The following is a 69,913-nucleotide window of genomic DNA, read 5'->3' as shown; positions in this document are numbered from 1 at the left end:
TCAATCAGAGAAAGACATGTATCATATGACCTCACTGATATGAGGAATTCTTAATCTCAGGAAACAAACTGAGGGTTGCTGGAGTGGGGGTTGCTGGGAGGGATGAGGTGGCTGGGTGATAGACATTAGGGAGGGTATGTGCTATGGTGAGTGCTGTGAATTGTGCAAGACTGTTGAATCACAGATCTGTACCTCTGAAACAAATAATACAATATATGTTAAAAAAAAAAAAAAGAAGAAGAAGAAGAAGAAGATAGCAGCAGGGGAAGAATGAAGGGGGGGAAATCGGAGGGGTAGACGAACCACGAGAGATGATGGACTCTGAAAAACAAACTGAGGGTTCTAGAGGGGAGGCTGGTGGGTTAGCCTGATGATGGCTTTAAAGAGGGCACGTTCTGCATGGAGTACTGGGTACTATACACAAACAATGAATCATGGAACACTACATCAAAAACTAATGACGTAATGTATGGTGATTAACATAACACAATAAAAAAATATGTTACTTAAAAAAAAAAGTTACCATTCACATTCAGTGGTCAAAACAAGTCACGTGGCCATGCCTGACTTCAAGAGAGTGTCTCAAAGGATAGGACACCTGGAAATCCAGCACTAGAGATGTTCCTACAAATGCCATTAAATACTGCAGTCTACACGATTACATTTACGTTTAAATATTGGTACCGTCCAGAAAACCTGGAAGAATGAGTCCGTCTGAGATAAGGAAGAGCAGGAGGGAAAACCAAGGGGAAATAAGGTGGGTCACAAGTCACGTCTCAGCCTACCAGGATGTGAAAGAGGATCCCCTGGATATTGAGTCCTGTCCTGTGATACTGACAAATGCCATCTCATTCCATCTTCGCGATGACTTTGAGGGATAAATAGCCCAATGTTCACAGCAATTAGCTGAGTGAAGGAAAGAGCTGATGGAGCTATTATCACCATAAGGTTTGTCTAACAAACCGTTCTCGAACTTCAGTGGCTTCCAACAGCAAACATGTATCATTCCCCATGTTTCTGCGGGTCAACTGGACGATTCTTCTCGTCTGGGCCGGGTGGTCTAGGATGGCCTCACCACCGACCTGGGGTTGGTCCAACGTCAGCTGGGGGGACAGGATGACACGACCACAGGTGTCTCAAGCAGGCTAGCAAGGCTTATTCCCACCCTGGTCCCAGTGTCCCGGGTGAGCAAGAGAGCAAGCCCCAGAGCACAGCCCCTTTCGAGCTTCCGGAGCCTCACATTTGAAACTGTTTCATTGGCCAGAGCAAGTCACATGGGCAAACCCAGATTTGCGGGATGGAGAAATAGACTCCGCCTCTTGGTGGGAGGAGCTGCGAAGTCACATTGCAATGGAGCATGCTCACAGGGATGGGAGGAATCTGTGGTCAGTCTTGCAGTCTACCATGGAAACAAAGCTCAGTGTCCAGCAACGGGGAATCAGTTAAGAAAATTCTGGCAGCGCCCCAGCAGAGGCTTTTGCCACCATTAAGCATGCGCTTATAGAAGAAATGTCTGCTGAGGACAGTAGTTCATGATATATTGTTAAATAGGAAAATACTTAAATACGTGTACTATTTCACAGCCATCGGATTCCACAGAGTAAAGCCTGTGATACCAACGGATAGCAAGAATGTGGAGCAAAGAAGCCCTCATGCCCCACGGGCGGAAGGTAACCAGGCGCAGTAACCGCTGGGAAGCACAATTTGGCAATCTATTCGTGGGCACAAGGGCTCGTGGGTAAGATAGCCACAGGAGCCTCATTTGAAGTGAGAGAAGAACTGAATCAACCCAAATGTCCATCTACTAAGGGCTGGATAAATAGAGTCATATAATTATAGGTTGCAATGCTGCACAACAATGACAAGAAAGTGACCTAGACACCGGATCTATATGGGTCGTTTGGGTAGAGCTGGAAAAGGCACTCCACGGTTCTGTGTGCACGCAGAACAGTGTTTACACCTTAATAGCATGTATTTGAATTTTGAAGGCACAAAAACAGTATACATTATTTATGGATACATGTATATGGACCTATGGGTGGGAAGGGAGAGTAAATGAGACTGGGAAGCAGGATGGGAGAGATGCCACCTTAATGTGCAATAATATTTTATTTCTTTAAAAACTCCCGAACAAATATGCAAAATGCTGGCATGTGCCCGTTTAGAGTGATGGGTATTTAGGGTCATATCATATGATCTTGCGCACATTTCTGATTTCTTTTTTCAAAAGGTAAATCCAAAAATAAGTAAAATACAATAAAAAACAATTTAGAGAATATTTCAGTGTGTGTGTGTGTGTGCGTGTGCTAGAAAACCCACCGCCAAAATACATGCATCTATACACAGAGGGAAATGATTGGGGAGGATACTCCAAAATGTGAGCAATGGTCTTTGCCTCCGGCTGGTGACAATCCAAGCTCTGTTTATTTTTCCCTCATGCTAACATGCATTTTCTGACTTTTCTATGAAGGACATGCTGTGCTTGTCTAAGAAAAACAAACAAAATATATAGGGCCATGTTGGTTCTCTGGGTCACAGGCTCTTCTGGACCTCCGTGGGGTCCCAGGTTCAAAAATAGATCTGCCCTCCGACCTAGCAGGCTCATTCTTCACATCCTGGAGTAAGTGCCAGACCCGGGCTCAGAGGCCGGCTCAGAGGCGGCTGAGCTCCCCGGGCCTGAGAAAGGATGGGCAGGCTAGTGGCCCAGGCTGAGCAGCCCAGCCAAGAGGGTGCATGTCCTCCCCCCTGGACCCCTTAGCCTCTGGGGCGGCAGAGCCAGGACACTGCCCCTGTTCAGAGGGGAAACTGAGGCCAGGGTGGTTGCTCCAGGGAGAGACAAGTGTAGCTAACTGCAGAGGCAGCTGTAAGGGAGCCCATCTTGCTAGGACTGCGTGATGCGGATACACCCAGGGACTTTGGACAAATCCCGGAGCACTTCTGGGTCAATTTCTCTGGCAGCCCCGATGGAAATAATCCACTTCCTCCTGCACCTTTCACTATCAGAGGTCTAAAGGACATTTTCATGCCAAGAGAAGCTGGATCTGTCCAATGATAGCAAGGGTAATAACACTACCAACTCTTGAGCACCTACGTGCTAAATTCTTTAAATGACATTTTCCCATCCTACCATCTTGTGGTCTACTGTGTTTTCAAACAATGGCCCCAGCGATCTCTCCTACCCCACATGCTCTTCTGAAACCTTACCACTCCCCACCTAGAGGCAGCCTCTTCCCACTCCCCTTGAACTTGGGTGGGGCTTTGTTACTGCCTCTCGGAATAGCATGCAGAAGACTGATCCTGAGTGATTTGTGAGGCTCGGCCGTAAAAGGTCATTTGCCTTCTGCCTGATTCCCAGAGATGCTGGCCCTGGGAACCCAGCCCCCAGGCCGTGAGGATGCCCCCTTGTAGCTATTCTCGCTGACGGCCCCCTCTGAGTCACAGATATGAATGGATGAGCTTTCAGATGATTCCAGGCCTTCAAGCTTTGGGGACGGGTCCTGCTGCTCTACGTGCAACCCTCGGTTATCACCCTGGGTGCTGAAATGCAGGGAGCTGAAAAGAAGGGAGGCTGGGAGAAGTGCTAGGTGGTGAAGATAAAGCCCAGAGTGGGAGACTCAGGCTTGTGGCTTCATCTTCTTTGGATCCAAATACTCAAGGAGCCCCAAACTGGCACGTGATTCTCTGGGAATTATCTTGTTTCCCCTGCCTCTGTTCCCAGGAGCAGGAAGATCAGTGCTTCCAAGAAAATAGAATCCAGTGTGCGACTTTTGGCAAGTTGCCTCCCCCTCTGGGTGTGTTTTCTCACAAGCTAAACGGGAGGTAAGGACCCCTGGCACCCCTGGTGATGCCAAGGCTCCACTCGCTCGGGGTGGCAGTGGCAGTGGGGGGAGCCAGTTCATTTGGTGAGTGGGCAGGATGGGGGGTGCTTTGCACCCTCAATACCCATCTCCCTCTGGTCACTCTACCCAGGTTTCCTTGAGAACCACCCTACCCTTCCCTCAATCCCTCTCGGTCCCATGAGGTTGACCCTACTCCAGGGCTCCAGGGCTGGGCACATGGCCCAGCCTGACCAGTCAGAGTACCCATCCCTCTGGCTACAGTATTTGGTTCAGGAATGTCCGTGTGACCCAAGCCAGAACTTTCCCAAGAACCATCAGGAAAGGGGCACTCTGTTTCAGGAGGGGTTGCTAAGTTGATAGATTGGAATTGTTGCCACCAGTGGTGGGGTAATGGTGGTGGGAACTATCAAAGATTTAAGCCAACAGGAAAACAGGGGCCCAGAGCTGAGGGAAAAGAAGATTCCGGATATCATTTAAGCATCTGGATCCAGCTATGCCTGAAGCTAGAAACCCCTACACTTTTCAGTTACATCGACCAACAAGTTCTCTTTTTGCCTAAGCCATTTGAGCAAAATCCAAATTCTCCAGGTGGATATAAGTATTTTCTCCATGTTCTGGCTCCATGGCCACAACAGGCTAGCAGAGGGAAAATAAACTGGGGGGGGGGGTGTTTTACATGTTTGGAGGCAAGACCCAAATAGAAAGACCCTAGAGTTCCTACTGCCCCTGCCCTAGAAAGGGTGACTTCCTCAATCTCTACTTTGGGACTACAGCTCCAGCCCCAACCTGATAGTGGTGACTACTCATTCAACAAACACTGGTGAGAACCCACTAATGAGCCTGACCCAAGGACAGGCCACAGACACAGAAATGGAAAGGTGGTCAATGCCCTGGAAGGGTTTTCAGATTAGACAAAGTCTGCAAACAAGACTTTATAATGCAGGGTGATGCTTTGGTGGGGGACACACAGGCAAGGAGCATTGGGATCCCAGAGGTAGAGGGCCTATTCCCACTAAAGCAGGGAGGCAATGTGGGAAGGCTTCTCGGAGGAGGTGATGCCCGAGGTAAGACCCAAAAGACAGGTAGAAGGAAGCCAGGGAATATAGGTGGAAAGGATTTGTCCAAGCAGAGGTAACTGCAAGAGCAAAGGCCCAGAGGCTGGAGAGAGCAGAGAGGGTGCTGGAAAGGAAAACCAACTCCTCATCACGAGGTGCAAAGTCTTAAGGAAAGAGCGATGAGGCTGGAGGCCAAATCCTACAGGGATTTGTAAACCACTAAAAAGTCTGGCGTTTGAAACTGAAGAGTTTAAGCAAAGAGGTCAGGGTCTGGATTTGTGTCTTGGAAAAATCGCTCTGGCTGCAGCAGCAAAGATGATTTAACAAGAGTTCAGTTCTGAGGCTCTTGTTCTCCCCTCGGCAAGAGATGAATCAGCCTGGCCTAGGAGAGTGACAGCAGGGGGGTGGGGGGGGGAATGATGACAGTATTGGGCTGTCATTTATTGAGCACTTAGGATGTGCCAGGCTCTGTGTTAAGCCTTTTATAGCAATCAGCTTTTTCATCCTTTGAACAACCCTATCAGGTTATCACTAACATCAGCCCCGTTCGACAGAAGTGGAAACTGAGCTCCAGGCAGATGAAGCATACATCTGGAGGATAGAGAGCCAGAACACCAGCCACCCCCCCCCAACCAGACAGGCTGGCTCTGGCATGTCCAGAATAGCGAAGAGGGGGAAGGGGGAGAAAGAGTTACAGGAACTCCCTGGAAGAACAGGTCTGATTGGGGGGGCGGGGCTGGGGGAGGCTCCTGACTCCCAGGCAGGAGCAGCTACATAATTCGAGGGGCCCAGTGCAAAATGAAAGTGCCGGCCCCTTTGTTCAGAATTGACTAAGAATCTCCAGACAGTGACAGCAGAGCCCTACACCTGTGTGCGGCCCTTGGAAGCGCGGCGAATGTGAGAATGCAGGGGTCCCAACCCCGCTCCCGGGTTTCTGTCCCAGGTGCCTGGAGAAGGTTGGGCAGTAAGCAGAGACGGAAGAATCCAGAAGTTTGCTTAGGGCAGTGAGGGAATAGAAAATGGGGAGTTCTGTTTGAGACCTGGAAGTTCATGTCCAGGACGATGGCTCTGGGTCTGGCGCTCAGATGTGAGGTCGGGGCCACAAGTCCCCGCGCAGAGCACCAGGTACAAAGTTCAGTTTCGCCTTTGGCACCAGCACACGCACTCCCTGAGCTTGCCAACTGACCCCAGATGATGTCTCTCAGGTTCCTTTTCTGGGGCCTGCCGCCAGACCCTCCTACCTGCTACCAGCTGCCGCTCATGGGAATGGCTGGTTCCCATTTCCCTGAGGGCTGGGAGGTTACTTTGCAAACCCTCTGCCTCCGGACTAGATTTTGCCCCAACTACCTTGGACACTGGCCTTGAGGACCTGTGTTTAAAGATCCTCAGCAGCCTGACAATTGGTAAACTTCCCCTAGAGCTCACCTCTCCTGGAGGCGTGGGTAGAGTCTGTTTGACGCTCTCTTACTGAGGATGAGGGATCTGCAGCCCAAGGCCATCAGCCATCTGCCCAAGGCCATTACCATGTCTGTGTCAACTGGGCTTGCTCTGTTGGTGTCACCCCACAGAGGCTCCGTGGTGACCCCGCCTCCTGCTTCACAGCAGCCCGACTGGCAGAGCCTGGCTCAAGCACTGCATTCACTCACTCCTTCACTCACTCATTCATTCGCTCCCTCATTCACTCGTTCGCTCATTCACTCATTCACTCACTCATTCACTCATTCGCTCATTCACTCGTTCACTCACTCATTCATTCATTCACTCACTCATTCATTCATTCACTCACTCATTCACTCATTTGCTCATTCACTCACCCCTTCACTCATTCATTCATTCACTCACTCATTCACTCATTCGTTCATTCACTCATTCACTCACTCATTCACTCATTCGCTCATTCACTCATTCACTCATTCACTCGTTCACTCATTTATTCATTCACTCATTCATTCATTTGGCAGATATTGAGAACATGCTACATATCAAAGGCTGGGGCCAAATAAAAAAGGTGAGTAATTACATAAGTAATTCACCTCTTAGCACCTTGAGAAGGGTTATGATAAAGGGTGAGACTGTGAGAGGAGTTTCTGATTTACCACGTGAACAGGGCTCAGGGTCCAGGCTGAGCATGCGTCAATTTCCCTGCCTGTACCAATTCCCAGAGATGGCTATGTCAATGCGCCTCCCGTCCTGTGTGCTCTTCTTGGGACAATGACCTCCATCGAAAGGTGGGCTCTACATTCCCTGCCTTGAACTGGGCAGACCCTGACCAATAGACGGTGGCAAAGTCCCAAGCCTAGGTCATGAAGTACTATGTAACTTCCACCTGGCTCTCCAGGGACAAGTGCCTTTGTAGCCCCGAGTGGCCATGTAAAAGCCTGAAGCCACCATGCTGGGAGACACCCCTGAGGAGACCACGAGGGAGCTGGGGCGGGAGGTGGAAACCCAAGGTGCCAACAGGTGATGGAAGAAGCCTTCCGGATGACCCTCACTCAGCCACCATCCAACTGCAACCTCAATGATGGCCTGGCTGAGCTGCTCCCGAATTCCTGACCCACAGAAACCCTAAGAGATAAGAAATGGTTATTTTTGTTTTAAGCCACTAAGTGTTGGGGTAATTGGTTGACAGCCACGGTAACGGGAACACTGTTGAAAGGTGGGGGTGGGTGGACAGCAGTGCTCTGCACAGAACAAGCAGCATGTGCAAAGGCCCTGAGGTAAGAAAGAGGTGCTGAAATAAAGGTGCAGAGGCTGCCAGGGTCATCTCCCAAGCTTTCCAGAACTCTTCTTTTGGTCCTACCCACATTTCTCCAGTGAACAGGTATTCCTGTTTCCTCTTCTGTACAGAGAGCCATTCATGTAATAATGGGACCTTGGGAAGAAAATTACATTCATTTTTTCGGTCAGTAAGATTAAATGCGTGGCCTAGGTATGTATGTGGTGGGGGGGCGGGTAGCTCCACTGCTCCCTGAGGTGGTGTAGATGCTCCCTGCAGTGCACAGAGGAGGGGACTGATCTGGGGCAGGGGGGAGCTCGTGGAGGCTGGGTTCCTGCACTGCCCTGAGGGATAAGCGGGAGGAAGTGAGACGGGCTCCAGACCCACCTGGCAGCAGAGACTGCCCTCCTGCCCCAGCTCCAGGTCAAGCATCTCCAGGCTGTGTGACTTTGGGCAAATCACCCTCCTGCTCTGGGTTTAGGTTTCTCCTCTGTAAAATGGGAACAATGATGACACTGACCTTTTTGGGCTTATACCTTGTGGCTCAACCAATACAATCCTCATGACAGTCGCCCCTTACTCTGGGCTCATCTGTGTCAGGCACCAGGATAGACTCCTGACCTGCACTCACACACTTCTTCTTCACAAGGGCAGGGGTAGTATGACCCCATTTACAGTCGAGACAATTGAGGCAGAGGTGGGCAAACAGAGTCCTGAGCACACAGGAAGTTCAGTGAATGCTGGTGGCTGATAACCAGCTGCCTTTCCTTTTCCTGCCAAAACCCCACACACCTGGTTTAAAGTTCTCAATCGCCCGGATGAGGCCCAGGTTCCCGCTGCCCCCAAGCAGGCTACCCTATTCAAAACTCCGTAGGATTTAGAAAAACAAAGGAAAAAAAACAATACCGAACAGCTGGACGGGCCCCCACTCTAGGAAAAGCAACAGAAGAAGATGGAAGACAGCACACCCGGGAAAGGCGCCAGCACTCCTGGGTACCTGCCGCCCAGCGACCGTTTCCCCCCAGAACAAGTCCTGCCCTCGCGGGGTTTACATTCCTGGGGGCTCGGGGAGCAAGATACATAGTAACTGTGAGGCTGATCACAGCAGTACAAAGTATCTATTTGGTGCTCACCCTCTACCGTTCCTGCTCTAACTCACTTAATTTTCACACTCTGTGAAGTGGGTGGTATTATTTTCCTCCGTTTGCCAAGAGGAAACAGTGGCACAGAGAGGTTAAGTGACCTGCCCAAAGTCACACAGCTGGTAGAGCCAGGATTTAAACCAGTCAACAGGTAAATTAATAAATCAAATATTCCTCAGTTTCCAAGGGGAGGACTCACATACATTCATCATGTAAAAGACGGGAGTTACCCAGCTTACAAATCAGGGTATGGAGGCACAGAGAAACTCAGCCGCCCACCCGAGGGCCTCAGGCTGGGGAGCAGGGTTTAGAGGCAGCCCCCTCTGACTCCAGGGCTAGCAGAGACCTCTTTACCCCAAGCTATTCTTCCTGCAATCCTTTTCCCCACTCTGGCCAAAGGCAGTCCTAGAACAATCTGCCCCAGGACAAGATAGCCTCTCAGTGTCACAACTGCTGAGCCAGGGCCACCCCAGGGCACAACAAACCCCCAGGCCCCAAGGGAGAAGGGAGGACCGGAGCCAGTCCCGGCTAGAGCGCCCACTTCCCTGGCCTCGAAAGGATTTTCTCTGTCTCTAGAAACAGTTTGGACTCGCTGCCTCCTCCCCAGCCTCACCCCTCTGCCCCCCTCTTTGCTCTCTCTGGGGGTCACTTTGCTTGTGTTCCAAGCACTAACATGGAATCAGAGGGGGGATGGTAGAGGGGGAGAGGGAAGGGGAGCTGAAACTTGAGATCCCAGCCTTGGTGGGGGGAGGTTGGAGAGAGACAGAGAAAGAGAGAGAGACAGAGACAGGAAGAGAGGGTTCAGTTGCGTTTGGTTTTCTGAAGCAGGCAGCTTTGGGGGTTTGGTGCGTGTGTGTGTGTGTGTGTGCATGCGTGTGTGTGTGTGTGTGTGTGTGTGTGTGTTGTTTTCTTTCTCACAGGGAGGCCAGGCCTCCACTGGATAATAAAAGAACTCAGAGTCCAGGCCAAGCGAGGCAAGCAGGGCCGGTGCGGGGACAGGGCAGCCGTGGGCAAGAACGAAGAGGAAGGAAGGGAGAGGGGGAAGATTCGAGGTGAGGGGGTGTCTGCGGGCGGGGAGCAGAGGCGGTGGGAGGAAGCCGAGCAGCTGTGGTATTTGGAGCAAGTATAAATAGCTGCTTGGACAGAGCTCGGCCAAGCAGGGGTTTGTCGCTGCCGCGGCTCCGCGCGCAGGCCTGTCCTCGGCTGGCCACGGCAGCCCATCCTGGGCGGGGAGCCCGGCGGTGGGCAGGCGGAGCGCCCTGGGGGCTCTGAGCCCACAGCCCTCGCCCTCGCCACATCTCCGGATGCTCTTCCGGCCGGCCATGCTGCTGGGCGGCCTCCTCCTCGTCGTGGCCGCCGTGACTGTGGCCCAGCGGAGGGGGCAGGAGGCGAGTGGGCGCCGCCGGGCACACCGCGTCCAGCATGGCCAGTGTAGCTACACCTTCGTGCTGCCCGAGCCGGAGCCCTGCCCGCCGGAGCCGGAGGCCTTCGGGGGCTCCAACAGCCTCCAGAGGGACTCGCCGGCGGCTGCACTGAACCTAGCCGACTGGCCGGCCCAGCGAGTGCGACAGCTGGAGAAGGTGCTGGAGAACAACACACAGTGGCTGCAGAAGGTAAGGGCTGGGCCTCTGCAGGGGCGCGGTGAGGGGAGCCAGGGGGGCCTGTCCCGATGGATAGGTAGGGTGTCCTCCCCAGAGGTCTTCCCCGGCACAAAGGCCAGGCTGATCAAACTCATGTCTCTGAATTGTACAAATTGGGGTAATGAGGAACAGAGAGGGACAGGGATGGCCCTGATGCCACACAGCAAGACGAGGCAGGCTCAGAGCTGGAAACGTGGCTGCCTCACAGCCTTCATTCCCTCATCTGAGGGAAATCCGCTGAGCTCTGATCCCAGGCCTGGCCCACCCTGGGTGCCAGGGATATAACAGTAAACAGAACAATACGTCCCCTGCTGGCCTGGTGGGGGAAAGAGGCCATAAAGAGATGAGCGATAAATATCTCCCATGTCAGATGGTGAAGCAAAATGAAGGAGGGAAGAGGGCAAGGGGTGACGGGGTGGCTATTTGAGGTCAGAGAATCCGAGAGGGCTTCTTGGAGGAGGTGATGTTTGAACCCAGAGAACAAGTAAGGTAATGGAGCAGCCCATGTGGGTACCTGCGGGGAGCGCGTTCGCTACAAAGGGGCCGGCAAGTGCAAAGGCTGCGAGGTGGGAATGCAGTCAGGGTGTCTGGGGAATGGCGGGGACCAGGGCTGCTGGAGCAGAAAAGGAGGGGAGAGAGGGGCAAGCGAGCAGATCTGAGAGGGGAGGGGAGGGGAGGGGAGGCAGGGCGCACCGGGCCGTGGGGGCCACTGGGAGGACTCTGGCTCTAGCTCTGAGCATCTCAGGAGCCAGTGCAGGCCTTGGAGAGGAGACACAGCTGATTTGTTCTGAACAAAATACAGTGTGGGGGCAGGGTGCATGCTGGGAGCGGGAGGAGGAGCCTGCTCAGCTGTCAGGCAAGAGGGGATGGATGCCTGGATGGAGCGGGACCGGGCTGGGGGGAACCTGCTTTATTCTGCAGGGGGGCTAATCGCCCTGCTGATGAACCGGGGATGGGGTGGCAGAGAGTGAGGAGTTGAGGACACCCCAGGCTGCTCTGGCCCAAGGCCCGGACCACTTTAGAGTCTTCTGTCCTCATTCTTTCAGCAAACACTCTGAGCCCCCGCTGTGTGCCGGGCCCTCAACAAGGCACTGAGTACAGGGATGAACAAAGCCGGCGTGGCCCTGCACAGGCCTGGGGGCAGGAAAGGTGTCCTGTGGGTTCCAAGCCAGGGCTGGCAGGAGTGCCTAAGTGGGAGCAACGGAGGGAGAGAATGAGACCCAGGCCCCAGGTACAGGGGACAGTCTGAGCTGTGGCACGGGGTGGAGGGAAGTGGTCTGATTCCTAGAGCCTTCGGATGTATTAAACAGCACACAGCAAGTGACAGGGTACCGCTCCAAGGAGCAGGGCTTTCTTACTCCTTGGTTTCCAAACTTTTCAAATCATGTGCCCAATCATCAAACAACATCCACTCCCCTGATACGTGCACATTTATTTAATATTCTTTGCACATGTACTCATATTCATGTAAGTACAGGGAATAAAACAAAATGAAATGGAACCTTCCATTTTCAAAACGATGACATACAAAATCATGTAAATTGAAGTTCTGGTAGTTTCCTCTGTTTTCCAAAGGATTGCCTTGAGCACACCTGGGTTTATCCATCCCCAAGGTGGAGACACTGCCCTACACGTAACTAACCAACCTGCTTTGCACACACTTGCATATACACCCACGTGCGTGCATACTTAACCTCCTGCCTATTCCTGCCCTGACCTCAAACCCCCACTCACCATCTTCCCATAGTCCCTTTCCTGCCTGCCCTCCCACCCACCTGCCCTGCAACACTGCCAGTCTGCCTCACACGCTGGAGCCAATCCAGTGGGGGCTCCATGCTGCCCAGAAATCTGTGTGTTTCCCGTTCCATGAGGGTCACTCCAAACCTCGCCTCCTCCTCAAGCCTCCATCTTTACCGCCCCCCATGCTCTCACCAGACCAACAACCCCCTGCTTCAGTGAGAAATGGGGACAAAGGGCGAGCCATCCTTCAGCTGCCTCTCCCACACCTGCAGGTTCACCCATGTATCCACCAGTCCCCAGGACTTTTCTCCGGCTCAGAAGGAAGAGGTTCCTCCATGGGCCAAGGCCCACTGCTCCTTCCTAGGATGCAGATCCCATCCCCCTGCATCCCCCTGCAGTCCCCAAGCCAACTATCCCCCCTGTGTTCCCCCTCTGCTGATTCTTCCCCTCAGTGCTTGATCCCGTCCAAGTATCTCCCATGGTAAAAGAAAAAAAAAAAAAAAGGAAGTAGAGTAAGGACGAGTAGAGGAAACAGGCCTCTTCTCCAACCCACACTCTCTCTGACTTCTGGCCTAGCTCTCAGAAGTCCACACACTCTGCCTCCACTTCCTCACATCCCATGTACTCCTTCCCCCAAAAGTCACGTCCCACATGCCACCTCCCACATGCAATGGCCACGGCTCAGTCTCCATCATACTTGATCTCCTGACAAATTTAATGTTGCTGACCAGTACCATCTTTCCAAAAACTGTCTCCATCAGCAAGTCCTCAGCCACAAAACATGCCTCCTCTGACCTACCTCCCAATGGCTTTCCCTCCCTTCACAGCCCCACCCTGCACCAGCCACCTCCATCTCCTACCTGGACAGTCATCATGGCAGCCACCCTGGGCTCCCTATTTCCACCCTGGCCCCCACAGTCCGTTTCCTCAGCAGACAGAGGGATCCTAAGTTAGATCCTGTCCCTCCTCTGCTTAAAACCCTCCTGGGGCTCCCATCTCTTTGGAATAAAAGCAAAAATCCTTAGTCCCTAGAACATCAGCCCTCCCAGATGCCCACAGGGCTCACCCAACCTCCCTTGGGTCTCTGCTTAAATGTCACCTCCTCAGAGAGGCTCTCCCTGTTCACTCCATTTAAAACAGCCACCCTCCCTCCGTCACTCTATATCCCCTCAACCCAGCTTTGGTTTTCTTTTTTTTTTTTTTTTAAGATTTTATTTATTTATTTGACAGAGAGAGACAGCGAGAGAGGGAACACAAGCAGGGGGAGTGGGAGAGGGAGAAGCAGGCTTCCCACGGCCGAAGGCAGACGCTTAACGACTGAGCCACCCAGGCGCCCCTGGTTTTCTCTCTTAGCACTTCTCACTGCCCATTCTTAAAGCACTTCTGTTGATCTGTGAACTCCAAGAGAGCAAGGATCATAGGTGCTTTGTTCACTACTGAGTGCCCAGAGCCTAGCACAGTGCCTGGCACAGGGCAGGGGCTCCATACACGTCTGTGGAGTGAATGAACGCACGGATGCGTGAACGTCCCTGAGTCCCTCCCGTCGCTCCGGGCCTCCCCCACCCTGAAATGCCAGTGTTTCCCAAGACTCTGTTCCCACTCTTCCTTTCCTCTCACACTTGATGGTACTGTCCCCAGGGCTGCCCCCACCGCTCCTGCAGCACTGTCTCCCATCTGCCCCATGATGACACCAAATCAGTATCTGATGGTCTCCCGAGCCCCAAATCCATGACCCTGACCCCGCAGATGTCTCCCCTCTGAGAGGCCATGGTGCCTCAACCCCGAAGCTGCCTGACACTCAGCTCTTCCCTCCCTGCCTACCTGTCTCTGTTTAAGGCCTTCTGCGGCCCTGGGGTGTCCATGCCCAACTGCCCCCAGGCAGCAGGTCCCGCCCTTCCTGTGGCCTTGGCCTGTCTCCTTGTGGTGCATCCTCTTGTCTACCCAGCTGCCACCCTGCTCAGGCCTTGTCACCTCCCCGCTGGCTTCTCTACCCTGAGCCTCACCTGCTCATCCCTCTGTGACTCCCCCGGGTGCCTGGTGCTTGGGCAACACTGGCTGAGCCAAAGGATGAATTTAAACCAGTGGCTTTCAGCTCAGGTCCCCCGGGCCACCTCTTCAGCCTGAAGTGCAATGTCCTCTCCAGATGTCCATGGGGCACCACGGGGCAGAGAGCGCCAGGCCGACCTGAGTTCACATCCCGGCCTGACACTTGCCACGTGGCTGCGGATGAGCAAGTCTCAGTTTCCCCAATCTGCAAAGTGGAGTGGCAACATGCAGGGGGATGGCCGGGAGGACCACTGAGGCGGCTCCCACGCCGCTCTCAGCCTGCTGTCCGGGCAGAGAGCATGCTCCGTGAACACCGCACCAGATGCGATGGATCAATGGGCTTTTACTTCATTCAACCGCATCTCTAGTTTGAGCCCGGCACTGCCGGGTGAGGGCAGCTCAACCTCGGACAAGTCAGTCCAATGGCCCCAGTCCAATAACCTCGGGGCTGGGAATGTCACTCGTCCGTGCTGGTATTCTCTAGGGCTCCGCAGTCCTGCCTGGTCTCTGCTGGGGTCCAAGCGGGTGTTTGCTCTTGGTTGAAGGCCCCCTTCATGCCCTTGGGCTGGGCATATCTCAGAGTCTTTGAAACTCGAAGGCCTCTTCTTGGTTTCTGCAGTAACATCCCAGAGGAGGAAAAAAATGAGTTTCAAAATATTCTGATGTAGAAGCATCGTCATCACCACCATTGCCATTAGGGATTACTGGGGATGAGCAGAGAGGACTGGCCTAGCCAGACTGAGCTCTCGGCAAGATTCCAATCATCAGAGTGGGCGCAGGGGAGCCCCTCCCTGCTGCAAGCCGCCAGTGGCCAGGACGTGCTCAGCCCCTGCCCCTGGCTCCAGCCCCTGTCCTCCCCCACCCCATCCCCTGCACACAGGTGAGGAAACAGGCCAGGGAGGGGAAGGGACTTGCCGGAGTCACCCAGCAGTGACAGCTAGCCTGGACTCTAACTCCAAACTCCAGGTCCTTTCTCCTGACTCTGGAGGGGGCCAGGGAGGTGGGGGAGGCAAGACCTGAGAGATGGTGGGGTGTTCCCTAGGGCCTTAGAATTCCTGAATCCCAGACACTCCCTCTTCTCCCAGCATGGAGCTGGCCATGGCTGGTGTCCTCCCGCCTATGCTCAGGGTCCATGGGTCGGAGAACCGCTCCCTCTCCCCCTTCCTCACTCCCCTCCCCTGTACCCCACCCCCTACCCCACTTCTTCCTTCTACTCTTCTCCCCTTCCTCCACCTCCTCTCTTCTCCTCCTCCTCCCTTTCCCTGGAAAGCCTCTGCCCTAATGACTCACGTCTGGAGTCGGCTATCGGTGGGCAGCAGATCAGCTCCTGGCTCTGCTCCACCCCCTCATCTGGGTGGAAAGCTGCAGCCAGGAATGTTGAGGGGGTGGGCGGACAGAGCCAGCAGGGTTGGGGGGGGGCTTCCCCGGCAGGCTGTGCAGCACAGTGGCGAGTCATGTGGCCTCCTGGGTCCACTGCCCACGTGACCTAGCGCTGGCCCTGCGCTCAGTGCCTCATCGGTGTGATGCTGAGAGTTTGATGTGGGCTGAAGAGAAGCAGACCGGGAAAGAACAGGTGCTCAATGAAGGGTCACTCTTGTTACTGTCATCCCCTGAGTTGATCCCAGTCTCTGCCAGAAAGTGCCCTATTCTGCCTTCTCCCATTGCAGGACCCATTCTATAGATGAGGAGAGCAGGGAAATCCGGGCCAGACACAAGCACGCAGGCTCCCTGGCCCACCCCCAGCACCCACGGGCAGCCCAACTGCCTCTCAGCTGCTGGAGTCCCGGGAGCAGGGCCCCAAAACCGTGGGACCTTCGGCTCTCTCCCCATCCCAGTGACAGTTGGCCCTCTCTGCCCACCTCCCCATGTGTCTCTGCCCCTCCCTTTTTATCTCTGTGTCCCTTTGCCTCTTGTGGGTCACTCTCCTGGGGCCTTCACCGTGGCCCTGACATTGCCTCTAACTCTGTGGGTGTCTCTGTCACTCGGTGGCTCTCTCTCCTGCCTGGTGGCCTCTCTCCGAGGTCTCTCCCTGTCTCTCTCTCAGATCCTTCTTCCCTCCCTGCTCCCTGGGCCGGCCGGCCCTCCTGTCTCTACCTTCCTGGGTGTCCACGGCTCTGTCCACCCCGGAGGACCCAGGACCCCCAAGCCAATGGCCAGTGCCCATCCCTCGGCCAGGGTGCTCAGCTGGACCCTCTTTCTCTTCCGTCTCTGCACCCCAAAGCCAAGTGGGGAGGGAGGAGGGGCTGGACGGGAGCTTCCCAACCTGGCACTGCCCCAGCCTCTGTTGCTCACTCCAGATCCCCGACGTCAAATCTCAAAAGAACTCAAGACCTCACCCCGCGCTTGCGAGGCCCAGCCTGGCTGGATGTGGGTCAAAAGCGCATCCAGCAGAGCGCAGCGTGGCTTCCTGGCCCAGCCCAAGATCTTCCCAAACTGGCCTGGGACTCCCAGCTGCCCCAGCCTCCCCAGGCTGCCCGTAAATTCTTGGCATTTTAGGCCTTCGGTTATCCAAACAAGAAATGAATCTCAGTTGCCGAACAGAATGTCTTGGGGTTTGGTTTCCTAACCTCACCGCTGGCGGCTTTCTAAGCAGTTTGGGGCTGGGAGGGTGGGGGTGGGGGGAAGAACAGCATCTGCTTCTTGGAGAAATGGGGTTATTTTTCCAAGAAGGGAGCCTAGAAATGGCTGGTACAGATGCCCTTGGCCTAGGGATGACCGAGGGAGCCACGGGGGCAGTGGCCCCTCGAGCAGCTTCCTCCCCCTGCCCCCAGCAGCTTCCCCCAGAGGGACAGGTTTATTTGTTCAAGCTCCCTGGCCAGGCCATCCCATGGGGGCAGGGCCGTGCATTTCTGGCTCTCTCCTCCGAGGCCCCACAGCTCAGCGGGGCTGGGACGCACACAGACCCTCTCCCCCATTGTCTTCTAGGGCAGGAAATATGAGAAAACAGGCCCCAAGTCAGCCCCCTAAGTCTGCACCTCTGGCCTTGGAGCGTTTGCTTAACCTCAGAGTCAGCTCTGAAATGTCTGGAATGGCCCCAGAGTCGAGGGGTCTTGTCCCAGTGGTGCCACTGACCAGCTGTGGGACCCCGGGGAAGCCACCTCATCAGCTGGTTCCTCCGTAAAGTGAAACTCCAAACACTTGCTGCATCCTAGAGAGAGCCTAGGATAAAAGAAAGATAACAGAATTTAAGGCCAGCGTGTATTGAGCACTTACTGTATGCCCCACACCGTCCTACTTGCCTTGTGAGAATTCCCGCGTTTGATTCTCACAGCGAGCCTCTGGAACAAGATTGTTTGCCCCTTAACAGATGGGGAAACTGAGGCACCAAGAGGTTAGGTGACTTGCCCCAGGTCACATGGCCAGAAAAGGTGAGGTCAGATTTAACCCTCAGGCAGTCTGCTGCCCAAACCCACGCTCTGGGCACTTAGACCAGGTTCCTGGCTAATAAACCAGACATGTCCCGTGCAGTCTGGTCCCCGGACACCCAGCTGGGGCCTGCAGAACCGAGAGGACCGTGGCCCGGAGAGAAACTCACCGATGCTAGATTTTTCCCTTCCCCACGCGGCCCTCAGCCACCGAGGGCTTCTGGAAAGCTCTTCTGCCAGAGAAGATTCGGTTAGCACCTCAGCCAGCATCGGCAGCTCTTGAAAGCCGAGGGGACCCAGAACTTTCACTTGGGCATCCTCGCCATTGTATCCCCCATCCTTGGCCAGAGCCCAGAGTAAATCCCACAGAGGCAGAGCGTGGACCTTGGAACCGCCCTCCCCTCCCACCGACTCCGTTTGAATCCCAGCTGCTCCACGGCTTGTTGGCTGTGTGTTCTCAATCACTTTGCCACTCTGTGCCTCAGTTTCCTGATCTGTGAAATGGGGAAACTGATAGAAGCCGCTTTGCAGGTTATCGTGATTACATGAGTTAGCGCATGCGCAGGGCCGGGTACGGTGCCTGGCGCAGAGGAAGAGACGCGCGGGGCCGGGAATGGCTGACATGTCTGGAGCGCACAGCGCAGCGAGGGGGTCCACTTGGGAGCGAGCACAGGAATTCAACTGCAGCTTCTCCACATCGTGCCTTGTGTGATCCCCTCCCTGGACCTCAGTTTCCTCATCTGCAAAGTAGGGATCATGAACACAAGTACCTCAGAGGAGGACAGAATAGGGCAAAGCAGGCAGAGATCCGGTGGGGTCCATGGGCGAGGGGATGTCTGGGGACCCTGAAGCTGAAAGCAAAACTACCTCCCTTTGGACAGTGGAGCAGAGCCTCGGAAGCTTAGGCCAGCAGAGCCCTGTGGCCCTTCACTCCTGTCTCCGGTCCGTCACTCTGGGGTCTCCAGTGTGACCACCTAGTGGGGCTGAAGGAAGGAAGATAGTCTCCAAGCAGCTGAGGGGAACCCCCATAGGCTGCAAATGGGCCCATTGCGAGCGAAGACGAGGGGGAGAGGGGCTGCAGATAGGGCAGCTGGGACCCCTCCTCCAGAGTCCGGTAGACCCGGGTTCCAGTCCCAGCTCTACCTCCTGCGAACAGCCTACTTGCTTTTCTGAGCCTTTGAACTTCCAGCGTGCAAATGCCGGGAAATCAGGAAGTGTGTGAGGACACAGAGGGAAAAAAAAATCACCTGTCATCCCAATTCCCTGGTCACCTCCCAGTTAATTTCCTTGCAGTTTATTCTCTGCATTTTAAATGTCTACGGAAATGTTTTAGAAGTACGAAAAGATAGAGAGAAAAATCAAATAAAACTCCTCGTTCCCACAACCCAGCTTAAGAAACAAAAGCTTCCCAATGCCAGTGTCGCTCATCAACTGCCCCCTCCCGCTTCCTTCCCCGCCAGAGAGAACTACTGGGAATTCGCTGTGGGTACCTCTTACCCCATGGCTCGCCCTCCCTAACCAATGTATAATATTTGTTTCCTATATAAATGGTGTCACACGATCTAGGTCTTTCTACAATTCGCTTTTGTCCACTCAACCTTACAGCTGTGAGAGGTGTAACTCTGCAAAGGTGGGAAAGGCCTGAGCTTCAACTTTTCCAGCTGTAAACTGGGGACAGCGGTAAGCTCATGCCCGGGTTTGCCGCGAGGCCCAGATGACCAGTGAATGCCAAGGTCCGGGCACGCACCTGGTGCGGCTTCAGCTGGCTCGCGGGGAGGTTTCCCCTCTCTTCGGGGATGAGTTTGCTGCTGTGGCAGATGCCCACAGACGTCCTCTGTGCCAGGCACGCATGCTCTACGTGTCACACAAACATCGATCCGTTAAACCTCACAACATCCTAAACAGTGAGGACTGTTACGATCCCCTTTTATTAAGGGGACACCGAGGCCCAGAGAGGTCACGTGGCTAGAAAGTGAAGGAGGTGGATTTGAACCCAGGCGGGGGCTGGGTCCAGACCTCACATGTAAGCCACCACATGGACTGCCTCTCTATGCCCCCCATCTTACAGATGCGGGCACTGCCCCTGGGCATGGGGAGTGACTCAACTATATTCACCCCGAGGTCAGTGGCAGGTGTTGGATCAGAACTCAGGGCTCCTGACACCCAGCCGGGGGCATCTTGTGCCTCCTCCCTATAGCAACACAACACACTGCAGGTCATGAACCTCGTGAAAAATTAATGCGTCCTTACAGTTATTAAGTTGTGGGGTTGCACGTAAGCACACACGCACACACACACACAGGTGAGCACCTTCTTTCTCCATCCACTCAATCGCCCCTTCCACGGAGGTTTATTGAGAGCTTGTAATGCTAGGCCTTGTGCCGGGGATCCCCTCTGGGAGCAGCGGGAGAGACACCAAGCTAGTAATGTCTCATGTGTAATGATCAACCATGATACACTCTGTGAGGAAGGCTTTGCCTGGTCTAGGGGTAGATAACAGGGCGGCGAGGGGGGACCCGACCTTGATGGAGGAAGGACACCTGGAGGAAGGACAGAGCTGAGCTCTAAAAAGTAGATTGGGGGGCGCCTGGGTGGCTCGGTCGTTGAACGTCTGCCTTCGGCTCAGGTCATGATCCCCGGGTCCTGGGATCAAGCCCCGCCTCGGGCTCCCTGCTCGGCGGGAAGCCTGCTTCTCCCTCTCCCACTCCCCCTGCTTGTGTTCCCTCTCTCACTGTCTCTCTCTGTCAAAATAAATAAATAAAATCTTTTAAAAAATAAAAAATAAATAAAAGGTAGATTGGCTGTTCTCAGGCAAGGAAGGGAAAGGAAAAGCATTCCAGGCACAGGGAATAGCAAGTGCAAAGGCCCTGGGGTGGAATGAACAAGATGATTTGGAGGCAGTGAAAAGCATTCCTTCTGGCTGAAGCATAGAGACCCAGGAAAAGTGTGGTCAAGCTGAGACTAGAATGCTCATCAGGGGCCAGACCAGACCTCCCTGGGCCTGACCCTGCTCTTAGGGACCTTGGGTGCTGGGAACTGATGGAACCACTTTTCTGCCCTGTGCCCGGTGAGGGTTGCTCTGCAAAGGGCAGTGGCTATGGACATCAGGGCCTTGCCTAACCCTGATCCCACCTCTGTCACCCTGTTTTCAGGGTCAGCCTCAGACACTAAAGATGCAAGATGGGTGAGTGGCAAGAGCTCAGCCATTAGATTCAAATCCTCACTTACCAGCTGTAGGCAATGCTCGGCCTCTCCAGGCCTCTGCTTATTCCTTTGTCGAGTGGGGAACAGTCACCCTTTTCCTTCAGGCTGCTGGGAATCAGACAAGAACAGTTATACACCAGAGCTGTGCTGGCAGGAAAGCCTGGTGCCACATGGCGAGGTACCCCAGCAAGGCCTCCCTCTGTCTAGAACCTGCTTGGCTTGATTGGGTTGGGAGGCAGGTGAGGGTGCTGCCAAATGATCACTTCAGTCAAGGAGACTTTGCAGAAGTGTGGTCTGGCCGATCTGCTCCCAGACAGCCCGTTTGCCCATGGGTTTGCCCATGATAAGCTGCCTGACCTCGAACAAGTTGCTTAACCACGCTGTGCCTCATCGGTGAAATGGGCTGATACCACAGAGAGTGGCGACAAAGATCTAGTAAGCATAGTGGCCAGAACAGTGCCCAGCACATAGTATGTGCCGAATACACATTTGCTAAGCAAAAGGGACACACTACCCCGTTCTGTGTAAGGGCTGGTACTCAGGTGGCCGCGCGGTGAGCAATTACGAGACATGTGCTTCTTCACTTTCTCTCCGCTAAATTCTCAATCTCTGCACAAGGGAGAATCAGGACTTGTCTCATCTAATGGGCCGCATTTTAGACAAACCTTCCAAGATCCAGGTTGAGACACAGACGACTGCAGAGGGATAGTGGAGGTTTAGGAGGCCAAAGGTCCTGGCAGCCTGTTCCCATCTTCTGAGAAGCACCCCAAGTTCAGGCTGCAAATGCAGGCCCAGCTGCTCCTCCCCCTGCACTCTCTTCCCCATTCCCCTCCTCTTCTCCCTGTGGCTTCTTTGACCTGGACAGACACTAGGCAGCCCATATCCACACACACATACACACACCTCACATGAGGTGAGGCTCAGAGAGCAGGACAGCCACAAATATTGGACAAATATTGGTAAGCCCCTCCACGTGCCAGGTGCCGCGCTAGGCCCCGGGGCTACACCAGTGAGCAAGATGGAAGAAACCCAACCCCCGTGGGGCACAGATTCCAGCACTGGCTTCCTTTATTCCCCTGGTCCCTCTGCCAAGAGGAAACAATGAGCCCCATTCTCTGATGAGGCCACTGAGGCCCAGAGAAGCTCCATCACTGGCCCAGAAAGGAAATGGCAAAGCTGTGACTGGCCCAGCGCCTGACTCAGCACCCCAGGCCCCCGCCAGACCCAGGGCTGCAGCGGGAAGTTTGGAGAAGGCCGGCCTGTGCCGGGAATTGTGGGCTGAGCTGAAAGCCACACAACGCCTCCCTGCACAACAGCCCGCTGGTCCTTGACACGCTCCACCCCTGGCCACCGGCCCGCTCGCTCCGTGCTCTCTGTGCCCTGACCCAGAAGAAGAGCAACAGAGGGGAAAGCAGCCAGGAGGGCTGGGCCTGGCTGCTCAGAGCCACAGGGTCAGGGCCTGTGTGGGCCCACAGGGGGATAGGAAGGGGCTGGAGCAAGGCAGAGGAGGACGGGCCAACCCTTGGCCATCGGGCTCAGAGCCACAAAGTTCGCCTCATGGCGAAAATGAGGAAACCGAGTCATGGGGACGGCGGGGCAGGGGTGTGATGCGCCCAGCAAGGGGGTCAGCCCCTGGGAGCAAGAGGGTCTGACCCCTGCAACCACCACAAAAGTAGCGCTCTCCTTATCTAGTGGCAGAACACATTCCCCCCAAACACGGAGCAGCTTAAAAGAACCATACACAGTTACTACCTCTCAGTCTCTGAGGGTCCACAATCCAGGAGCCGCTTGACAAGCAGCTCTGACTCGGCTTTTCTTCCTGTGGCTGTACTCACAGGCCAGCCGGGGCCGGGGTCCTCTGGAGGCTCCCCTGGGGCTGGAGGACCAGGCTCCGGGCGGCCCACTCCCAGGGCTGGTAGGGGGTGCTGGCCCGCCGTGGGGGGGGCCTCCACGCCTCTGCAGAAGGGCCCCTCTGCAGGGCTGCTTGAGGGTCCTCAGGACACGAGTCCCCACAAGCCAGAGAGCCAAGAAGGTAGAAGCCAAAACGTAATGACGTAGCCATGAAAGCCTCACTCGGATATTTCTATGATGTGTCACTGTCGTAGTGGTGGGTCCCGGCCCGGTGAGGGACCGATGATGCAAGGCGTGCAGGCCAGGCGGTGGGCTCCTTGGAGCCTGGAGTCTTGGAGTCTCGCAGCCCCCAGGCACCCACTGAGTGGTGAAGGGGGTGCTCTCTGGAGCCTGAAGGCCTGCATCCCGAGCCAGCTTCTGCCGCTCTGAAGCGGTGTGACATGGGCGACAGGCTCATCTTCTCTGTGCTTCTTTGCCTCACCTGTGAAATGGGGATGATGAGAGAGCCAAGGACGAGAGGGGCTCTATTTGTCGGGTCCTTGAGGCCAGGCCCTCACACACCTAGTGTGTCAGAGACCTGTCTTTGGAGACGCGGGCCACTGGGCTGAGCTTGGCCCACCCCTCAAGCAGGAGCGAGGCCTGCGATAGTCGCTGCCCTCTCCCCAGTGCCCTGCACAGGTCCCGGCACATCTGTGCAAATCTGTTGAACAGATGAATGAGTGTCATGGTCACCTCTAGAACATTTCTCCCGAAGACAGCCCAGGCTGGCTCCCTGCCTTGCTGCGGGCCTCCCAGGGATCCAGTCGTTGAGGACCACACAGCGACCACCCTGGCATTTCTGCCCCGGTCCGTCGCCCCTCTACAGTCGTCCCTCCGCTTTCCGGCCCCCTGGCCTCTGTGGCCTCGCCTCACCTCTCCCAGGCCTCCGGCGGTAGCTGGGGCTCGGCGGGGAGGTCCAAACTTATTTCCAGCAGCCAGTTATTCAGTGGAAATCCGGCGCCCCTGATGTAAAACCGACCTATTTGTCCTTTCAACAAATATTGACTAAGTGTCTCTCGTGTACTGGGGACCGGTTGAGGCACGGAGGATGTGGCCGTGACCGTGGCTGCCCTTCGAGCCTGGGGCTGATAGTCCCAGGGAGAAATCGGACAGCTAGGAGATCACTGCTGTGATTTCAGATGCGTGGAGTGCTGGGAAGGAACCAGGCAGCCACAGTGGGGGAAGGAGGGGCAGGGGGCTCGGTGTTTACCTTTGCTGGTAACACGTCTCGGGGTGGTAACATTTGTGGGGAGACCCCAGAGTCAGAAAGAGGCCTGACGGGGTGCTCCTGAGCTCGGGGCTGTGGATGTATGTCGGGAGGACCCGGTGGGGCAACTCTCTGGCTCCCGTGGCCCCTGCTGCAGCCCCCCCGGGGCCCCTCCTCTAAAACCAGCACAGAAACCACAGACATGACCTCTGCCAAGGGCCGTTTGTTCACATCACAAGTGTCCATGCCTTTGAACTCAGCAGTTCTGCGTCAAGGGACTTATGCCTGACGCAGCTGTGCAGGAGAGCTAGGTGACCTGTGGGCAAGGATATTCCCAGCAGCCCTGGCGTGATGGCAAAAGCCTGGAGATGAGCCCGGCTGTCGGGGAACTGATGTGCAAACACTGGCGGCCGCAGGTGGAGGGCCATGCAGCTGTTAAGGCCGTGAGGCAGGGCTCTCTGGATGGACACACTGCGTACTCAGAGAGAAGCAGCAGGTGCAGAATGGGGAGCGGACGTTTTATGAGCCCTCAGTGCGGGGCATGTGAGCGAGCTCGCTGCAGGCACATGCATCGAGTCTCCCTGGAAGGGAGCCCCGCACGTCCTTCAGTGGCCTGTGGGAGGGGAACCAGGGCAGGGCTGGGAGAGGCGTTAGCACTCCACATCCTTTGAGACCTTGGACTTTTGAACAAATTGCTCATATAACCCATTCCAAAAAAAAATTAAAATGATAAAAATACACATTTAAATTGAAACACACACACAAAGCTATCAAAGTTCTGTTCTTTCAGATTTTCACAGGTCTGGCTACACTAGAGCTTGTGTGCAGCCTCCTACAAAGTGCTTTCTTGATTGGGGCCTCAGTTTCCCCATATGGGAAATAGGGCCGGCTGTGTGGTCCCTGCAGGTCTTTTAAGCTTCCTTATCCCTCCTGCCTGGGCTCGGGTCCCTGGTGGGGGGGCTGCTTTCCTCTCCGTCATCAGGCCAGGCTCTAATCTCCCCCCACCCTGTACCCTGGGGCCTGGGTTCAGCCTGGCTGGCTTGACCCTAATTCCCCCCACCCCCACCTCCAGTGCAGCCCAGTTTGGATCCTGCTCTTTGGGGCAGTTTTGCCTGTTTCCAAAGCACAGACATTTTTTTCTCCTGGAAAGGAATTTACGAGGAACTGGTTTGTTTTCTCTATTTCTCCTGGTTTTCTCTGTTAACGTGGGAGCCACAGCAGGCTTTTCAGCAGAAGGTGCTGTGACCTGGACCCTCTCTCTGAAGAAGATTTTTTCAAATGTAAAATTAAGTGCATAGATTTACAAAGGAAACACATTGCCTTGGGATACAGATATCAAAATGCTTTTTAAACAGATTTGTCATGCTGTCCCCTATTGCTCCTGTGTTAACACATTAAATCTAATGATCTAGTACCTTCCATCATTTTGAGGTCATGATGAGTGTAAAGAGTATGTCCTGGATGTCCGCAATCACTGTGGTGAGACACGAGGACATCTGGGATGTGTCCTGGTGACAAAGTCATGGGCCCCGGCACCACACGGTAGCAGTCTGTGGCCCATGTTCCTCGCCATGGGAAGAGCTTGGTTCAGTTAGAGATTAGCGGGCCCGCTGTGGGAAATGTTCTGCATCTTGCTTATTTCACTCAAGAGTATAACTGAGACCTCTTTTTAGAACAGCCTCCGATGAAGGTCAACCTCCTTTTTAACAGCCACCTGGTCCTCCATGACACAGCCATACTGGAATTTCTCATGTGCTGATTATGTAACCACGCCCCAGGCCCTTTCTGTAGGCTGCATCAGGAATCCTCCTCCTCCCTACAACCCAGAGATAGGAGCCAAGATTACTCCCATTCTAGAGAAGACGCCCAGACAGGTAGAGGTACCTGCCCAAGGTCATACAGCCACTAAGTTGCGAGCTTGATTCGAACCCAGGCTCATCAGATACAAAGCACTAACTACTCTTCCCTCGTTGGCTTTTATCTGTCGTTGACAAAACGCTTTTTCCAAATATGAACCTCATGCACCATTTTCCAAGGAAGAGACAGGCAGGGCAGATCGCCGTAATGGACCTCTTTCTGATTCTCAAACACGCCAGACGCACTCACACCTCAGGGCTTGTGCATTTGCCCTTCCCTCTGTCTAGAATTCCCTTCCTCCTGACTTTGCCACAGCTAGCAAGCCTCTCAGCTCAGGCGGCCCCTCCGGTGAGGGGTTTCCCTGCCACTCTGGCCAAACTCCCTCTGACCCCACTCACTGCCCTGTCTCATCTCCTTCAGAGCACTCATCACTATTGGAATTTAACCGATGGCTTAGTGAAAATGTGCTGGAATCAGAAAACTTGCCAATTTTGCTCATTCCTGATTTCCTAGTCCCTGGTACAGGGCCTAGCACACAATAGGTGCTCACGAAATTCCTGAGTGGATACATAAATGACACTCAGAGGGTGAGGGATTCGTTTGAGAAACTATATTTATCCTTATAATCCATACTTTCATATGGGACATTTTTTAGAATCTTGTTTCGGTGGGTTTGTGTTTTACTGAGGTATAGTCCACACAGTGAAGTACACCCTTCTAACATATGGTCCTCTGAGCATGACAAATGCATACAGTCATGCAACCGCTACCCCAATCATGATATAGAACATTGCCAACACGCCAGAAAGTTCTCCTATGACCCTTTGCAGTCAATTCCCAACCCCAGACCCCAGTCCCTGGCAACACCATGGATTCTGACCTTTCCAGAAGTCACATCAGTGGAATCTTACAGTATGTAGCCTTTTGAGTCTGGCTTACTTCACGCTGTATAGTTCATCCTTGTTGTCGCGTGCATCATTAACTCCTTCCTTGCCATTGCTGAGTAGAATCTACTGGATGGATGGTTACTTATCCGTAGACGGTTGCTTACCCATTCTCCAGTTGTAGACTTTTTTAATACAAATAATGCGAAAAAAAAGTAGGTTTGAGGGGATCTCCTTGGCCACTGAGACTGCTCATCCCTTAGACCTTCATCTGTGGTCTGTCCAGAATATCTTCCTTCCTCACCCAGCCCCTGCGTGTCTAACTCCTTTCCTTTCCTTCAAGGTCCTTTTCGGCTGTTCCCTCCCCAACAAGGAGCAAGGTTTCCTGTCCCCATGTCACAGATCAATAAAGTGAGGATCAGAGAAATGTAGCCCTCAACTACTAGAGGCCCACAGTTGGAGTGTCATAGAGCCAAAACTCAAACCCAGGGCTAAGGGAAGAAGGTTGGTAGCCCCAAAGCCAAAGATCAGCTTCTTTGCAGGCTGGAGAGGTGATGGCAGGTCAGACCCTTGTCCTCCATCTCAACCCTGAGAATCTGCCAGCATGAAGGTGACAGAGAAGGGACAGATCCAATCCTATGCTGTGGCAGATCTCAACCTGGGCTCATCTCTCCTTCATTAGGACCCTTCCCCCATCCTTCCAGCCTGTGCCTGAACCCTGGACCAGACCCAGACCCCACCACGCAGGCCAACATTACTCACCAGAGCCCAGCATGTCCAAGATGGGCCCATCTGGCCCAAATTACCCATCCCAGGACCCATGCTGGTGGGCGGGTGTGGCAAATTGCGTGATGGGCCCCAGCTGTGGGTGGCCTGGGCGCCACCCAGCCAGTCGCAGCCACAGGACAAGTGGGGGACCAATGCGGGTACTTAGGGAACTCCTGTCACTTAAGATGACCCCTGAGCTACCCTGAGTCCCCAGCCCAGCTCTGCAAACCTGAAGAAGTCCCTGGGCAAGGAGTCGTGGAACCTAGCCCCCCAGGTGGTGACCTTGCACAAGTCTTCGGGGCCTCAGTTTGTTCATCTGCCAATGAGAGGCTTGGGGGAGATGCATGAGAAAATCTCATCTCAGGACTGAACTTGCTATTTGTCTGCCTGGAGCTGAAGCTTGGGGCCTGGGAGTCTGTATTTTAAACCAGGTTCCAGGAAGTCTGTGACTCGTGGGAAGGGTGAGAGCAGCCTCCGTATAGCTCTGCTTCCCCTATCCCCCCTGGGGCGCCCCAGCAGCCTCACATTAGCAACCCCAGGGAGCCGTCGGAGGCGTGGTGGGGAGTGAACCTGAAGCCGACCCGTGGGGATGACAGGAACCTGGCCCAGGGTGCAGGGAAGGGAGCAGATTCGAAACTTGCATTGGGATCGTAGTGGCCAGAACTCCCTAGAGGATTGAGTGCAGCAGGTGAGGAAAAGAGAAGCATCAAGGATGAGGTCTGGGTGTGGGGTCATTTGCTGAGATGGGAAAGATGGGGGAGTGAGGTGAGGATGCAGAGACAGGGCAGTGGGTGCTGAGGAACCAAAAGTTCCACGTTGGATATTTTTGCCCGAGATGCTTGTTGGAAACCCACGTGGGGATGGCGAGTGAGTGGCACATTGAGGGGAAGAGTGTGGTGGGAGGCGGACCCGGTACTCTCAGCACGTGACAGTCGTAGGACCAACAGGAGCACCTGCAGCAGGGCCTCTGATGCATTTGGGGCCCTGAACACTTTGGCACATGGTCCTGGGTGAAGCAAATAAATTCGTTTTCAGAGCAACACTTCTAAATGTGTAAAATAAAAGCCTAAGAACACCCAGCGATGCTCCCATTGTAATCAAAATAGTAAATATCACATCTGTGCTCTAGCGGGAGCGTTATCCAGTGGTGGGTTTGAGAATGTCCATCCTTCTGAGGTCATGATGAGTAAAACCAGTATTTAAGATGCTGTGACGGGGGTGCCTGGGTGACTCAGTTGGTCAAGTGCCTGACGTTGGCTCTGGTCATGATCTCAGAGTCCTGGGATGGAGCCTCCCGTCGGGGTCCCTGCTCAGCGGGGAATCTCTCTTCTCCTTCTCCCTCTGTCACCGCCCCCACCGTTCATGCGGTCTCTCTCTCTCTCAAATAAGTAAATAAAATCTTTTTTTAAAAAGATGCTACATGGGGCGCCTGGGTGGCTCAGATGTTTGGGCATCTGCCTTCGGCTCAGGTCATGATCCCAGGGTCCTGGGATCGAGCCCCGCATCGGGCTCCCTGCTTGGTGGGGAGTCTGCTTCTCCTCCCCCTCCCTCTGCTTCTCCCCCTGCTCATGCTCTCTCTCTCTCTGTGTATCTCTGTGTCTCGAATGAATAAATAAAAAAATCTTAAAAAAAAAAGATGCTACAACATTTGCACTGTTGTATGGAAATATTGGTGATTTCTATTGGTAATGAAGTTGCAGGATCAGCTAATAGTGCTATGGTTTGTGGTCTACACTCATAATGGAAGGAAATGCCAAACTTTACTTATAAGTTAGCACACAAAAGAGTTTTTTCTCACCCAAGTTCATGGACCCCCTGAATTCTCTTTGCAGACCCTGTGGTCCCCACTAAGGACCCTTGACCTAGGGAGAGAACGTACAGAGAGACAAAGGCCCAGAACTGGGCCAGGAGCTCCCTGACATGTAGGACCCTGATAAAGCAGGAGCCAGAGGGGGTGACAACAGGTAGGAGGACAACTAGGAGAAGGAACATCTGGGAAGTGCTTCCAGAATTCGAGAGTGGCCATCTGCAATGAGTGCTGCTGAGGGGGAGAGTAAGAGAACATGGAAGGGTCCCTGGGCCTCCTTGTCCAGGAGACAATGACCAGGCAAATTAAGGAGAGAACAGGTTCCCCAGGACTGGGAAGGCAAGCCAGGGAGCACAGGATTCAACAGTATGGTTTATATATACATTTTTTAAAGATTTATTTATTTATTTGAGAGAGTGAACAGGGGGAAGAGCAGAGGGAGAAGTAGACTCTCTGCGAGTGCAGAGCCTGATTTGGCCGGGGCGGATCTCATGAACCTGAGATCATGACCTGAGCCGAAACCAAGAGTCGGGCCGGACGCTCAACCCACTGAGCCGCCCAAACACTCCAGTATGTGTTATATTTTTTTTCTTGAATGTGATAAATACACAGACTTCATTATATCCTTCCTTATACTTTTTTGTATGCACGCAATACACCATAATAATATTGTTAATGTTTTTAGAGGCGAGGGTGGGGATGCAGGTGAGAAACGGGAGGCAACTTGAAGTTTTGCTGTTGAAGGATCAGGGAAATTGCAGACACAGCTGGAGGGACTGTGGGCTCAAGAATTTGTTTTTAGATGGGAGCGGCTGGAGCATGTTTGTGCGTTACAGGGGACAGCGGTGCGGAGGGCTGATGGTGCAGGGGAGGAAGGAAGAGGCCCCCATGACAAAGACTTGAGAAGCTCCAACGGGCCTGTCTCCCTGGTCCTCAGTCCGTTTTGTGACTGCCACCCCAGGAGTTCTCACACTTGAGCGAGCATCAAATTCACCTGGATGGCTGGGCGCCACCCCAGAATTTCTGGTTCAGTAGGTCTGGGGTGGGACCTAGAAATCTGCATTTTTAACAAGCTCCCCCGTGATGCTGCTGCGGGGTACACACTTTGAGAACCACTGCTGTAGTCAATACCGGCACCACCCACATGTGCCCCCTCCGGGATCTGATGTTGCACTACACGGGCACGCACTCTTTCCAAAAGCAGGGGTGGGAGGAAGGGATGGGAGCTGACTCTTTTTTTTTTTTTTTTAAGATTTTATTTATTTATTTGAGAGAGAGAGAGAGAGTGAGAGAGAGAGCGCAAGAGGGGGTAGGGTTAGAGGGAGAAGCAGACTCCCGGCCGAGCAGGGAGTCCGATGTGGGACTCGATCCCGGGACTCCGGGATCATGACCTGAGCCAAAGGCAGTCGCTTAACCAACTGAGCCACCCAGGCGCCCAGGAGCTGACTCTTAAGACAGAAAAGGGGAGGGGTGCCCGGGTGGCACAATCCATTAAACTCTGACTGTTAGTTTTGTGATCTCAGGGTCCTGAGATGGAGCCCCACCTCGAGCCCCGTGTCAGGCTCCACACTCAGTGCAGAGTCCGCCTGAGATTCTCTCTCCCTCTGCCTCTGCCCCACCGGCTTGTGCTCCCTCTCTCTAAAATAAATAAATCTTTTTTTAAAAAAAAGATGGCAAAAGGGAGAAAAGACCAAGGAGGAAACAGCCAGAGCCTGGCCCTTCAGCCAAGGTCACCACCTCTCCCTGGGGAGCGCCAGCCTTCCCAGGGACCCTGGGAGCTGCCCTGTCTGTCAGACCTCCTGGAAGACTGAGCAAGAGGGCAAGAGAAGGAGCCAGGGCCAGGGGTGGGGGTGATGGCCAGAGGCCAGCATGTGTGCAGAATGGAGAGGGAGCGGGGGAGGGGCACCGGCTCTCTGCCTGTGGGCACTGAGCCCTGAGAACACACTGTTCACCTTTGCAGCTTGATCCTGGTCTCATGCCAGACCAGCTTCAACTGCTCTTGGGAAAGAGCAACGCTGTGAAAGATATGAATGTTAGCTCGTGGGATCCCAGAACATCTGAGCTGAAAGAACCCTTGGAGACTGTCCTGTTCAGCCCGCTTGGCGGATGGAGGGGGATGGAAAATAGAAAGTCCAGCTGGGTGGATAGACCTGCAAACCCTTGTAATGGGCATGACACTGGGGACTATTCTCCGACCCTTGCTGGTCCCCCCTTTTCCATCAATTCATTGAACACATATGTATTGAGTACCCACTGGGCACTAAACATAGTGCTAGATACAGAGATAAAGGGGTAAGACTCAGTCTCTGTCTTCATGGAATTGACATGCTAATGGTAAAACGGACAATAGACAGATAAATATGTAATACAAAGTTAGGGAGTGATAAGTGGTAGGAAGAGACCTGAAATGACATGAGGGAGTGAGCCATGTAGATGGGGGTGGGGAGGAGGGAGTTTCCAGGCAGCCAGAAGAGCATGTGCAAAGGCCCTGAGGTAGGTGTATGCTTGCGGTGTGGGAGGGATGTCACAGAGGCCAGTGCTTCTGGAGCAGAGTGTGGGAGAGGACACAGAGTGGGAACAGAAGGCCAGGTCATGGAGGAAAGACTTTGGCTTTTCCTCTAAGGTAGGAATTCTGGGAGGGTTTCTTTCCAGCAGAGGAGGAATTTGATTTGACTTAGGTTTAACAAGATCCCTCTGGCTGTTGAGTGGAGGATGGATTGTGCATGGGACAAGGATGGAGGCAGAGAAGCCAGGGAGGAAGCTACTGGAATAGTCCAGGTGAGAGGTAATGGTGGCCTGGGCTGGCAGGGAGGCCTGTGCTCGCTGCTCTATGTCCTTCATGAAGACACAGGAAGAGACAGGAGCCTTCCTCCAGCCCCTACCCGTGACCCCAGCCCACGGTCTCCCCACAGCTAGAAAGGTACATCCAGATGAACTTGAGATCAGAGCTGGCACAGGTCCAACAGCACATGGTCCAGAACCAGACGGCCACCATGCTGGAGCTAGGCACCAGCCTCTTGAACCAGACCACCGCCCAGACCCGCAAGCTGACTGATGTGGAGGCTCAGGTACGGAGGCCAAGTAGGTGGCACTGGCGGGGAGGGAAAGGGGAAGGGCTGTGGCCAGCCTTGACCTCTGTCCCTGGGTAAAGTCTGGGCCTGTAGCACCCTGGGGCCCTTCCCTGATGACCCTGTCGCAGAACACTCTGACCACCAGGCCATGCCCCTGGGGGTGGGCCCTGGGCCTGGTTCTCCTGTCTCTGTGACTCCAGTGACTCTGGGTCTGTGCTGGGCACTGGGATGAGTGGGGCGAGCAGCACTCAGGGGGTTCCAAGGGCTACAGGGAGAGATGGATCATAAAGAATTCATTCAACCTCACAGGGCCAGCAACTCTGAGACGGGGCAACAGAAGGGGAGGGAGGGAGGGAATGGATGGATAAACAGGAGGGTGAGTAAATGAAAGGAGGAAAAGATTGAACAACAAATAGGCACGTGTCTGTTGAAACCCTACTATGTGCCAGGCACCGCGGGAGGTTCCTGGTTCTAGTTCAGAGCAGTAAATGAAACAGGCATGCACCCCCCACGCTTGTGCATCTTCCTTTCTAATGACCGCCAGGAGAACGAACAGGATAAATAACCTGCACATGTGAGAGGATGAGGGTCTCAGGAGAAAAAGGCACAGACAGGAGGGAGGGAGTGTGTGCTAGGAGCAGTGAATGGATGGCTTGCAAGTTTGGACAGGGAGGCCAGGAGGGCACTGCGGAGAAGGTAGGGTCCGAGCCAGGCTCACCAGGAGGGCCTTCCAGAACAAGGAGAACAGCATGGGCCAAGGCCCAGCAGCGGGACCGCGCTGGCAAGCTCCAGGAACATCCAGGAGGTCGGTGTAGCCAGAGAGAGAGCAGGGGCCCAAGGGGTGGGCAAGGGATCCCAGAGACAATGTGGGCAGAGGACATCACAGGGCGTTGCAGGCCGTGGCGAGGACTGTGACTTTTCCGCTGCGTGCAGTGGGAGCCACGGGATGATTCTGAGCAGATGGGCCACGGTTTAAAAGGCTGCCTTGGACTGCTTAGCAGAGGAAGGAGTGTAGGGAACAAGGGTGGGGACAGGGAGCCCTGTGAGGAGGGTGGCACAGGGCACAGGGCAAGAAATGACAGAGGCCAAGAGTGGGGGCCTTGGAGTAGGGGAGGGTGGTCAGGCGCCCATTTGGAAGCTGGATCTGACAGGACCTGCTGGTAGGTTGGATTGGGGCGGGAGGGAGGTGGTCAAGGGGGACCCCTCCTGGGGCCTGAGCAACAGGAGAAATGGAACTGCTGTCAAGAAGCAGATCATCAACTCAGCTAGGGCCTGTGAGTGGGTGCGTAAAGGCATGAATGGACGACTATCGGAACTAACTGCTGGGAGGAGGGAAATAGGTCGGCACGCTGCTGGATGGCAGAGCCCCTGGACGGGTGGGCGACTGCTGATCGGGGCTCCTGCAGGGTCTGCGTCGCGCCCTTCCCCTTCCTGTTTGCTGGGACAGGTCCTGAACCAGACATCCCGAATGGAGATCCAGCTGCTGGAGACCTCGCTGTCCACCAACAAGCTGGAGAAACAGCTACTACTGCAGGGCCATGAGCTCCACAGGCTGCAGGGCCGCAACAGGTGGGCACTGGCACCCTGGCACCAGGCCAGGGCTGGGACCCAAGGCAGGTGGGACCCAGGCCGGTGGGGGGGCGCCCAGAGCCAGGGTTGGGCTGGGGCTGGGGCCAGGGTTGGAAACTAGACTTGGGGCTGGTACCTGGGACGGGGCCTGGGGCCAGAGCTGCGGGCCCGGGTTAGGACTGAAGTGAAGGACCATTTGGGGGGCTCAGGTACTGCCAGAGCTGGGGTAAGGACTGAAACCAGGGCTTGGTCCCAGACTCAAGCTGGGAGTGAAGGTGGGCCCTGGGGTGGGGCTGGGGGCCAGACAGGCACCCCTGGGTGGAGACAGGAGACAGACATTTCCCCGGGGGCTCAGGACACCCCAATTCTTTCTCTGTTCTTTCTTTTTCCTTTCCTTCTTCCTTCCTTCCTTCCTTTCTTTCTTTCTTCTTTTTTTATTTTATTTTATTTTATTTTATTTATTTGACAGAGAGAGACACAGCGAGAGAGGGAACACAAGCAGGGGGAGTGGGAGAGGAAGAAGCAGGCTTTCCCGCGGAGCAGGGAGCCCAATGCGGGGCTCAATCCCAGGACCCTGGGACCATGACCTGAGCCCAGGGCAGACGCTTAACGACTGAGCCACCCAGGCACCCCCCTTTGTTTCTTTATTTTATAAATGTTTAACAGCTTTATTGAGCTACAGTTTACATGCTGTACAATTCACCCTGTAAATTTTTATTTGATTTACTTATTTGTAAATAAGGAAATCTGATCTTATCCACTGGTTCCCTTCCCAGAAGCAACCACACTGCCAGCTTCTCGTCTTCACCGGCAGAGAGTCTCGGCATTTGTAAGCAAATACACTTGAGGGGAACACCCTGCAAATTACAAAGAATAAAAGAGTCATGGGGTACAGATAAGGCAGAGAAATGGACATCTGAGGCTGATTTCATCTTGGTTTCGAGCTGAGTAGAGAAAAACTGTCAAGGTCAGGATGCTGGAGGAGGCAACACCCACCCACTGAAGCGGCCACGGACCCGTGTGCAGGGGGAGATGTTATTGTTGCTCAAATTCTGGGTCAAGATAAGGCCGTCAGGCCCGTCCAGCTCCCTCTGATCTGCGTGTAGCTCATGATAGTTTGTCCACCTTCTCATTCTTATGCTCCCATCCCGAGGTGGGCAAGGGCAGGGACTGGGACTGTCTGAATTGGCACCAGGTGCCTCGAAGTCAGTGAAGACGGAGGATGTCATCAATAAGCGCTTGGCCCATGGAGATCGCTAAGATTCTAGAATCCGAGTGTGCCCCAATTTTTTCTCTTCCTGCAGCAGAACTCGGGGCTCAGGGGAAATTCCTTCTGCCCTGGCTAGACTCGTTGTTCTAGTCTGGAGAATGGGTCGGCATAACCTCATAGATAGGAGACTGTCTCCCTCTTACTCTATCCCTCAGCCACCCACCCACCCACAGCAGAGGTAACCCCTCTTCCTAGTGTCTTGTCCTCTTCCATTCATTCAACCAACAGTTGTTTTTTGAGCTCTTAGCACAGGTCAGACACTGTTCTAGAAACTGGGGTTACAGAAGTGAACACATAGATAAAAATCCCTACCCCACAGCATACATTCTATAAGCTAACATTTGAGGGTTTCCTATGAATATGTAAACAAATATGTGTGCATATCCTTTTGTTGCCCTTCTTGAACCCAAATGGAGCTTACTGCTCTTCTGCACCTCTTTTTTCCAAGAAACTGTTCTATAATTGCATGACTGTCCCATTCTTTTCTCTGTGTCATGTTCCACCCTATGGCTGCCCACACTTATATCCCCAGTCCCCAATTAATGTATATTAAGGTTGTTTCCTGTCTTTTACTCCTGTTCAACGAGAAGCCCCTAATAATGTCCCCATACCCCATTGCACACACGCGGGGAGCAAACCAGGATAAAATGCCAAAAGCGGAAGAGTTGAGTTTTAGAACTTTTTGCTTTTTCTAAAACTCTTTTTCTAAAAAACTCATGACAAATATGCTCCATGTTTATTATATCACCACACAACAAGGACCTATAAAACGAAAGGGAAAGTGGGTTCCCTCCAGCTGCCTCCATCTTCCTCCCTCTCCATCGCCCTCCTCCTCCGGAACCGGCTCCGCAGGGGGAACAGCACTTAGCCAGCTATCTTTCACTTTCTCTTCGAGCGCAGGCACCGCCGTGTCCTTCCACGTGTCTTTCCATGCCTTTTCCTAGCAGTTCACCGGCTTCCCTCTCCATTTCCATTAATACCTTTCTTCTTTCTCTTGTTCTGTCTTCCCACGCGTGGGACTGGACTAGACACACCGATGTGCCAGCGCAGTTCACTCCACGTCCTGGGCGTCTTGCCAAATGCGTGCAGATGCGCTCTGCCTCCTTCCTCTTGCGGCTCCAGAACATTTCTAGGGACACGGAAAGAAAACAGCCTCGGCCAGCTCCGGCTGTTGGACATTTAGGCTGTTTCCTTTCTCTCTAGCAGAACCAGTCCCCCCAGGGGCGCTCTCGCGCCTGCTCCCTGGAGGTTATCTCCGGAGAGCCGACTGCTAGGTCAAAGGGCAGGCATACTGGGGATTTGGTAACCACGACCCGGTTGCTGGCATGTCCTCCCACCCGCACCTCTTTCTTCTATGGACCCCAGTCCATCTTCTTCAGGGCGGGGTCTCTCTTTCCTCCCCTCCTCACTCTCTGCCATCGGTGGGCACAGCTGTGTAACCCAGGGCAGGACGCTCGACCTCTCTGGGCCTCGGTGCGGATCTGGTCCGCGGAGTGTCCCCCCCCCCCACGGGGGTCTCAGGGCCAAGCGCGCGAGTGTGGCTGCGTGGTGGGGACCGCGGGCTGACGCGCGTGCGCCCTCCGCCCCGCAGCGCGCTGGAGACGCGGGTGCAGGCCCTGGAGACGCAGCAGCAGGCGGAGCTGGCTTCTCTCCGCGGCGAGAAGGAGCGGCTGCGGCGTCTGCTGGGCCGCCAGAGTGGCGCCCTCGCCGGCCTCGAGCGCAGCCTGCGCGCCGCCAGCGGCAACTCCAGTCTCGTGCAGCGGGAGCAGCGCCGGCTGCTGGAGTCCGTGCAGCGCCTGGTGCGCGTCGTGGCCCAGGGCCCGGGTGAGCGAGCGGTGCGCCCGGCGCGGTGCGGGAGAACGGCAGGAGAGGGGAGGGAGACCCTGCTTACCCCCTCGCGGCTCCCCGGGGGGGTCGGGGGGGGGAAGGCCCGGCCCCTCTCCCAGCGCCTGTGAAACAGAAATAACAACAAACAATAATAATGGTGAGGACGAGAGTCCCAGGAGGAACCAATCCAGACTCTACGCCCTGACTCCATGAGTGACCTTGAGCAGGTCCCCGTCCCTCTCTTGGCCTCAGTTTCCCCATCTGTTTAACGGAAGTGAAGCTAATAAGGTTTATTTGCTGGCCCAGACTGCCAAGTTTGGGATCCAGGATCCACCCTCCATCCTCGCTTGCTCAGACTTGCCCCACCCCTCCCCCGGCCTCAGTTTCCCTATCTATAGAATGGAGAGGTTGGACTCACTGTTCCCGAAGGACTTCTGTCACCCTGTCGCCCTTGTCCCTAAGCCCAGGACGGCCAAACAGGAGTGAGGAGACATCTCTGGCCCTAGCTTCTAAGAAGGGAGAACAATGCCTGGGTTTCCCCCCTCCCCCAGCTCTCACTGACTCCTTCTGATGGGGCCACTTGGGGTGGCCAAGGCATTGCTGGTTTCGGCTTCAATCACGTGGTCAGCAAAACCCTGATTGAGCACCCACTGTGTGCCAGGCCCAGTGCCGGGTGCTGGGGATGCAGCAGTGAACAGCATAGTCTTGCAAAAATACCCACCTGCCCATCTCTGGGTCTCTAAGGGAAGAAGGAGGAAATGCATATTTTTGAGTACCTACTATGTGCCAACAGTGTTCTTGAAATTACCAGGCCACTAAAGGCCTAAAAGGCTGTGCTGAGGAGAGAGAATATGAACCTGAGGATAATCAGGAGACACACGAGGGTTTTGCACCCAGTGGGACTATGTTTTAGGAAACGCAATTGGAACCGGGCAATGGAGAATGGCTGGGTGAGAGAAAGACCTCAGAAGGGGTTTCTACCCGGGCTGGATCGCCACAGCAGGAGGCTGGGAAGCTTTTAAGGCACAAGGAATCAAGCAATAGTGATGGGTTCCAGGCAGTATGGTGCCAAAGGATGGCACCAGGGCTCTGTCTAAGTCGGGCAGGCCCTGCTGGGTTTGAGGGATTTGAGGCCCCAGGGAAGCCACAGGCAGGAGAAGTGGATACCTTCCAGACCATGAGATACGGAGTGACCCGAACCCATCACAGGCTTGTGCGTAGCCCTGGCAGGGAAGCCGCCTAAATGAGTCCCATGTGTGGGTGTATTGTAGCTCAGTCCCAGATGCAGGCCCAGGCCCAAGGCCTCCCCCCACAGGCTCACCGCTAGCCCAGTCTCCAGCTGTGACCCAATGTCTGTTCACCGGTCTGGGGAGGGCACGTTGCCTCGGGCACCCTTTGCCCCAAACGCCCTGTCCCCCTGCCCCACTGTCACCACTGTCACCAGAGAAGGGCACTGTGGAGTTGTGCCTCCAGCCCAAGGCTCTAAGTACTCCTTCGTATGACCTAGAGAGCAGGAAGGCTCTGCCTGTGCTCCCAGCTATGTGCCCTTGAGCCAGTTACGTGACTCTTGGGCCCTAGTTTCCTGGTCTGTGAAAGGGGGAAGGACCTCCTTGGAGTTCAGACTCCAATGACCTCTCCTGGAGGACTCTAGCAGCCTCGTCCGTGGCCTCCCTGCTTTGAGTCTCATCCCCTCCAGTCCCCGTTCCACACTCTGGCCAGAGCGCTCTTCCTCGGCACAGCCCGGGCTCCTCATCCTGGCCTGCAGGGCTGACCTTGCCCCCTGCTGAAACTCAGCCTCATCTCTCCTTCCTTGGTGACCCTGCCTGTGCCAGCCTTGTCCTACTCCGGTCAAGGTCATTGGACAGCTACAGCTCTGGCCTCAGCTCTGCTCTCGTGGGTGGCGGGTCATTTCCCTCCCTGGCCTCCACCACTTCCTCTCACTGCACGGTCCTCTGCATAGGTCTGATACCTCTCCCTGTCCCCGGCACCTCCCAACCCGGAAGCTGGCAGGAAGTGGTACCCACCTGGCCCCTTCCCTCTCTCCTTAGCTTACCTCCGATTGCTTTTGCCTTGTCCCATTGCAGCCTCTGTGAGAGCAGCTGAGCACGTGTTCCAGGACTGTGCAGAGATCCAGCGCTTCGGGGCCAATGCCAGTGGCATCTACACCATCCATGTGGCCAATATGACGGAGCCCAGGAAGGTTAGGGGACCGCCTGGGGGCGGAGGCTATCCAAGGGGGTTGAGCCAAGGGCGTCCCTGGCAGGCCACCCCCCATCAGCTTCAGGCCTTGTCCAACATCTGAGATACCCCAGAGAAGGTGGGATGACCCTACTGTCTGCAGCCCCCCTCCAGTCAGAGGTCAGAATGTGGGGGTAAAGCAGAAGTCCCCAGAGCTGGAAATGCATCCTTCTCCTGCATCTTCTCCAGAGCTGCGTTCAGGTGGAAGGGCAGAAAATAGTCCTGCGTTGCTTAAGGTAATGCTAGCTTATTCAGCACATCAACCCGGAAAATCCAGGGGCTTAACCCAAAGAAGTTTCTTTCTAATTTACATGTAGTCCGGTCGAATGCAGGTGTGGGGGCTCTGCTCTATGTGGGAAATTAGGGACCAGGGCTGATAGAGACCCCACCATCTTCAGTGAGTGTTTCCAAGGTTGCCCCAGGCTTTGAGGTCCAGTTATCAGATGGATGGATGAGGGGTCAAGGGAAAGGGTGGCTATCAGGAGGGAGGGCTTGGGGGCCAGAGCCAGCAGTGAGAGAGTATAGAGAACAACTAGCCAGTCTTCACACTTCCCGATTCCCTGTTCAATTTCCTTTGAATTCCTATAAATATACCTATCAGTTTGTCTCCAGACTGTCTTTAACACTTCACATACACATCTGCTCAACTCCTCTTTGAGACAGAGTTCGGGCCCTCGATTTCTACCTAGAATTTCACCTTTTTGTTATATTTATTTTTATAATGATCTGAATAAAAGCAAGTGTTAAAAGGACACGACTTTTCGGGCACCTGGGTGGCTCAGTCGGTTAAGCGACTGCCTTCGGCTCAGGTCATGATCCTGGAGTCCCGGAATCGAGTCCCGCATCGGGCTCCCTGCTCAGCGGGGAGTCTGCTTCTCCCTCTGACCCTCCTCCCTCTCGTGTTCTCTGTCTCTCATTCTCTCTCTCGCAAATAAATAAATAAAATCTTTAAAAAAAAAAAAGGACACGACTTTTTAAGTAAATGTTCTACATGAAATTAAGTCAATTCAGCTATGGTGGAATCCTGGGAGGCCAGAGTTCTGGGCTCACACCTTAGCTTTACTTCAGTCTCACTTGCCTTGAGCAAGTCCCTTGTCCTCTCTGGGCCTCAGTTTCCCTTCCTGCACCCTCTGCCACTTTCACAGCAAATGTCCCTGTCTTCTCTCCCTGAGCTGGCCTTTACCTTCTCAGAGCTGCTTCCTCCGCTGGAGGTGCCATTCCCCTTGTTGGTCTGTCAGGCACATGCCAAGGCCCTATTCTCATGCTACCTCCTCTGGGAAGCCTGCCAGGGTTGCTCAGTGACTCCTTCTTAGGAGCTCTCCTTGTAGCAACCCAAATGTTCATAATCAATAGTCTGCCTGCCCTATCATAGCCTCCTGCAGACCAAGCTGGCCCTGAGGGTTGCTTTATCTCTGATTTGTCTCTGTCATCTAGTATGGGACCAGGGACCAAGTGTGTCCTCACTGAACACTGAACATGTACTGAACTGGCTGGAAAAATAATATGTGAACAAAGATTAGGCTGAAAGAAGAGATTATGTTGGATGGTGAGCACTTTGAGGGAAAGACTCTTTCTGTCTTATCCATATTGGCATCCCCCATGCCTTGAATGGAGCTTGGTATATAGCAGGTGCTCAGAAAACATTTGTCTGCCGAACATAATAAAAATTCCCGAGTCTATGCTGTGTGCCAAGCGTGTTACGCCTCTCGGCATTTAATCCTTACAACAACCTCGCAATAACAGCGAGGGAAAAGCCTCCACTTACTGAGTTCCCAGTATGCCCAGGCTCTGTTCTTTACATGGCTCAGCTTACGCAGTTCTCACATCAAGCCAATTTGCAGATGAGAAACTGAGGCACAAAGAGGTTAAGGTTTTAACACTTGTATTTTATGAGTGAGGAAAGGAAGGCTCTGAGGGGGCATCACTTGCCCATGACTTTAGAAAAATGATGACAATAGGTGGGAAATATGAACCTGGGTATTTCTGATGCCCTCGACCTCCAGGCTCACTTGTTGCTCTGTGAGAATGTAAGCCAAATCAAAATTGGGCCAGCCCTGACCTGCTTCCGCCAGCTTCCGGGGGCTTCCAACTCCCTCCCCCACCACCACCCAACTCCTTCCAGGTGTTCTGTGACATGGAGGCCAATGGAGGCGGATGGACTCTCATCCAGCGCCGTGAGAATGGCAGCGTGAATTTCCAGCGGAACTGGAGAGATTACAAACAGGTAACACTGCTGCCCTGGGAAGGGGCTTCTCCGCCCTGAAACCTGGAGCAGGTGGATCGCCCTCAACCCTTCCCAGAAAAAAAAAAATCAACCCACCTAAAACAAACCACCTTCAAACAGATTTTCCCAGGGCACATTCACTGTCAGGGACTCCATCACCAGAAATTGAACGTTCTTTTTTGCAAGTTCTGACATATATCCTAAGAATAAAAGTTTAACCTTATTTTTTTTATTTGTGGAAAGATTATATATGCATATTGCTTAAAAATTTTTTTAAGAATACAAAAAAAAAAAAAAGGAACAGAAAGAAAGTAATCTCCCCTGCCCACCCCTGGCTGCATTGCTTAAATGAATGTCCCTGTCTTTGCACACAATAATATAATGACATCTGCAGGAGAGATTCTGTAACATGGACTTGCTGGCTCAAAGACCCCATGCGTTTTACAAGATGAGACATGGTGCCGGATTGTCTTCCAATTTCTTAATTAAATTTTGAATAAAGGATTTTTGGCAAGCTGACTTAAAAGCTCTTAAAGTTTCCACAAGCAAAAGAAATAGAAAAGGATACACGGAAATGCAACAATATCATTAGTTGTGTCGCTTACTGTTCATTTGATAAATACTTAAAAATAAATACCAAATCAAGATAGGAGTGTTCTTGAGCCAGTTGGGTTTTAAACAATTATTGAAATGGCAAAAAGAAATAGGATACTCAGACGCAGAAATACAGGAGGGCACTGAATATTCATCATTAGGCTGATCTGCAGCGCCACGTGGCTAAATGGGGAGTGGGGCTTAGGTGTGCCCCTGTCCTTGGTGCTGAATTGTTGCTCGGGCCCAGGGCACTTGTCTCTCCTCACCCTGGGACACTGGTGACACCTAACGTGCTTAGCTTTGCATTTCTGTGTTGCTGAAATCTTGCAGCAGCTGCCATGTCACTGACCAAGGTTTGCTCTACAATTCATGCAGCTTATTAAAATCTTTAATTTTTTATTGAGGTTCGACAGACATGCCGATAAGTGCACAGATCTCAGGCGTAAGATACTCAGTGGATTTTTACATACGTATTCACCCACGTGACCACCATTCAAAGCTAGGTATATCTACAACACGGCCGGCACCACAGAAGCCCTCCCTGTGCCCCCCTGTGCCTCCGTGTGTCCCGGTCAATACTCCCCCCAAAGGTAGTTGCTATTCTGACTTCTATCACCACAGATTCATTTTGCTTGTTCTTAAACTCCATGGAAATGTGATTTCAATTATTTTCAACAGAATTTTACATTTACAAAAATCTTAGTCTTTTTGCTCTAGGAGGTGGAGAACTCCCATCCCTAGGCCTGCCCACTCTGTACTTTGTGGACTTGATCATTAGGCAACATGGTTTTGGATTAAGTGGCCCTGGAGCCTGGCCCAGCCCAGCTCTTCAGCCGGGGAGGCAGCCTCCCATCGCAGCATGAAACCCACCCCTACCCTTCACTCTCCGCAGGGCTTCGGTGACCTGGCGGGGGAGCACTGGCTGGGCAATGAGGTGGTGCACCAGCTCACCAGCAGGGCAGCCTACTGTCTGCGCGTGGAGCTGCAAGACTGGGAGGGCAACGAGGCCTATGCCCAGTATGAGCATTTCCAGCTGGGCAGCGAGGGGCAGCTGTACAGGTGGGCTCGGGGCCCAGGCTGGTGGGCGGACCAGGGTCCCGGGCTAGTGGCTGTAGAGTCTGTACCAGGGGTCAGTCCCTGGGCGTCTCCTGTTGCTACCATCTGTCCCCCATTTGAGCACACGTCACGGGATCTGGAGGCGGCTGGTTAACACTCAGCACGTCCTAGCCGCTGGGTGGGGTGGAGAGCATGTCGCTGACGCTGCCGGCCCAGGAACAGGAAAGGGCCTTCTAAGGTCAGTCACCCCGAGTCAGCCATATTACTGAGGCCCAGAGCGGGGAGTCCAGGCTGTCCCGTGCTGTGGGGTGAGGTGGAAAGGTCCCTGGGCAGGGAATCAGGGGACCTGAGCTAATTCTGGCTCTGTTCCAGCTCGCTTTGCGAACTTGGGCAAGTCAAAGTTCTGGCTTCTCTGTACCTCTGCTTCTTTAACGGCAGGATGGGCTTAAATAGGAGTATAATATAGCATCATCAAGGTCTTCCACACCTCCCTTGGCTTGGTTCTTGGCTCTGTTTAGGAAAAGAAAAGAGCATTTATTGAGCACCTACTATGTTCCCGGCATATTACTCCATTTAATCCTCCTACAACACTCTGAGGTAAGCACTGCTGTACCTGCTTTAGGGATGTAGAAGCAGGCACAGAGCTTAAGTCCTCTGCCCAAAGTTACAAGTTAGGTAGAGCTTGGATTTGAACTCAGATCTCTCTGCTACGAAAACTCAGGGTGTTTCCACTACATGATGTTGCCTCTCTGAGAAACTCAATGTTCTCGGAGAGAAGACTAGGTCCTGGCTATCTTTGAACAGGATAGAACTGAAATCATAGACTCACACTCACGGGTCTGCAAAGGACCTCACCTATCATCTGGGTCATCCCATGATGCTAGAATCTCCTCCACAGCCATAGTCATCATCCAGCCAGGCTGGAATGCCTCCACTGACAGGAAGGTCACTTCTTCCAAAGGAATCTCTGGTGGCTCTCTGTCCTCCTATACTTTATGTCTAATTCCATCTTGGGGAGCTTTTCAATGAGTGCCCTACCCCTCTCTCTTCTTATTAAATGCCCCTGGATCCTCCAGCTAAGTTGTCCTGACATCCTCCTTATGGGACCCACCCCAATCTGATAATAGTCCTCCTTAAACTGCAAGCTTCAGAGCTGAATGAACCGTGCCCTGGGTCTGGGCTAGGCAGGGCTAAGCTGGATGCCCTCTCTATTCCTCAAGCTGACCAGTGAGTCACCACAACACCCTGCTGACTCCTATTTAAGCCACCAAAGCCAAGGCTTAAGTCCTGACTCAATCCTTATCCCCCTGAACAACCCTGAAGAAGTGCCTCCACCTTCTCATCTGTAAAATGGGTGCCCTAGGTGTACCTACCTTATTCAACGTGTTATGAAGCTCAAATGAGATACTGCACATAGAGCATTAACAGAGATGGGCCCCTTTGGAGGGGCGTTGCGACACCAGTCACGCAAGCCCCGGGCTGCACATTTAAGGGCACAGTTAGGGCTTCACAGTTAGGGCACAGACATGCAGAGCCCGTGGTGGGAGGCGCAGGGACTGAGCCAGGCCACATGCCCAGGGCCCACATTCCCTCTTGATCCCACCAGCAGCACCTCCCAGGCCCTTCCTGGGGGAACCAGAGCTGCCCTGAGCTGCCCTGGCTGCATCTGGTGTCCGTTTTTCTCCACCCGTAGGACCTTCTTAATTTTTCCCAAACCAGGTCCCCACCTCAGTTGCCGGGGCTACAAACACCCAACACCCTCTCCTGTCAGGCTGAGCAAGAGCCTATGGCGGCCGTGTGTCCAGGGCAGGAACGCAGGGACAATGGCTAACAAGCGCTAAATGTGCTGAGCATTTACCGTGTGCCCGCACCGCTCTGCACTCCTCACACTCCAAGGACCTCGGATCACAATAACGAACGAGGTCGTCACGGGTAACATTACTATCACTACCATTTTAACAGAAGGAGAAACTGCAGCTGAAGAAACTGCAGCTGAAGCAGTCTGCCCACCGTCATGCCGCTGGCGAGTGGCAGGGCTGGGATGCAAATCCAGGCATTCTATCCCCAGAGCTCATGGTCGTAATAGCCACGCAGCCTTGGCCGTGCCCACCAGGGTCTCACAACCTGGCAGAGAAATAGAAACCCTCCCCCACTGGCTGCAGATGTGCAAGTCACAGGGCTGGGGGTGCCCCGGGGCACAGATCCATGTGGGCTGGTGTGGTCAGGGAAGGCTTCCGGGAGGTGGTGGGCTGGGGTTGCAGGATGGTCAGCTGGGGAGCAAAAGGCACACAGCTCCCAAGGCAGGCCACCCTGGGCTGGGACCTGGCTCTCACCGTCTTTCATTCCGAGGCCTGGGGCAGCCTCCCTGGGCTCTTGGGATCTCTGTTTCTTCATCTGTTAGATGGAAATAATAGGGTGTTGTGAGGATGCCAGGAGATGAGCTAAGCCGCAGAATGCCCAGAACACAGGAGGTGTTCAAAAAAATGTTAGCCATCGTCCTCATTATTAGTATTATTATTTTGATCCTTCTCTGTCCTGTCCAAGACACGGGTTCAGTGAGATGAGGGAGGCCTGGCACACGGCGAGTACTCTGCCCCTGGGAGGCAGCAGGCAGGGAGGGCAAGCCAGGGCCAGGGACAGTCCAAGCAGCCTAGACTGGGGCGCCCCCTCCCAGAACAACTGGAGGGAACCCTTAGCCTTCGACAAAGCCTCTTGGGGGGCGGGGTGTTCTTTAACCAGCCAACCTAACTCTGGACCCATCTCCCATCACCACCTCCGGGTGGCCTCCAGGCTTTCTCTGAGTGGGTACAGCGGGTCAGCAGGACGCCAGAGCAGCCTGGTCCTGCAAGGCACCAACTTCAGCACCCGTGACGCAGACAATGACAACTGCCTCTGCAAGTGTGCCCAGATGCTGTCTGGAGGTGGGTGTGGGGGGCTGGAGCCCTGCACCTGGTAGGACACCCCCATTACCTCCCCACCCAGGTCCCGTGCATTCAGCCAGGTGCTGTCGGGAAGAGGGTGCAGGTCAGGGTCTCACCCACCCGCACGCTGGCCTGGCTGTCCCCCCCACCAAACCCTTTCCCCACTAAGTCCTTAAGGTTCCCTCAGTGTCTCCCCTCATCCTATCACAGGCACCACCGATCTTCCTCTGAGACTGGGCTAGGGGAAAACAAGCTGGGGGGGGGCCATCGAGGTGCCGCCCTCCAGAGGCTGCAGGCTGAGCAGAGGGTCTGGGGGTCCCCCTGCCGCCCGCATGCCCATTCCACTCGGCCCCATCTCCCCCTGCGAGCTGGCTTCCCAGAGGAGGCAGCAGCCCCGGTTAGTCCCGGGGCCTGGGGGGCTGCCCTCAACCCACTGGCTGCCCCCCCCCCGCCCAAGCATCTTGCTCTCCCTCCACCAGGGTGGTGGTTTGACGCCTGCGGCCTCTCCAATCTCAACGGCATCTACTACCCAGCTCGCCACCACACGCGCAAGCTCAACGGCATCCGCTGGCACTACTTCCAGGGCCCCAGCTACTCGCTGCGGGCCACTCGCATGATGCTGCGCCCCGTGGGCATTTGAGAAGCAGCCGCGCCCGGAGGCTGGACCCAGTGGAAGAGCCGGGGCGAGCTGGACCCCAAACACAGGGCACAGTGCCAGGGCCTTGTCCTGGATACCCTGGGTCTCCTGAGGCCGCTCTCCTTTCCTGCCCGGGAGTCAGAGGGTCCGCTGCCTCCCTGTTCCCCTCAAGTTGCGAGATGGTGGGTAATGGGGGGATCCTGCCTCTACAGTGTCCCTCTGTCCTCTTCCCTTCTGTCTCCTGCACGGGCCCCCTGCCAGCTTGAGGGTCACAACACCCTGAATGAGCTGAGAACAGACTTCATGTAGGTCCTCAAAGAAATACATGACTAACAGTCCACCCCTCCTAGGCCCCAGCATCTGGAGCTCAGACCTGGTCTCTTGGAGGCTCCAGAAGATCTAACAAGGATTTCTTTACCCCCAGTGTGTCCTCGAAGGTGTTCTGGAGAGAATAACTCAGGCTCCCCTCGAAAAGTACCTATGGAGGGAAACACCAGCTTAAATCAATATGAACAGGCATCCATAGCTGCAGGACTTGTCAGAGCCTTTAGTGTGGGCATATGCCTTTTGACTGCCTGTGAAGAGGTTAGAGTGGGCAGCTTTCTCCAAGTGTCCTTATTGGAAAACAGGCCTTCTTTATCCCAGAGCATCTCTCGGGGCTGCAGATGCCCTTGGAAAAAGTTGGTCAAGTGTGAAGAGGAGGAGCCCTAGCTCCCCACCCCCATCTGCACTCACACTTTCGAGCTACAAGAGACACAGTGATGGTCTCCAACAGCCTCTAAAAGCAACTGGAAGAAGCTTTGGGTTAAAGAAGACACATGCCACCCCTGAAGAAGGATCTAGAACTAAGTTTCCGATCTGTGCTGTGGGCTGGGGTCCTGCCAGGCTCCTTCTGGCCCCAAGAAGCCAGATATCTGCCTGGAGGCTACCCTCTCAGCACTCCCTGTAGCCCTAGCCCACCTTGGCTCAAGTTTCAGGGACTGTTGGGGACTGTCCACTCTGCCTTGGGCAGGATGCCATCTTCAAGTCCAGATCCTTCCAGCCTCCAAGCCAGGACCCTAGCCCTCTCCTCCCACCTGATCCAACAGTGATGCTACAGTTGGGGGTTTGAGGGAAGTGGGAGTGTGGGGCAGAGCCGGCCTTAGCCTGGGTCTGGGAGACCAGGGGCTCCCCACGAGCTTCCTTCAGAGGACAGGGTCAGAGAGGGGCCACAGCCGCCCTGCCACCCACCCCCATCACTGTCACCCTCCTCGGGCCTGATGAGGCCAGCACCGTCCTGCTGTCTTCAGCCAACACCCAGACCAGCCAGGACCAACCTGCTGTCCCACCAGGGTACGCCTCTGTCTTCAGGTTTTCTCCTGGATGAGGCTGGGATGGTGGAAATGGGCCACCTTTTCCCACCTGTCCTTGAGTCCCGCCTCAGCTGGTCCCCTGAGCAAAGCCAGCACAGATTAACACTGATCTCTTTGAAAAAAACAAAGGATGGGGTTGCCAATGGTGGCCTTTCAGGCAGGAGGGGGAAATTACCGAGGGGCAGGGTGCTGCCCGGAAGGCTCACGTGGCCTCACACAGCATTTGCTGGGCAGGCCTTCATTTAGCATCTACCGCGTGCCCAGCCGTGCTGCCGGCGGGGCTCTGGAATTGGACAGACCTGCTCCAGCTCCTGGACTTGAGGCCAGTGGCTCAGCCTCTCAAGGCCTCAGTTGCCTTGTCTGTGAACTAGAAATGATGCTCTCTCCTGGCTGGGCTGTGGCAGGAGGCGATGAACCGTGTATGTCAACTTTGTAACAGGGCTCGGCATGAGCAGGTGCCTAATAAAGGTTAGTTCCCAAAGAGGAAAGTGGGGTGAGGAAATTCACCCCTAAGTGCATGCCCCCCTTCTTCTGGACCCAGGTAAGGTGAGCATTTGTTTTTTGACTCCGTGGCATTTATGTGTGTACTGCAGAGTTTTATCAGCCAGGTGGGCACTGGAGAGGAGATGAAGCCAGAGCTGGGAGCCCCAGGGACAGACTCCTCTGGGTGGGGTGAGGCCCAAATCCGGGTCTGTAGTCATTTTCTAGAAAAGGCCAAGAAGCTGATTTGGGTTACCCTCAGATGCCTGTTCTAAAATAGTCATCCTTCCTTCCTACCTTCCTTCCTCCTCCATGCCAGGACTCATCCAACACAAGGGATAGAAACCCTATCCTAAGGAATGGATTGACTCACATGCCAGGAAGTCTAGGAGTGGATTCAGGCACGGTTAGATCCAGGGGCTCAAATGATGTCCCTCTTCACCTCTCAGCCCTGCATCCACCATGTTGACTTTACTCTCCATCAGGTTTTCTCCTGACAGGTGGCTCCAGCAGCCCTGGGCTCATGTCCTCCCAGCTGAGCATCCCTAAGACAGAGAATGCCCTGTCCCAGTGATTCCAGCAAAGGCATGATTTTCTCCAGCTGGGACTGGTCTTCCTGTGCGCATCTCTGCACTTATCACTATGTGTCTGATTGACCAGACCTGGGCCACCTGATCACACCTGGAACGGGGGTGGAGTCAGTCCCACCCAAGTCACGTGGACTAGCTGTTTCCAGGCGCCATTTCCAGACTGGCAATCACTGTTCCTCCTTCCATCTCTCTGACTCCCATTTCCCTCCATCTCTGCCCCCTCTCCCAGCCTCCGTGCCCCCAAGGCCTGGCCCCAGGCTCCAGCTCACCTCGGGGTTGCCCCAAACTATCAAGGACACAGCTGTGGCCTGTCCAGGGATGTCAGACCCTGGTTCGCTGTCCTGGCTGTGTCCCTGGAGCAGAATCCCTGGTCCTCTCTGACTGAGTCTCTGTTTCCCATCCCTGCAATCAGGACAGAGCAGCTGCTGACCTCTCTAAGCCCCCTGAGAGCGATGCTGAGCCACAGTGGCTGCAGACAAGACCAGCAGAAGGACTCCAGGCAGCACAAGGCCCCCGTGGGGGCATGGCTGGTGTGGCCTTGGCCCTGGCTGGATCTCCTCGAGGTCCCTACGCATAGGATCTGGCTTCTGGGATACCTGACTCTGCAGAATCCTTGTCCCCGCTCCCTACACCAGACCGGCATTCTCCGCACTGTAGTGATGAAGAAGTTAGCGCTCAGAGAGGAAAAGGGTTTCATCCGAGGTGGCACAGCGCATCACCACCTCCGGTGCCCCTGCATCTATGAGCTGCCTCCCTTGTGCGGGCCTCTCTGGGGCATCTTGGCACCAACCACAAAAATACTGGAGTAGGGTCCCCTCTACTTATTTCAAGGACTGAAGGAAATTTCTGGAAAGCTCTCCAAGACCAGTCTGCCTTTACCACTGGCACCTGATCACATTGTTCCTAAGGTCTCTGCGTGTCCCCAGCAGAAGCAGTTTCCACAATGAGGGAGAAAGTCACTGTGCACACTCCAGAGCCATGGCCGAGGTCAAAGGTGGCCCTTTGCAGGGAGTAGGGGACCAGCCAGCATCAGGATGGTCTGTCTTGCTGGCTGGGGGGATTTGACCCCATTTTCCAGATTTCCCTCCCCCTCGGTGTCTGTGGGAGCCTTCACCTGTCCCATTTAAAGATGCTTCCGAAAACTAACAGCGTTGCCTTGGCAACAGCAGCGGCCCCATCTTCCAATGGGGCAGCGTTTCGGAGAATGGAGTCTGGTCCAGGCCGTGTCCAGCATAAGTGTGTTACTTGCTTGTGTTAGATGAACGTGGGGTTGTGCAGCGGAGGTTCTCGTGTGTCCGGAGGTCAGGGAAGTCCAATGGCCTTTAGCACCTGACACGTTCCTGCCCTACCCCGTGAGGACTCTTAGAGCCTCCCTTTCCCCATCTGCACACTGGGGAGCCTGGGGGTTGGTTCACAGGGAAATCATGCGGATTCCAGGTGATGGTGGACATCCAGACCTGGAACATTCACTCATGCAGTCATTCATGCATGCATGCATTTGTTCACATAGCAAGTATGTGTTGAGGATCTGCCTGGGTCAAGGCCAGGCTGGGTGATGGGGATGGAGCAAACAAGACACTCTTACGCTCACAGAACGTAGGCTAGAGAGAGAGGCTGGCCCAAATCAGAATTTTTTTTAGTTTGTAAAACTAAATTGACAAATTAATATATTGCAAATAAAGAAAGCAAACAGGAGGTAGAGACTGATTACAGAGGGTTCAACTTCAGGTGATCAGGGGAAGCCCTCTCTGAAGAGGTAGTACCTAAATGGAGGACTGATACAGTGAGAAAGAGGCAGCCAGGGAAGGGTAGTTTCAGTAGGTGGAACAGCAAGTGCAAAGGCCCTGACGTGATCATGAGGAACTACAAGGGGGCCAGTGTGGCTGCAGCCATCATGAGCAAGGGGGAGAGGGGTGGGACAGCATGCCTGCCCAGCACCTACATCAGAGGTCACTCCCCATCCCAACACCTGCCAGGACTGAATCCAGCCATCACTCTGCCCGAGTCATTGTGCAGCAGAGGCAAATTTCTGCCCCTCTCTGGACCTCAGTTTCTCTGTAAAATACAGGAGAGGGAGCACCTCTGTCTGAAAGTCATCCACATCCTGTTATTCTATAAAACTGAGTCAAGGGCCTTATTGTGTGCACTGCCCTGCGCTCGGTGCCAGTGGGGGAGTCAGAAGGAGGAAGAGAACGTAAGGGACTTGTCCTCGGCTGAATGGGAAGTTGGGAGTGTCTCCTCCACGGGATCAACCAGGGGGGCTTGGGTGGGAACACGAGGCGCTGTCTGCCTCCTCCATGCTAGTTTACACACACTAACTCTGAATCCTAATGGGTTCTAGTATTACCCCATTTTACAGATGTGGAAACAGAGGCTCAAAGAAGTCCAGTGCCTTGCCTACAGTCACACAGTGACTTAGGGTACAAGCTAAGCTGCTGTAGCAAGAGGACCCCAAAATTCAGTGGGTTAAATATTTTTCTTCCCTGTAAGTCTGGAGCTGAGCAGTCCAAAGCTGGTGGGCAGCTCTGCCATCCTCAACCACAGCTTCCCTCTCCGGCCCGGGCAGTTGCACCCAAAGGTGTCATTTCGCACCTGGCAGGAAGGGAAACAGGCCATCCAGCACGTACCCTCTTTACCCCAGACTCGTATCTTTGGCTCAGAATATCCCAGCAGTCTCCCTATAGGGCTCCCTCTCCAGGTTTGCTCCCTCCTGGCCTACAGTCATGTCATGTCCCCTGCCTGAAACCTTCAGTGGCTCCCCAGTACCCTGTGCTCAGCCTGCTATCAGGGCTCTTCACCACCCAGGTCAAGTCTTTCTCCAGCTCCACCTCTGCTCTGTTCTTACACTGTAGTTCAGAGGCTTTGGGCCTGACGAATTCCTTCTGAGGAAAGGATCCCAGGTGGCCCTCAGTTATCCTGGAGGATTGTCCGTTTCCACTGGACTTTCACGTCCCCATGGCATGAATTCCAGGCCCAGCACGTGGTAGCTACTCTCTGTAAGTAACACAGTGTATCAGTTCAGCCCTCTGGTTCTGCCGAGAGCTGGGCCCAAGTCCACTTCTGCTCCTTACAGGGATAATTTAAGAGCCTCCAAAATCCCCATGAGGGCTTAGTAAATTGCCAGGCACCTAGGAGAGAGCTTGTACATAGTAAGCTCTCTGTGATTTGTCTCCAATTACTTCTCTTTGCCAGGCACCTTATGAAGAACTTCCCTTAGAATCTCCACGGAAGCCCCATAATGACCTTATGGGATAGGTACTATGATCATCTCTCCCCTTTCCAAATAGGGAAACTGAGACCCAGAGATGTGAAGTCACGTGGCCAAAGACACACAGTAAGAATTTACCAAGGTAGCTCTGGGCCCACATCACCTGCTCCAGAGCATGCTTCACCTGGATCTTATGTTCCCCGTGACCAAGATTCAAGGAAAATAAATAAATGCATAAGCAGTTGCCAAGCTGAAGCTAGCCAGTGCCTGAAGCTCACACAGGAAAATAAAGGCCCACTGTCCCTGCTTGACCCCCCATGGGGCAGGAACAGACCTTCCTTCCTGCTCTGACTTCCTGACTTCCCTGCCTGGCTTCAGAGCACTTGGCCACAGGCTCACCGCCCCCAAATCTTTTCTTAGTAGGACTTAGCTTTCTTCCTTGACCTCCTTGACCTGCTTCCCGCCCATCCCCCCTCGAGTGGCCTGGGCAGGGGAGGGACAGGGACAGGCCACTTTAATCTGGAGAGACTGGAAACCTCCTGGCTGGCCGAGATCTCTTCCCTCCGCCTCCACCTGCCCGTTGGTGTCTGGGAGAGGCATCAGGACCACAGCTGTCCAGGTCTGGCTGTGTCCACAAATCAGAAGAGTGGACCAACCCTTTCCCTCTCTGGACCTCACTCTCCTCATCTGTAAAAAGGGAGTGAGCAGCCCAGCTCTGCTTGCTTCACAGAGTTGCCATGAGATTCAAATAAGATGGTCCCTTCCTTCATCAAGTATTTACTAACTACTGTGCTAGGCACTGGGACATGGCCATGAACAAGACAGACTGACACTTGCCCTCAGGTGCTTATAGTCTGGGGTGGGCAGAAAGAGACAGAAATTCAATACGAATTAACCAAACCACCTAAAATGAAGGTGAGAGGGGAAATATATAGTGCTATTGGAGCAAGGGTGCCAACTAGTTGGGGAAGGCATCCTTCTAGGATGAGGAGGAGTTAGGTGAAGAGGAACAAGAGGGTTCCAGGCAGAGGTAACAGCACACGCAAAGGCCCTGGGGCTGGCCCAGGGGAAAGCTTCAGAGCATTCAGGAAGGGGAAGAAGTCAGAGGTCTGGTAAGGGACTGAGGTAGGCAGGCCCTGGTGGGCCAGACTGAGAAGAGGACACAGAAGATAACAGTCTAAACAGCAGGAAGCCAGCGCTGTGGTGTCGCTGAGCCTACAGGCCTCCCCGTCCTCCAGTGTTAGTGTGTAACTGTGAGCAAGTTGCTTTCCCCCGTCAGAACCTGGGTTTTCACTCCCAGTGAAATCCAGATCATGATACCTATTGTGCCAAGGCGTTTGAAGTTTAGAGAAAATCCATCTACTGTCCGTGAACGACCTGTCCCGACACAAAAGACCACTCCATAAATGATGTCCTATTCGCAATGCAGCTTGTGGCATTTACAGGCTTTCCCGTTATTTCTTGAACATTTGTCACTGCTGAAGCTCACTAGCGGACAAGTGGGGCCGGACCCCAAATGTTTGGGAGAAGGTTTTAAACTGATAGAAGCCAAGCCACGCCTTTGTTCTTTTCTCGTCATTTGAGAAAGGGCCCCAGGGTTACAGGGGAACCTAGTTTGAGAACGATAACCCAACAAAAAGGTAAAAGAGCATCTAACACCCCTGACATCTGTGCAACAGGTTTGGATGAGTATAACAAAAGCCAAGGAGTATAGAACGTATTAGCCCCCAACTGGAAACACCAATAGGAAAATGGATAAATAGTGGTATATTCATACATGGAAGGGAGTATTCACTGGGAAGGGTGCTAGGGCAGTTTGAGGGGACGAGGACTGTTCGTTTCTTGACCCATGTGAAGGTTACACACACATGTTCAGTTTGTGAGAATTCACCAGGCTGTCCCTTTGTGTGTGCATTTTTGTCTCTGTAAGTTTCTCTATATGTACTTAGGTATGTCGGGAGGGGAGATTACACATCCACAAGTACACTGCAAACACAAAGCTATTTAGGGAGAAAATAAGAATGTAGAGAGGAATTTGGCCACTGCTAACAAAATTACTTCTGCATTTACCCTTTGACACAGTAATCCTCACTTCTAGGAATCTGTCCTAAATATACATAATACATGCACACAGTTATTCATTGCAGCTTCATTTGTATTAACCAAAGATGGGAATCAACCCAAACGAATAAACTATGGTAATTTATTTCTGCATATCAAACTACAGCAATCTCAGGGGCAGAAAAATAACAGCCGTGGACTTTATTTTGCTCAGGGATTCTGTAGGTCAAGAATCCAGACTGGGTATTGCAAGGAGGGCGTGTCTCAATGTCATGACAGCTGAGCTTCAGCTGGAAGACCCAGATGGATGGAGGCATCTGGAAGTTGGGATGAGGTTGGGGGAATGCTGGGAGACGTGGGGATGGAATCATCTGGAGGCTTTGTTTCTGTCACCTGGGCTGGGATGACTCCGAGGTGGGGCTTGGGGAGGACTGCTGACTGGAGCATCCACATAGGCCCTTTCCCTCATGCTTTGGGCTTCCTCACAACATGGCGGCTGGATTCTGAGAGGAAGCATCCTGACAGCAAGCATTCCAAACAGGACCAGGAACATAATTTGCAGGGCCCAGTGCAAAATGAAAATGTGGAGCCCATGGTTCAAACCTTAGGAAAATGTGTTTCTTCCTTTCTTCTACAGTCTCTCTCTCAACTTGTCATGGTGTTTTTATTTATTTACTTAATGTTGTTCTAAAAATTTTTTTATTTAAATTATTAGCATAAATTTTACCATTCATCTTTATATTGTACAATGACAGTTTTGAATGCAGATGTGAGAGCATTTAACTCATAGGTGGAGTCACTGAAATTACAACATTAGTATTTCAGAGCTCGTGTGTGTGTGTGTATTTCATTCTTACCAAGACTGTGGAAATGCTGCACCAAACCAATGGACCACTTTTATTTCACTTCTTGATGTGCACACCTTCTATCTACACTCTACCTCCTGTTTATCATGGGTCAAGAAGACAGAAAGGAAAGGGACTGAGGGATACCCTGTCCTCCCCTTCCTCTGTGGGTCATCATCTCAGTGCAGGTGGTTGGCTAATACAGGAAGTCACATGGATAGGAAAGGATACGATCAGCTTCCTGGGTTGTCTGTGGTTTTCTGGAATGTTAGTGCCTCTTTTCTGCCACCAAAGGTACTTCTAGTTGGAACAGAAAGCATGGCCTCTGTGGGCTGTACCCCTACTTACTCAATCCTAGACATCACAGGCTTACCTTGTACCCACTTGGAGGCCCTCCGAACGTCCACGTGATGTGAGCTCACTAGAATTCTATGCTCATGCTCGTGAACACTTTATGTGAATGGTGAGCACTATGTGTGAACGGTGGACACTGTATGTGATCGGTGGGCACCGTATGTGATCGGTGGGCACCGTATGTGAACGGTGGAAACTGTATGTGAAAGGTGGGCACTGTATGTGAACGGTGGATGCTCTTACTGCATGTTCTGCTCACATGCAGCAGCCACTGTCCCATCGGACTTCACTTCCAAAACACAAGTTCAAAGATGAAATTAAGAATTTCGAGATGTGGGGCTTCTGGGTGGCTCAGTCGTTAGACATCTGCCTTCAGCTTGGGTCATGATCCCAGAGTCCTGGGATAGAGCCCTGTATCAGGCTCCTTGCTCAGCAGGGAGCCTGTTTCTCCCTCTCCCACTCCCCCTGCTTGTGTTCCCTCTCTCTCTGTCAAATAAATAAATAAAATATTAAAAAAAAAAAAGAATTTCAAAATGTGATAGCAGAGCACTAAAACAATTAAATTGTTTTTAATTTTAATTGTTTTAATACTCTGCTGAGCCCTCTGAGCATGGGACCCTACGTACAAGGTAAGCATGTTATGGAAGCCACGTAGCAGGCATCGCAAACACACACACAAATAGAGTGGCAGGGAGCTAGTGTACATCTACCCTCCACATAGGCATGTGCTTCACTGTGCCATCAGACTTCACTTACAAAACACAAGTTCAAAGATACAACACTCATTAAGAATTTCAAGACTGTAGCAGAGCATGAAAACAAGTGAATGACCCTTCTGAGCACAGGGCCCTATGCCACTAAATAGGTCGTAGGTCCACAAAGCCTTTCCTGGTTCCTAAGCCAAATGGAAGGTACATGGTAAGGAAGGTACATGGCCTTTTATGACCTGGATGCTAAATCACACTATAAAAACATCGCTTCCACCTATTCTAGTGGTCAACGCCCTCACAGAGCCCCAGCCCAGATTTGGGGAGTAGGTCATAGATCCCACCTCTCAATGGGAAGAGTGCCAAAGAATATGCAGCCTTTTAGACACACACACACATGCCCCACTTTGGGTGGCAATGTGCCCCTATAAAGGTCACACTTCCCAGAATTCTTTGATATTAAAGTAGATCATATGCCCAGGTTCTGGACAATAATAGGTAAGAAGAGATGTCAAGTCAGGAAAATAGGAAAGCTGACCCACCAGAAGGTGGACCCCTTTGCCCTCCCCCTTTTCTTTTACCTGAGGTGCAGGTGTGATGGCTGGAGCACCAGCAGCTTGGGCCATGAGGTGAGCTGATAGATAGAAGCCACAAACTGGGCTGGAGGCAGAATGATGGAAGGAGCTGGGATTTCTTTTGACTGCGGAGCTGCTACACCAGCCCTGGACCACCATACACAGTGAGAAACAGACTTTTATTGCCTTCAAGCCACTGTTATTTGGGATTTAAAATTTTAAGCGATACACATTTTTCCCAGGGAACGTGGGAAGATGTGAGATTCCAAAAAAAAAGCGCCAAGAATGCTGCCTGGTGCTAACTCCACTGTGATTCTCCTACAAGAAAGGATTTCTAGAGAAAGAATTTGTTTGTCATGACGATTCTGACCCTGCATCATGGCTGATGGAATCTTCTCAGAACTCAAATAAAATCAGGTCATTCTCATGCTCGAAATCCTTCCGTGGCTGCCCATGGTCACCAGACTCCAGAGTAAAGAAGAGAACTCCAAGGGCAAGGGTGCGGAGCATCCAACACCTTGCTACCTTTCCAGCTTCATCTCCCACATTGCTTAGGACTAATGCTATTTTGCTTTCCAAGAAATGCCTACCTGTGCATGAGGACAAGGGAAAAGCAGGGTCTGGGGATAACGTCTGGTGTCTTGAACCAGGCCTCACCTGAAGCCAGCATCACTGCGGACTTTTCAGCTCCTTGAACCAGTAGAAGGTCTGGTTTTGCTCAAGCCTACCTGCAGCTTAGAGAAGCCCAAACTGCACAAGAGCACAGCTGTGAGGGGTTTCAGGAGTCAGCAGAGGATGCCAGGTGTCCGGTGTGGTCCTTTCCGGGCTTTGCAATGAAACCATGCTGTAGTGATCTGCCCTGGACAACTATTCTCATCTTTTCTGAAAATCACAGGCCGGGGCACCTGGGTGGGTCAGTCAGTTAAGCGTCCGACTCTTGGTTTCAGCTCAGGTCGTGATCTCAGGGTCCTGATCTCAGGGTCATGAGATCGAGCCCTGAGTCAGGCTCCCCCACTCAGCGTGGAGCCTGCTTGAGGTTCTCTCTCTGCCTCTCCTTCTGCCCCTCCCCCCACTGGCTCTCGCTATCTCTCTCTACCAAATAAATAAATAAATCTTAAAAAAAAAAATCACAGGAGCACCTGGGTGGCTCAGTCAGTTAAGGGTCTGCCTTAGGCTCAGGTCGTGGTCCCAAGGTCCTGGGATCGAGCCCCACATCGGGCTCCCTGCTCCGCGGGAAGCCTGCTTCTCCCTCTCCCACTCCCCCGCTTGTGTTCCCTCTCTCGCTATGTATCTCTCTGTCAAATAAATAAATAAAATCTTTAAAAAAAATAAAATAAAAATAAATCACAGAAAAACGAGAGCTTTCAGAGCCCCTGCTCTGAGACAACACTGTCCTCTAAGCTACACAGGTGGAAACACTCATGGGGGATGCACACGCTCATCACCTTGACCATGGAGGCGGCTTCAGAGGTACACACGTTAAAACTTATCAGATGATTCACTTTACATATGGGCAGTTTATCACATGTCAATTTAACTTCAGTAAAGCTGTTTTAAAAAAAGAAAAGTTATTGAATTAGACACTAGATAAAATACAAGCTATTGCTTTCTCTTCATGTCCAAAGTTCCTCAGACAGAGCGTCCACCAGACATAGAGGCTACCATTTAGAACTGAGAAGATACAATATTTCATTTAGTCCACACAGCTCAGCACGTAATTGTCTCTGTTCTTTAAAGATTTTATTTATTTATTTGAGGCGGGGAGCAGAGGGAAAAGGACAAGCAGATTCCTCACTGAGCGCGGAGCCTGACGTGGGGCTCAATCTCAGGACCCTGAGATCATGACTGGAGCCGAAACCAAGAATCAGACGCTTAACTGACTGAGCCGCCCAGGTGCCCCTGTCCCTGTTCTTTAATTGAGAAAATGAGATAAAGTGACTTACTGTGATTTTTCCATCTGCCTCGGCTCCTTATAAAGCACCTCACAAAACTGTAATTGATCCAATGTGACACAGGTACGAGGATTAGCAAAAAGGACCATAAATAATCCATGGGACATATATGTATTATTTTTACTAATGTCACTTCACCTTTGGGAAGAAAACAACTAACCAGGGTTGTGATCAAAGGGACTCTTCTACTTGACCCCTGTCCCAGGGCCCATGGGGTAGGAGGAGTCTTCCACTCTTTGACTGGGATGGCCCATATCCAAAGGCCTTTCTGGGACTCACTGCCTTCATGATAGGGGCTCCAGCACCCCTGTGTGGGCAGCAGGCTTTACTAGGTTCCTGTGATGTTATGATTTATCATAAGAAACATACAGATTCGGTCTTCATCTCCATTTCTGGCACACAGTGCCTAAATGCTTGGAATTTCCTGAGCAATAAGATCCAGGAGAGCATCTTTTGTCGTATTTGGTGGTTTGTCATTGGTTCCTGAAAATGTTCCCAGCCCTGAAGGTGAAGGAATTTCTTTTTACTCACCTGCGTGTTTGTTCATGAGGTGACTCTTTGGGAAGCCCCAAGGCTGGGGGCTGGTTGCCATGGGAACCAACCAGGCTCAGACTTTTGGCCCCACCCCACGGGCACCCCCAGGCAGTGGACCGTGGCCAGGAGCTGGAGGTGGAATCCTCGGCCTATGGCCAATGATTTCATCAATCCTGCTCCTGTAATGAAGCCTCCATACAAATCCCAAAGTCCAGGCTCCAGAGAGCTGCAGAGTTAGTGAGCACACGGAGCAGCAGGTTGAGGAACACACCCCAGGGAACATGGAAGCTCCGCGCCCTTCCCACCTACCCTGGCCCACGCATCTCTTCCACGTTCCTGAGTCATATCCCTTTATGACAAACAGGTGATCTAGGAAGTGAACTGTTTCCCTGAGTTCTGGGAGCTGCTCTAGCGATTCGTCAAACCTGAGGAGGGCGTCTTGGGAACCTCTGCTTGATAGCCCGCGCTCAGAAGCACAGGAGACAACTTGAACTTGAAACTGGCATCTGAAGGGAAGGGAGGGCGGTTCTGGGTGTCAGAATGGACTTAAGTGGTGGGACACCCAGCTGGTGTCGCAGAACTGCTGGATACCGGGAAAACCCACATGTCTGGGCTCCGAAAGGAAGGGGTGTTGCAGTGGAGTATTGAGAGCCCAGGGGCTCACGCGAGGGCTGCTTTCCCTTCGAGCTGCCCACAGCGCCCCCACCCAGGCAGCCTGGCACAGGGACCATGGTCTCAGGTGTTCTCAACTCACAAGTCCCAGGGGTCTCACTGGTCTCACTGTGGGACCTGCATCCTCTTTCCTCCAGATTCCCCGCCCCCCCAAGCTGTCCAGGTCACAAGAGTAGCTTCAGGCCAGAGGCCAAACCCTGGAGCGATGCTGGCCCTCCTACCCCACCTTCACCTGCTGCCCACCTCACCGCCGCTGGGCCCCTGAGCCCTCCCCAGCCCAGCCCTTCAGCCCTGAGGGCCCAAAGGATATGAGGATGCAGTTACTGAAGGGATCCCAGAAGTCAGACAGAAGGCCCAGAATGGACAAGTATTTGTGGTTCGCTTTTCTACATATATGCATTACACACATCCACAGGCAGAAATGGAGATCCATAGATCCATGTGTCTGACACCTGCCTCGGGATAATCACAACCCATAGGCTGTGAAAAGAGCTGGCAGATTTAATAATGCACAACCACTCAATACCTGTGTGATCTTGGGCAAACTACACATCTTCTCTGTGCCTCATGTCCCCTCCGTTAACAAGCTGGTAATGAGACCTGCCTGTGGGGTCATTGGAGGAGTGAATCAATGCACAGGGCTCTTCGTGTGTGTCCTGCTGTGGATCCCTTTGGCATCGAGTGAAATCATGGAGCCCTTCTCAGAATGCTGTTTTCAACTGCTTGAAATAAAATACATTGTATTATGAAGGAAACAAATTATATTAATTAAAAAGTGGTCCTCAAAATATTTTTAAAGAACACAGTTGTGATATGGTACTATACATGCTTTTTGGTGAACACTTAACTAACAAGCTCTAGTGGTCTCAAGATCTCATAAGTACTGTAATTGCAAAATAATGATGAGTGCTAACAATATTTGGAGATACCCATAATCACTGTGGTAGGATATGAAAGTAGCTATGATTTCTAATGGTGGCCAAGTTCCAGGCTCTGCTGACACTCTGTGGCTTGTGTCCCACATTCATAATCGAAGGAAGTGCTGAATTTAATTACAGGTGAATGAAGATGAATCCCATTCACGGACCCCAGCATGACCCCAGGTTAAGAATCCTTGAATTAAGGGGTGCCTGGGTGGCTCAGTCCTTAAGCGTCTGTCTTCGGCTCAGGTCATGATCCCAGGGTCCTGGGATCGAGCCCCACATCGGGCTCCCTACTCAGCAGGAAGCCGGCTTCTCCCTCCCCTACTCCCCCTGCTTGTGTTCCTGCTCTTGCTATCCCTCTCTCTGTCAAATAAATAAAATCTTAAAAAAAAAAAAAAAAGAATCCTTGAATTAAGACATATAATATGCTTAGAACAGCCCCTGGTACATAGCAAATGTTGATAAATATTATTATTATAATATCTTGTTAGTAAGATAATCTATTTATGTATAATTAATACCAAAACTGAGATTAAGATATTGTTAATAGAAGATGTAAATGGGAAAGGAAAGACTTCTGGGCCAAGAAAAGTACCTAAAGATGCCTGCCCGATTTGAGTGGGAATGAGCCTGTGGCTCCAAACTGAGTAATATCTGGAGATCTTTAGGGAGAAGGAATCCTCCCGGACCTACCAGCGTTGATTTCAGTTGAGAAAGAGAGAGCAGGCCCGACATCCAGGAGCTGGCTTGGATGTGAGCAGCTGAGCCTGATACTCACAGGTAACAGCTGGTGTCCTGTTGAACAGAAACCAAGACAAGGTGTTCTGTGCCTGATGAACCAAGACAAAAGCAAGACCGCTGTGTAATCATGTCTGAACAAAGACAAAACTCAACCATTTCCAAGCCACCAAAATGATGGATCCAGTGCCCCCACCTCTGTAGGACTCACTCAGAGCCTTAGTCCTGCTCCGGTCCGCCTTCTCCACAGAGAAGGTTGATCAAGAGCCCAGCCATGGAACTACTCCCACTTCCTGACAGCCACGCAACCTAGAGGGAAACCTACTTCCTTAAACTCTCCTCAAGATCACCTAACACAAACCCAAATCCTATAATAAGCCTTTTCCAACAGCCTCCCTGAGATGCCTCAGAGTTCCCTATGGGGACGCAGCCTCTCTTGCTGCAATGAGTCATCAACCCAACTTGTCCGACTCCCGGAGCGCTCCTGGTGGTCTTAGGCTGGAGGGCATGGACAGAAAAACACTTGTTTGTGTATGCGCATAAAATGGGCTCTCAGCTCCTCAACCTTACAGCTCAAACAAGTAGGGGCACCCAGCTGGCTCAGTCAGTAGAGCACGTGACTCTTGATCTCAGTGTCGTGAGTTCAAGCCCCATCTGAACACAGTTCTCAAACAACTAAAATTTGGGAAAAAACTAAAAATTAAATACTAACACACTATAAAACTAGTTGTTGTTGTTATTATTTTTATTATTATTATCATTCCACCAAGCAGTTATTATTATTATTATTATCATTCCACCCAAGCAGTTGTATGTACTGACCCTGTCTCACTCATTCAAATTTCACCACCTCCCATAAAATCAATTCTGTGTCCATGTAGGATTAGGTTCAACATCATGTAACAGAAAACTCAGACAACATAGACTTACGAAAGAAAGTGGCTTGTGTAAGTCTCCCATGATGTGTGGGCTTAAAATAACCGGGGGTTGGCTCCTGGCTCCGAGGGTTGGCAGTTTGGACTGGGCTCAGTGGGAAGGGCTTGTGTCTGAGTTCATCTCCCGTCTGCAATCAGCTGTGGTGGAAGGCCTCCCTCCCTTGGCTGCTGGTGGGCTATAGGCAAGGGGAGTGGAGGTAACTGGGCCACACATCCTCTCATCTCCGCAGGCTGGTGGGTTGCCCCCATGGTGGTCTCGGAGTCCCTGGGACAGCAAGGCCCAGGCACAAGGCCTTTCCAAGCTTTGCCTTTTTCCCATTGACCAAAGCAAGTCACATGGCTCAGCCCAGATTCCAGGGACTCAGGTCTTGATGAGGGAAGCTGCAAAATCACATGGCAAAGGGGTTAGCATACAGGAATGGGAGGAATTTGAGATCATTACTGCAAAAGATCTACCTCAGTTTGTTTTTCTCTCATGTCAAAAAGTATGGGGAGCCAACCGGAAAAAAACTCAATGACCAAAGTTGGAACAATTTGAGTGAAAACATAAAGCTGTATTGAGTTATAACCCAAAGAATAAAATAAATATTCATGAGTCCATTCTGGAATATGGATATATTAAAATGTGATATTTATCAAGTCAAATAAATGATTGAGTAAATTAGTGGATGGATGATGGATGGGTAGATAGATAAAAAGATGATAGATAGATAGATAGATAGATAGATAGATAGATAGATAGATATAAACAGAAGAAATAAATCTCTTGTGCAGAAGAGCTCCAAGTAATTTACATAAGATGTTCCACCCTTAAGGAAGGGAAAATAAGTCCCCATGCCTTAAGTGTGTGCTGCACATAGTGACCTAATTCCAAAGAGCACAGCACAGAAAGAGAGAAAAAAGAATAACTTTAGAGAATCTGATGGTGATAAAAGTTCTGATCCATATGTATAAGTCGTGTTGGCAGTATTTACCCTTAAGAGACTGTGAGAATAGCCACTTTATCTCAGTGGTCTTCCTCCCAAAACACATTCCCCTGGTCTAATTATAAAATCTTCAGACAAGGGCGCCTGGGTGGCTCAGTCGGTTGGGCGACTGCCTTCGGCTCAGGTCATGATCCTGGAGTCCCGGGATCGAGTCCCACATCGGGCTCCCTGCTCGGCGGGGAGTCTGCTTCTCCCTCTGACCCTCCTCCCTCTCGTGCTCTCTGTCTCTCATTCTCTCTCTCTCAAATAAATAAATAAAATCTTTAAAAAAAAAAAATCTTCAGACAAATCAGGCACAACATACCTGACAAGTACTCCTCAAAACTGTTTAGGTCATTAAAAACAAAAACAAAAAATCTGAGAAACCGTCACAGTCAAGAGAAGCCTAAGAAAACATGACAACTAAATGTAATTTGGTATCTTGGTTGGGATCCTAAAACGGAAAAAGGACAGTTAGGAAAACCTGAGGAAATCTCAATGAAGTACGGATTATTTTTAGTTAATAATAACGTAACAGTATTGGTTTGTTAATTGTGACAAGTGTACCATACCAATATAAGATGTTAATAATAGAGGAAACTGGATGTGGTCTATATAGAAATTCTTTGTACTATCTTTGCAATAGTTCTGTGAATCAAAAGCTGTTGTAAAAAAAATTAAAAGTGTATTTTAAAAAAGATCAATCCAGGTCAGGGCTGGTGCATTCTCTATGGTATTATCAACATTTCACATTCCCACTAGCTTTGTGTTGCTTCATTCTTATCTTATGGCTTCATCCTCAAGATCAATTCTTGACCCAAAATGGCTGCTGGAGCTACAGCCATAATGCCTGAGTTCCACGTAGGAAGAAGGAGAAAGAAGGGAAAATCTGCTTTCATCCCAGCTGTATCAGTGTCTTCCAAGGATATTTCCCAGAAATCTCACCTAACAACTTCTTCTCATTGGCCACCAGTAGCTGCAAGAGAGGTTGAGAATGTAGTCTTCTGTGTACATCACAGCTGGAATAAAATCAGAGTTTGGTCAACAAAGAAAAAGGAGAGAAGGGAATTCCATAGGCAACTGGCAGCCTTTCAGGTGCTATTAGAATTCCATTTAAAGGTGAGAAAAAATGAACTTCAGAGAAATCAGTGACTTGCCCATGGTCTGTGGACCAAGCAAGGAGGAAGATGGATTTGACCTCAAAAGCCATAACTCTTAAGCCTATGACCCTAACTGCCGAGGCACGGCATCAATGTAACAACATTAATTCAGTGATAGGGATGCTGTTGCTTTGCTAAGCCTGAATTGCCACTAGCAGTGTGAATGTGGGACACTCAGTCATGCTGCCATTTCTGTCGGTTGGTCACACACTTCTGCCCAACTCTGTGTGCTAATGACATTATTCTCCCACCACTTGGCTCTATTTCACCCACAGTGACCTCTGCATCACCTGGCCTTCACTTAGCAGGAATTCATCTTTACATTTCAAAGCCACCCCTGCCTCATCCCTCAGAGCTGGTGACAGTGGTCAAGATCACAGGCTCTGGAGTCAGTCCCGGGTTCAAAACCTGGCTGCACCCCTTGCTCGCTGTTGACCTGGTTGCAAATTACTTCACCTCTCTGTGCCTCAACTTCCTGGTCTGTGAAACCAGATAATAGTCCCTATCTTATAGAGTTGTTGTGAGGGTTAAATGAATACTCTGTGAAAAGTGCAAAGCACAGGGCCTGTCCCCTAGTTAGTGCTCAGTAAATGTTATTCCTTGGTGCCAATGTGATTGCAAGCCCAAATACAATCTCAGGTAGGACTCAGCTGTGGTCATGTAGAGGATGCATGAGATGCTTGAGTTACTTTTCTAGGGTTATCACCAAAATCCCTCTGGAGAACTCATTAACCACCACCCCGATATTTCCCCATATATCAGCTTGGAAAACACTGATTTGGAGCAAAAAGCTTGGGCGTTTCAGATCTGGCTCAGACTCATTCTGCCATGACCTTGTGCTGTGACCTTGGACAAGGCCCTGTCAATCTCTGGAATCAGTTTGCTTGAATGGGATGTTGATACTATTGCAGAGCCAAATGGGACCATTAATTGGGAACGGAATTTGTGATCTGTGATCTGCTGGTGGACCTGAGGTTCATCTGGGGGAAACAGGTTCTGCTAGTAATTATGGGCTACTCCTGCCTACTCCAGGAACAGCTCCGCCTCAGGGCCGGGGTCTGGGAGACTCAGGAGCTCTCCAGGGTCTGTCCCAAACCTGCTATGTGGCTTTAAATAAAGCCCTCCCTCTCTCTGGTCCTCAGTTTCCCCACCTGCTCATGGAGGTCCTCCCTGCCCCTGGTTCCATCCCACTGGACCACACAGGGAGGCTAAGGGATTTACCTAAAGTCACATGTGCAGAACCAGACTCTGATTCCAGTGCTCTTTCTGCACAGAAGCACCCCAAAACTGCCTGCACGGACCAGAGGGGTCACTGCTCCATCCCATAGTCTGCCCTCAACCCCCAACAAGGCTCTGTCCCCTCCAGTCACCACATCGGCCAAGGGGAATGGGGTGACAAACACCAGAAAGTGACTAACCAAGAAGGTGAGCAGTGGATTTATGGGAAGGGGTCCCCCGGGTGGGGAAAGAACAAAGCCCCAGTATGAGGACTCAGGCGTGTGTAGGGGCCTCGGTGGCAGAGCCTGTGGCTGTCCTCTCTAGGGTCCTGGCCAGGGATGACACATCCCCAACCACCCTCTGCCTGTGCGCCCTCCATTCAGGTGTCAACTTCCCAGGAGAGACTCTGGCTGCCCGGCCCGCAGTCAGGTGTCTGTTACCACCAGCGAGTCCGTTGTGCACAGAGGATAGCAGGCACAGCTCAAACGTGGCCAGTGGGGACACCGTTTGTGCCTATGACACACATTCCCACCTCCAGGCATTTGCACGAAGCTATTGCCATCCCTCTAGAGAAAAATAGGAGGTAGTTCCCAGAACTGCAAACAGAAATGAATGCACATTTTTATTTCCCAAAACCTGCCTGTGGGCTTAGCGTGTAGAAGCACCGTGATACTTGGGGCCTGGTTTTAGACGGTGCAGGGCCAGAGAGTTGGGGGGAAAGAACTAGTTTTGTTTGACCAGAAATACATGCAGGCCTGGCCCAGCCCACAAATGTTTGTCTCCAAGGAAACTAAACTTCCCTCGCCCTGGAGTCTCTAGCCTGTTGCCACTTCCAGCAGGCACTCGGAACGATGATGATGATGATGATGATGATGATGATGATGATAAAACCAGCTGACAGTGTCTTGAGGCGCTCAACTAGGTCTCTGACCCGCATCTCATGTAATGGTGGGAATGACTAATAGCTCCATTTTACAGGTGAGAAGACTGGGGCTCAGAGGGCTTAAGTGATTAATCCAAGGTCACGGCTAGTTAGAGGCAGAGCCGGAATTTGAATCCCCAAATGGCCAACTGTTAGAGCTACAAGGGCCCTCCCAAACACATCTAGGCCACAGATCATTTCGAAGATGGGGAAACCAAGGCCCATAAGAAGGTAGAGTTTGGGGCCATGCACTTGTGCATTTATGGTGCTCCTACCAAGAGTTTCACGCACCTTAGCTCACTGACTATCTGGAGGATGGCCTTCTTGCTCCCAGTTTACGGACTGGACACTGCAGCTCAGCAAAGGGGCACCCCTTGACCAGAGTCCTGCAGCTGGTGAGTAGCACAGCTGGGATCCTAACCACAGGCCCTCTGACCTAAGCCTGTGCTTTGTCCTTCTCAGCTGGGGTCCCAGATTTGGGCCTGGCTCCCGCACCCTCGGGACCTGTTCTGCTGTGGGGGTGAGAACTCTACCTCCTGGCTACCTGGCTTGGCCCAGCAGGGAGCCTGCCTGAGCTTGCTGCCCCAGGAGCTCAGGGTATTCAGTGGGTGGCCAGAAGCCGGCTCTCTGGGGGGTCAGGGCCCCGATGGAGGAGGTGTTGGCAGAGGGGTTCATACTGCAGCCTCCTAGGAGATGAGAGGCTGGGCCTGCTGGGGCCTCTACGGCTGGGGCAGCTTCTGCCTGATGGTGTCTCTCTGTAAGAACCAGCGTTCAAGTCCTAGCTGCTCTCTGGGCCTCAGTTTCCCCATCTGTATATGAGGAGGTTGGATTCAGTGGCTGCTAAGGAGCCTCTTAGCTCTGACACTATAGGATTCTAGGATGCTTGTATCAGTTACCCATTGCTGAGTAAACATTATCACAAACGTAGTGACTGAAAACCACAACCTTACGGTTTCTGTAGATCAGAAGTCCAGGCATAGCCAGGGTCTCTACTCAGGGTCTTTCTGGGCTGAAATCCAGCTGTCAGCTGGGTGTTGTTCCTTTGTGGAGGCTCAGAGTGGTTCAGGTGGTCCACCAAGTTCAGGTCCTGGTGGTTGCCGGTCTGCAGTGTATATTTCCTTGCTGGCTGTTGGCCGGGGTGGGGGTGGGGGGTCACTCTCGGCTGCTATCTGAGAGGCCACCTCAGATTCTATCACCCTTTGTGTCCTCTTTCCCTCGCCTCCCACATCCAATACTTGCCCTGTCGGCTCCACTCTCAGAGCAGATCCAGAATCTGACCATCCGCACCCTCTGCCCCCTTCACCTAGTCCCCCTCCTCCGTCTCCGGCCAGGACTGTGCAGTACCCTCCTCATCGGCCTCCCCGCTGCCTCCCTGGCTGCCCTGCAGCCCATTCTCCACTGGGCAGCCTGGCACAGGGGACGATGTTCAAATACAAGTCTGATCCTGTCCCACCTCTGCTTGGAAACCGCCCATGGGTTCTCGGAGTAAAAGCCAACGTCCTCACCATGACCTACAGGCCCTACCCTATGAAGCCCTATTACAACTGACCCCACCTCCAAGCCCTCTCCCCGCCCACTCACTCCATTCCCACCAGCCTGGCCTCCGTGCTGTTCCTCAGACACAGCAGGTACACCACCCACCCAGTTCCTCTGCCTACAACAGTCTTGCCACAGACATCCATGAGGCTTCCCTTGCCCCCTTCCAGTCTCTGATGAAATGTTACCTGCTTGCGGAAGCCTGCCCTGGCCACGCTATTTTATTTTTTTATAAGATTTTATTTATTTGACAGAGAGAAAGAGCACACAAGCAGGGGGAGCCGCAGAGGGAGAGGGAGAAGCAGGCTCTCCACTGAGCGGGAAGCCTGATGCAGGGCTCAATCCCAGGACCCCGAGATCGTGACCTGGGCCGAAGGCAGATGTTTAACCGAATGAGCCACCCAGGCGCCCCTGACCACGCTATTTTAAAGCACAATCCGGGGCGCCTGGGTGGCTCAGTTGGTTAAGCGTCTGCCTTCAGCTCAGGTCATGATCTTGGGGTCCTGGGATTGGGCCCCACATTGGGCTCCCCACTCAGCAGGGAGTCTGCTTCTCCCTTTCCCTCTGCCCCTCCTCCTGCTCATACTCTCTCTCTCTCAAATAAATAAATAAAATCTTTAAAAATTAAAAAATAAAAGCACAATGCCTGCTTCTAATAAAGTTAAATATACACTTACCAGGAGGCCCAGCATTTACCCAAGAGACATGAAAGTGTACGTGCACGAGAGCTGTGCAGGGATGTTCATAGCAGCTTTATTTGTAATAGCCAAAACGTGGAGACAACCCAGATGCCCCTCAATAGACTGGATGAACAGACAAAACATGGGACATCTATACCCTGGACTATTCAGCAACAAAAAGAGACAGACACACAACAACATGAGTGAATCACAAATGTATCATGCTGAGTGAAAGAAGCCGGATGCCATCTACATGACCTGCAGAAAAGACAAATCCGATCCTTCCTAGTGAAGGAAAACTGACCAGCAGTGTCCCAGATGGGAAGTGGGGTGGGAGTCAGGACTGACTGCAAAGGGGCAGGAGGGAACTTTCTGGAATGATAGAAATCTTCTAGAACTTGTCTGTAGTGGTGGATACAATACAATTGTTGAAACTCACCAAACCATATACCTAAAATGGGTCAACATTGTTGTATGTCAATTATATACTTCAGGAGAAAAGAAAAAAAACCTAGAGTCCCCCCCACTCCCTTCCTGGCTTCATTTTCTCCAGGACATTTCCACTCTGGCATGCATTGCCTATCTCCCCACTAGAATGTCAACTCCACAGGAGTGGGAACTTTTGTTTTGTTCTTTGCTCTGTCTTCAGTTCCTTGAGAGCATATTGTAGGTACTTAATAAATACTGGACGGATGGATGGATGGATGGATGGATGGATGGATGGATGGATGAATGGATGGGTTTAGTCCCTGAAGGCTCAGAGCTAGTAGATGGGGATGGCTGTTGAAAGTGTCCACACACCCACCTGGAAGTTGTCAGACAAACACCAGACCGGTAGGGCCTGTGAGACTGTGGGAAGTGTCATCATTCCATCTGGGGCTGCGTCATCACTCGGCCATTTGGACAACGCCATCCTGGGGCTGTGTCATACCTACCACC

At 52.6% G+C, this 69,913-nt stretch overlaps 1 protein-coding gene across 3 annotated transcripts; it reads left to right on the top strand.

Moving 5' to 3' along the window:
* Positions 1-9,832: 9,832 nt before the first annotated feature.
* ANGPT4 (angiopoietin 4) lies at positions 9,833-48,407 on the top strand. Of its 3 annotated transcripts, XR_014149123.1 has the most exons (10): positions 9,834-10,365; positions 32,073-32,228; positions 33,679-33,800; positions 36,662-36,894; positions 38,982-39,097; positions 41,258-41,359; positions 42,846-43,012; positions 43,528-43,606; positions 45,800-45,930; positions 46,410-48,407. XR_014149123.1 is itself a non-coding variant. In XM_081833015.1 (9 exons), the coding sequence occupies exons 1-9, from the start codon at positions 10,057-10,059 to the stop codon at positions 44,783-44,785; spliced, it is 1,341 nt and encodes a 446-aa protein (XP_081689141.1). In that variant the 5' UTR covers positions 9,833-10,056; the 3' UTR covers positions 44,786-45,793. The 3 variants fall into 3 exon arrangements, 2 of the variants coding, with proteins under 2 accessions (XP_081689141.1, XP_006745993.1); XM_081833015.1 differs by lacking the exons at positions 45,800-45,930; positions 46,410-48,407 and adding an exon at positions 44,729-45,793 and having other exon boundaries at positions 9,833-10,365; XM_006745930.3 differs by lacking the exon at positions 43,528-43,606 and having other exon boundaries at positions 9,838-10,365.
* Positions 48,408-69,913: the final 21,506 nt, after the last annotated feature.

Source organism: Leptonychotes weddellii, chromosome 10 (genome assembly GCF_054177405.1).
Source record: "Leptonychotes weddellii isolate Sample4059 chromosome 10, ASM5417740v2, whole genome shotgun sequence".
Classification (NCBI taxonomy): Eukaryota; Metazoa; Chordata; class Mammalia; order Carnivora; family Phocidae; genus Leptonychotes; species Leptonychotes weddellii.
The sequence above is the reverse complement of the archived record's forward strand: the minus strand, read 5'-3'. Positions and strand labels throughout refer to the sequence as shown.

Coding starts and splice junctions, on each gene's coding strand:
- ANGPT4 (XM_006745930.3), top strand. CDS start 10,057: ATGCTCTTCCGGCCGGCCATGCTGCTGGGCGGCCTCCTCCTCGTCGTG. Junction 32,229..33,678: donor TGACTGATGTGGAGGCTCAG/GTACGGAGGCCA, acceptor TTGCTGGGACAG/GTCCTGAACCAGACATCCCG. Junction 33,801..36,661: donor AGGCTGCAGGGCCGCAACAG/GTGGGCACTGGC, acceptor TCCGCCCCGCAG/CGCGCTGGAGACGCGGGTGC.